We start from the raw sequence: 60,948 nt of genomic DNA, 5'->3' as shown, positions 1-60,948 counted from the left end.
AGTTAATGCCAATATTGTAGAATGGAGGATTCTGCCCACAAGGTCTCCCATTCCCCTGCTATTAACTAGGCCTACATGTATCTCAACTGTATGGACATTCGGGGCATATGTGCGTTCATTGTTCACATTGACAGTCATTGCATTGTTTGCCTTTAAAAGCGAATGAAACCCTCCCAGGGAAGAGAAAGGGCACCCTTGACCTGTGCTATTTTCTCTTTTTTCTAAATGTTTTGCGAGGTGAGACAGCTTTCATTCTATGTTTACCTATGGTGGAGAAATGTCTGATGTCTTGTGGGTAGAATTAATCAATTGGAATGTGACACGGAAGAAAAAAATCATATGAAGGTAGATGTTTAGCTTAAACTATTTTTAATTATTAGATATATCAATAATGAGGATGAATATAATGCCAAATATGCATTATTTGTACAGAAATATACATATATAAATATATGCCTAATTTAAATGGAACTATTTTCTGCTCTTGACCATGTTTTTGTTGTTTAAACTTTTATTTGTCTAAGTTATTATTATTTTATAAGGTCTTAAGGTCTTAAGATAGCATGCAGGGTAGTGAAAATGAAGGTATTATCTGATGTTTCATTGCTGTTCAGTATTGCAGTTTGTTTTGTATTTGTATGATTCATTTGCTGATTCAGTTACTATTCACATTTAATTTATATATTTGGTTGTCTGAAATGAATTGTAAACCTTTCTTTTCTAAATGAGAGTTTTTTGGAACGTTCTTTATCATGGTATTTATTTAGTATTTTATCAATGTGCTTCAGTATTTTTGCCATAGTTTATCAATCTGCCTCTTTGGATTAAGTATTGTTAATGACCATCTGTTGTAAATACAAATTAAACTTTTTTGAAAAAAAAACTGCTTCTAACTTGTTTGTTTTTTTGCTGTGTATATACAGTCATATGAAAAAGTAAGTACACTTCCTGGAAAGTTGTCTTTTTTTGCACATATTAGGACAGGTGGATATGTAATCTTCACTTCAACACTGTCGACAGATAAAGGTGACCTAATTTAACAAATGACACTAAAAAGATTATACTTTGCAATCATTTATTTATAAAAAATCTACAGAAATCCAATTCCATAGTGTGGAAAAAACCATTCCCCCCCCTAGCTTCAATAGCTGGTGTTGCCCCCTGCTGAAATAGCTCTTGCAACTGTCTATCAGTCTTATACATCGACCTAGAGGAATTTGCCCATTCTTTACAGTACTGCTTCAACTGTGTCATGTTCCAGGGCTTTCTTGCATGCACAGTCCGCTTCAAGTCCCCCATAGCATTTAGACAGGTCTGTTATCTAGGCCAGGTAGAGGCCAGGTATTTTGATCTTGGCATGATGTTTTACCACACAGGATGTGTTACCACACAGTTATGACCAAACCAGACCAAGTTCCTAATCTTTATGGAAGGCTGGACCCTCCCAAGTTACTCTCTAATCATTTGCATCTGCTTTGGTGCACCTGATTCTAATTTGAGCCATTTTATGTGATGTAAAGGTAGGGGTCTACTATCTTTTTCCGCATAAGGAAATTGCATTTTTGTTTTTTGTTTGTTTTTTAAATTGCATAACATTTTCAAATTAAACTTTTTTTGTGTGATTTGTTAAATTAGGTTACCTTTACCAATGAATCTGGTTTTAATTTAGCTCAAATATCCATGTGTTCAAGTATGTTTAAAAAAAATCAAAAGACCACTTTCCAGGGTGTGAACTTACTTTTTCACGACTGTATATATACTGAACAAAAATATAAATGCAACATGCAACAATTTCAATTGTTTTACTGAGTTACAAATCATATAAGGAAATCAGTCAATTGAAATAAATTCATTAGGCCCTAATCTATGGATTTCACATGGCTGGGAATACAGACATGCATCTGTTGGTTACAGATACCTTAAAATAAATGTGGGGCGTTGATCAGAAAACCAGACAGTATCTGGTGCGACTCCCATGTGCCTCATGCAGCATGACACATCTCCTTCGCATAGAGTTGATCAGGCTGTTGATTTTGACTTATGCAATGTTGTCCCATTCCTCTTCAATGGCTGTGCGAAGTTGATGGACATTGGCAGGAACTGGAAAGTCAATCCAGAGGATCCCAAACATGCTCATTGGGTGACATGTCTGGTGAGTATGCAGGCCATTTGTAGCTTCCAGGAATTGTGTACAGATCCTTGTAACATGGGGCCGTGCATTATCATGCTGAAACATGAGGTGGTGGCGGCGGATGAATGGCACCACAATGGGCCTCTGGATCTCGTAACGGTATCTATGTGCATTTCTTTTAGATAAAATGCCATTGTGTTTAGTGTCCATTGCTTATGCCCGCCCCTACCATAACGCCTTCACCACCCTGGGGCCCTCTGTTCACAACGTTGTCATCATCAAAACGCTCGCCCACGCGAGGCATGAGGCCAGTTGAACGTACTGCAAATTCTCTAAAATACATTTGAGGCGGCTTATGCTAGAGAAATTAACATTCAGTTCTCTGGCAACAGCTCTGGTGGACATTCCTACAGTCAGCATGCCAATTGCACACTCCCTCAAAACTTGAGACATCTGTGGCATTGTGTTGCGTAACAAAACTGCACATTTTAGAGTGGCCTTTTATTGTCCCCAGCACAAGGTGCATCTGTGTAGTGATCATACTGCTTAATCAGCTTCTTAATATGCCAGACCCGTCAGGTGGAAGGATTATCTTGGCAAAGGAGAAATCCTCACTAACGGGGATGTAAACATTTATGCACAAAATGTGAGAGAAATAAGCTTTTTGCGTGTATGGAACATTTCTGGGATTTCTTATTTCAGCTCATGAAACATGGGGCCAACACTTTACATGTTGCATTTATATTTTTGTTTAGTGTAGTTTTTGAGAGATTGCAACATGTCTGTGTTATGATGAGAAAATACATATCATCTTGGATAGTCCCTTTACTTACTTTAAGTTATTACAATTATTTAAAATGAAGCCACCATCAACTGTTCTTTCAGCCAATGTTGAATGAAACTGTGTTGACCAGAAGGAGGAGCTCTTAGAGAGAAAATCTCAACTTGAAAATCTCAACTTGCTTTTGGATTCGGTCCGTATCCCCAACCTATCTTGGAAGATCTGCTTTATAGCTCGATTGAAATTTAAAAGCAATATTCCTGTGTTTACGGACTGCAAACTCTGCATATGTTGCCTCAATCGGAATTGACTTTGACATTTTAATCAATTAGGCAATACGGATTAAGTCCCTTGATCAGGTTTGATAGGGTTCAATTACAACCGTACAGACTTCATCAAAACAATAAACATTCCATTGACCTATATTTTAGACAGTGTGCCTTTCAGGGTATCACTTTACTGGGGTACACATTCATAACAGCATTTATTACACCTTCATGAAATGTGTATTAACACCTTTATGAGTGTAGCCTCTACATTTGTTGAGTGTTGGTCGTCTGTGGCTCATTTGGTACAGCATTGCCCTTTGCAACACCACAATTGTGGGTTTGATTCTTCGGACCACCCGTATGTAAAATGTATGAATATGTGGCTGTAAATTGCTTCAGATAAAAGCATCTGGTAAATAGCATATATTACCTACCAATTTACTTTGATATTTTTGAAATGTAACATAATTGTGACCATATTGTTAATCAGTCCAGTACCAGTATTTCATCTTTGTGTTTGGTGTAGCCTAGTTGTCGGTGATTCCTTACCCTTCTAACATTCCCTTTGGCAACATGAGCAAATCACTGCAGAGCATTTAACCAGGAAACATTGGGAAGGAAAGGGGAGACCTATGTCAGTTGCACAACACAATGCATTCAACTGATTCAACCGCATTTAACCCAACCTGTGAATCAGAGAGGTGCAGCGGGCTGCCTTAATCGGCGTCCAGGGAGCGGTTGTTGTTGGGGGCCAACTGCCTTGCTCAAGTGTAGAACCTCACATTTTTCCACATTGCCGGGTTGGGGAATTGAATCGTCCAACGCTCTTAATCGCTAGGCTACCTGCTGCCCCCTCATTGTAGCAGCAGACACAGGAAAGTAATCCTACCTCTACTTATGTAAGAGAATGACTGCACTCTCCTCAGATGAGTAAAGGGATACAGATGTTGACTGTTAAACTGATCAGAGGTTGTATTTTTAGGATCCCTGTATTTAGCTCCCCCTGTCATTGGTCCAGACAGCTGGATGTTGATGAAATCGTGGAACACAGAGCCTTTTGTGATGAGTACGTGACTAGACACACTCTTCTCCCTCCCTATAGGTTCCTGAAACTAGCATGGATTTAAAAGCATGGTTGTGTTACAGTAACAACCGTGAAATGTGGACTACATGTTTGTTGTACTATATAGATGTACGTTGATTGATTTGTGCACTCACATTCATTGCCTTATGAATTTATTTCTTCTGGGTTATGGTAAGATGCTTGGGATGTCCCTACCCTAAATCCCAATCCTAAACATAAGGTTAGGGTTGGGGTTTAGGGTAGGGACATCCCAAGGATCTCAGATAGCACTGACCATGCTGAAAGCCCCCAGTGTTCTCTACAGCAGTAGCTGTGTGTGGGTAAAATCACCTGGGAAGCCAAGCCAGGAAAAAAAAAAAAATTACAACCTATGTGTTGTGATAACTGCATTGTTTGCTCTATAACCTGTAGGTTCATATGCCTTGCCACTGTGGTATATTTTATTTAACTATGCAAGTCAGTTAAGAACAAATTCTTATTTTCAATGACTGCCTAGGAACAGTGGGTTAACTGCCTTGTTCGGGGGCAGAACAACAGATTTTTACCTTGTCAGCATGGGGATTTGGTCTTGCAACCTTTCAGTTACTAGTCCAATGATCTAACCACTAGGCTACCTGCAGCCCCAAATAGGTCTGAGGCCGAAACAATTGTCTCTAAGGCCGAGTGGCACAGTGGCAGAATAAATTCAACCACACCTTTGTTTCATTACAAAACCGGAGAGCAACCTCTGTCTGAAGTCCACAAAACAAAAGGTTACATGGTCAATCAAGTTAATGTTTCTGCAATTTTCTGAGAACTAAACAACTTTTAATTTAGAACCGCAGAGAGTTACCGCAAGTCTCAAAGAAAACATGAGCTGGTACTGATTTATGTGTGTGGTATGTTTGGTGTCTGTGTGTTTGTGCAAGTAGAAGAAACATGTTGACTCACACTACTTGTAGAGAAACGCCAATGGCATCCATGTTGCCTAAACGGTCTATGACTCTGTCATACAGTACACACTTTTAGTTTTTGTTGTCCTGGGCTAACCGGCTAAAATGCTTGCTCGCTAGTCTCACTTCCTTTCAAATCAAATAAACTTTTATTGGTCACTTACACATGGTTAGCAGATGTTAATGCGAGTGTAGCAAAATGCTTGTGCTTCTAGTTCCGACAGTGCAGTAATATCTAACAAGTAATCAAACAATTCCACAACAACTACCTAATACACACAAATCTAAAGGCATGGGGTAAGAATATGTACATATAAATATATGGATGAGTGATGGCCAAGCGGCATAGGCAAGGTGCAATAGATGGTATAAAATACAGTATATAAATATGAGTAATGTAAGACATGTAAACATTATTAGTGTGGCATTATTTAAAGTGACTAGTGATACATGTATTAAAGTAGCCAATGATTTGAGTCTGTATGTTGGCAGCAGCCTCTGTGTGATGGCTGTTTAACAGTCTGATGGCCTTGAGATAGAAGCTGCTTTTCAGTCTCTCAGTCCCAGCTTTGATACACCTGTACTGACCTCGCCTTCTGGATGGTAACGGTGTCAGGATTTGGCCAGGGTTGTTCCAGTTGTTTGTCAGTAGATGTCCCCATTGTGCTTTTTGTCCCTGTGTTTTTCCCTTGACCCCCATTATTGTTTGCACCTGTGTCTCGTTTCCCCTGATTGTATTTAAACCCTTTGTTTCCCTCAGTTCTGTGCTCTGTGTTTGTATGTTAGCACCCTGCCCTAGTGTTCTGTGTGCGCTTGTCGATTCCGGGTAACGTTCTTGTGGTATTCTGTTTTTTGTTTTTGTTTAGTTTTGGTGAGTTTCTTTTTAGGTCTTTTTGTGTTTTACCTTCCACCTTTTGGATTTGCCATTTTTTATTTTAGGATTTTTTCTTTATTAAATACACCGTCTTAAGTACTGCTGTGTCTGCCTCATCTTCTGGGTTCTGCTGTCTATTCGTGGCTCAGTTGGTTAAGTGACTGTTTCTCACTCCGGAGACCCAGGTTCGAAACCGGGTCCTGACAGAAACACAGAGCCAAAAATGAACCCAGAGGCAGCCAGTTCCCAGGACCTTTTGCCACGCTGTCCCACCACCAGGAGACTGTCCAACGCCACGAAGCCGCCCTGGTTCAGCAAGAGGCCTTAATGGCTAGACATTCTCATCTTCTGTCGGAGATGCTGACTTCCATTAAGCAAATATCTGATCGACTTACCCCGGCAACAGTTCCCGTCCCAGTACCTCAAGTTCACGTACCCATGGCAGTTAACCCCCTGGCTGAACCTCGTCTTCCACCTCCCCAACGGTTCTCAGGTGATCCAAGTGCTTGTAAAGGGTTTCTCACTCAAAATTCTCTCTCCTTTGAGCTGCAACCCTCGTCGTTTCCCACCGACCGGTCTAAGATCGCATATATCATCACCCTGCTGTCGGAAAAAGCCCTGGCCTGGGCTACTGCTGTGTGGGATGCCCATAGTTCCTGCTGTGCCAGCTACTCTGCCTTTGCTGAGGAATTCAAACGAGTGTTTCAAGGCCCAAGCAGTGGTTCTGACTCAGCCAAACAGCTCCTGACTCTCCATCAAGGTTGGCGCAGCGTGACGGACTATGCCATCCAGTTCCGCACGGTGGCAGCTGCGAGTGGCTGGAACAACGAGGCGCTCACGGTGTGCTTTCTGAAAGGCCTTTCCGACACTATCCAAGATGAACTGGCCACTCGGGAACCACCGGACAATCTCGAGTCCCTGATCAAGTTGGCCTCACGCATTGACCAGCGTCTGAGAGAGAGAGAACTCAACCGTAGACCTCTAGCCCCTATCAGTCCCAGCTCCGAGTCCCCACCTTTATCATCACTGGCTCCACCGGAACCCATGCAGATTGGACGCATCTCCCAGGCTGAGAGAGACTGCCGGATGAGGGAGCGACGCTGTCTATATTGCGGCAAACCGGGCCATTTCCGTTCCACGTGTCCCGGGCTCCAGGGAAACGCTCTGTCCTGTACAGACCGGGGGGAACTGTAACGGGAAACATAACCTCCTCCCATCCGTCCAACTCCCGTCTGCTCATTCCAGTCACCCTCTCCTGGGACAACCACAAGCTTCACCTTCAAGCCTTGGTAGACTCTGGAGCCGCAGGTAACTTCATGGATGGTGTCTGGGCGAAGGAGAATGGCGTTCCCTCTGAACCTCTAAGTGACCCCATGAGGGTTACTACATTGGATGGAAGCCCTTTGGGATCTGGACTTGTCACTCATGTCACTACCTCCTTGAGACTTTCAGTTTCACAACACCAGGAATTGATGAACTTTCATTTGATCTCCTGTTCCGAGTTCCCTCTCGTCCTTGGATACCCCTGGCTTCACAGCCATAACCCTCACATCGACTGGTCTGTGGGCACTATCAAGCAGTGGGGTCCTACGTGCCAAGCTACTTGTATTTTCCAGAATTCCCCGAGTTCTACTCCCGAGTCTTTAGAATCCATCGACCTGACCCGAGTTCCCGAGTGTTACCATGACCTCAAACTGGTGTTTAGCAAACAGAGGGCCACCATGCTACCACCCCATAGATCTTACGATTGCCCCATCGACCTGTTTCCGGGCACTTGCCCCCCAGGGGTCGGATCTTTTCCCTATCTCCACCCGAACGAGCTGCTATGGATACCTACATCAAGGACTCTCTGGAAGCAGGCCTCATGCGTCCATCCACCTCCCCGGCGGGAGCAGGGTTTTTCTTTGTGGCCAAGAAAGACGGTGGGTTACGTCCTTGCATCGACTACCGGGGACTCAATGACATAACCGTCCGTAACCGTTACCCGCTACCCCTTATGGCCACAGCCTTCGAGCTGCTCCAGGAAGCAGTTGTTTTCACTAAGCTTGACCTGCGGAACGCATACCATCTTGTGCGGATCAGACCTGGTGACGAGTGGAAGACCGCTTTCAACACGCCTACTGGTCACTATGAATACTTGGTGATGCCCTTCGGCCTGACCAACGCCCCAGCGGTGTTCCAAGCGCTCATAAACGATGTGCTTAGGGATATGCTTAACATATTTGTGTTCGTTTACTTGGATGACATCCTCATCTTTTCGAGCTCCCTTCAAGAACACACTAAGCATGTCAGACAAGTACTCAAACGCCTCCTGGACAGCCATCTGTACGTTAAGCCGGAAAATGTGAATTCCATTCATCCCGAGTACAATTCCTGGGATTTGTAGTGGAACCCGGTCGAATCCAAATGGACCCTAGGAAGGTAGGGGCGGTAGCGGATTGGCCCACCCCCAAATCCGTTAAGGCTGTTCAGCGTTTCCTGGGCTTCACAAACTTTTACCGCAAGTTCATCAAGAACTTCAGTTTGGTGGCAGCTCCTCTCTCAGCTTTAACCAAAGGTGGCAATGCAAGGTTTTTTTGGGAAGAGAAGCTGAGACGGCCTTCCAAGGACTCAAGCAGCGCATCCTCTCTGCTCCCATCCTGATACTACCGACTACGGATGAACCATTTGTGGTGGAGGTAGACGCATCAGAGGTTGGTGTTGGAGCTGTCCTGTCTCAGAGGGGTGAAGACAAGAAGCTTCATCCGTGCGCTTTCTTCTCACACCGGCTTACCCCGACTGAGAGGAACTACGATGTGGGGATCGTGAACTCCTAGCGGTTAAGATGGCATTGAAGGAATGGAGACACTGGCTCGAGGGGGCTTCTCACCCGTTTCAAGTGCTTACGGACCACAAAAATCTGGAGTATATCCAGCAGGCGAAGCGATTGAACTCTAGACAAGCTAGATGGTCTCTTTTCTTCAATCGATTCCAGTTTATCCTCACCTATCGACCCGGGTCGAAGAATCTCAAACCGGATGCCCTGTCCCGAGTCTACGCTCCTGCCATTCGAGATGACACGGACATGCCTGTCCTTCCTGCTGCTAAGATTGTGGCTCCGATCTCGTGGCAAGTTGAGGATACCGTGAGACGTGCTCAAGCTAGCGAACCGGACCCTAAAGGAGGCCCTGCCAATTGGTTGTTTGTCCCCAAGGCAGTGAGGACTCAGGTCCTTCTGTGGGGGCACTCCTCTCGCCTCACCTGTCATCCGGGCGTAGGTCGCACCTTGGAGTTCATCCAGCGTAAGTTCTGGTGGCCTACCATAAGAGAAGACGTTGCCACTTTCGTCAATGCCTGCCCCGTGTGCTGCCAGGGCAAATCTTCTCACCTCCGCCCTCAAGGACTCCTTCACCCTTTACCTGTTCCCCACAGACCCTGGTCCCATATCTCATTGGACTTTATTACTGGACTTCCTCCATCCCATGGCAATACTACTATCCTAGTCATTATCGACAGGTTTTCAAAGGCGGCCAGGTTCGTCCCTCTGACTAAGTTACCTTCTGCCAAGGAAACGGCTGAGTTGGTAATTAATCATGTGTTCCGAGTCTTCGGCATTCCTCAAGATGTGGTTTCTGACAGAGGTCCCCAGTTCGCCTCAAGGTTTTGGAAGGCCTTCTGCCAACTCATGGGGGCTTCTGCCAGTCTATCTTCAGGGTACCATCCGGAGTCCAACGGCCAAACAGAGAGGATGAATCAAGAGCTGGAAACCACCCTCCGATGTATGACTCGTGACAACCCGTCCACATGGTCATCCTTTATTGTTTGGGCCGAATACGCGCACAACACCTTGCGCTCCTCCTCCACTGGTATGTCCCCGCACGAGTGTCAGTTTGGCTATGCTCCTCCATTGTTCCCGGACCAGGAGGCAGAAGTCAGAGTGCCTTCAGCCTTGAGATTCGTCAGACGCTGTCGGCTTATGTGGAGGAAGACCCGTCTTAATCTGATGCGTTCCTCACAGAGGTATCAACAACAAGCCAACAGACGTCGCCGTCCCGGGCCTACCCTGCGCCCCGGCCAGAGAGTCTGGCTCTCCACAAGAGACTTACCTCTACGGGTGGAGTCTCGCAAGCTGTCCCAAAAATACATCGGTCCCTTCAAGGTTGCCAGGAGAGTTAACCCAGTTTCTTATCGCCTACACTTACCCAGATCCCTTAAGATTAATCCCACATTTCATGTGTCTTTGTTAAAACCTGTTGTTTTTTCTCCCCTTGTCCCGGCAGACAGACCTCCCCGCCGCCTCGTGTCATTGGAGGCCAGCCGGCTTATACCGTCCACCGGATACTGGATTCCCGCCGGGTGCAGCGGTCCTGGCAGTATCTGGTGGACTGGGAAGGCTACGGTCCTGAGGAGCGCTCCTGGGTTCCTGCCAAAGACATCCTGGACCCTGACCTCATTCGTCAGTTCAGGGTCCTCCACCCTGAGAGAGCTGGTAGGAACGTCAGGAGCCGTTCCTAGGGGGGGGGATTCTGTCAGGATTTGGCCAGGGTTGTTCCAGTTGTTTGTCAGTAGATGTCCCCATTGTGCTTTTTGTCCCTGTGTTTTTCCCTTGACCCCCATTATTGTTTGCACCTGTGTCTCGTTTCCCCTGATTGTATTTAAACCCTTTGTTTCCCTCAGTTCTGTGCTCTGTGTTTGTATGTTAGCACCCTGCCCTAGTGTTCTGTGTGCTCTTGTCGATTCCGGGTAACGTTCTTGTGGTATTCTGTTTTTTGTTTTTGTTTAGTTTTGGTGAGTTTCTTTTTAGGTCTTTTTGTGTTTTACCTTCCACCTTTTGGATTTGCCATTTTTTATTTTAGGATTTTTTCTTTATTAAATACACCGTCTTAAGTACTGCTGTGTCTGCCTCATCTTCTGGGTTCTGCTGTCTATTCGTGGCTCAGTTGGTTAAGTGACTGTTTCTCACTCCGGAGACCCAGGTTCGAAACCGGGTCCTGACAAACGGGGTGAACAACGGGGTAACGGTGGTTGATGTCCTTGATGATCTTTTTGGCCTTCCTGTGACATTGGGTGCTGTAGGTGTCCTGGAGGGAAGGTAGTTTGCCCCCAGTGATGCATTGTGCAGACCACACCACCCTCTGGAGAGCCTTGCGGTTTAGGGTGGTGCAGTTGCCGTACCAGGCAGTGATACAGCCCGATACTTTCCACCTTCTCCACTACTGTCCCATTGATGTGGATATGGGGTGCTCCATCTGCTGTTTCCTGAAGTCCACGATTATCTCCTTTGTTTTGTTGACTTATAGTGAGAGGTTGTTTTCCTGACACCATGCTCCGAGTGCGCTCACCTCCTCCCTGTAGACTGTCTCGTCATTGTTGGTAATCAAGCCCACTACTGTTGTGTCATCTTCAAACTTGATGATTGAGTTGGAGGCATGCATGGCCACGCAGTCATGGACTAACAGGGAGTACAGGAGGGGGCTGAGTACGCACCCTTGTGGGGCCCCAGTGCTGAGGATCAGCGAAGTGGTGATGTTGTTTCCTACCGGCGGGCGGCCCGTCAGAAAGTCCAGGACCCAGTTGCACAGGGCGGGATTGAGACCCAGGGCCTCAAGCTTAATGATGAGCTTGGAGGGTACTATGGTGTTGAATGCTGAGCTGTAGTCAATGAACAGCATTCTTACATAGGTATTCCTCTTGTCCAGATGGGATAGTGCAGTGTGATGGCTTGCATGGTCAACGATATGCCAGGCCTGCTAATTAACATTAGCATACTACATCTAGTTACACATTGAATTTCCATCCTCCCAGGCCAGGGGCACAGTGTATGAATTTATGCTTGGATCAGAATTGCCATTATAGTTATTGGCCAGTATGGAAAATTAAGTAAAACCACAAGTCCAAATCCCTATCTCCATCCCTGGCTAAATTAGGAAAGGGACGATTTTAGCTAGCTAGCCAGCCACCGGAGGACAACGACACAACTAGATGCAGCAATTCAAGGTTTTTTTCAGTCAATGACATTTGGCTTCTAATGTGATTGGTCTGAAGCCAAATCCAAACTAGCTTCCCTTGACATTTTTTTGTGGTGAGCCAGGACCTTTCACAGCTGAGCTCACTCAGTTTAGCTAAATGCTGATTGGCTATTATTATTATTTATTTATTTATTTTCAATGGAGGCCAAATGCTCGCTGGCTTCCTTTTCATTCAATGCTATGGGTCGGAAACAATGTCATACTCTTTTTGACCAGACAGCATCAGATAGATCAGATAAAATAGTGGTGCTGTTTCGTTCGCTCCGATGCTTTCTCCAGTGAGATGCGTTCAGCCTCTTGCGAACTGAAATTAATTTATGAAACAGAGAGACCAAAGATTCATTATTTTGTATGTTTTTTTCTTAATTTCTTGGTGAATTTCTCGGGGAAAGCCTGGCATCCCTTGGCTCCATGAATACACGCTACTGCTCTATGGTAACGGTTAAAGGACAAGCCTTCCTGCATCCGAAAGACAATTGTGAAACTTTGAATAAAGTGTCCACGACAATTAAAGCAGTTAGCAAAATCCAACAACAATGTTTCAAATGCTCATTCAACACTGCAAGACAGCTGTTGTGAGCATGTTTTTTTGGTAGTAGCTATTTTAAATGTTTGATATTTACCTTTTAAGTTTAAACAAATAAGGCACTGTATCATACTGTCCTTGTCCTCCCATAACCCGGACGACACTGGGCCAATTATGTACTGCCTCATGGGTCTCCCTGTCGCGGCCGGCTGCAACACAACCTGGGATTGAACCTGGGTCTATAGTGATGCCTCAAGCACTGTGATGCAGTGCCTTAGAGTTGCTCTAGCAACTCCCCTGGCGGGCTGGGCACATGCACATTGACACGGTCGCCAGTTGTACGGTATTACCTCTGACACATTGGTGGTTAAGTGAATATTGTGTCAAGAAGCAGTGTGGCATGGCGGGTTGTGTTTCAGAGGACGCATGGCTCTTGACCTTCGCCTCTCCCGAGTCTGTACAGGAGTTGCAGCGATGGGACAAGGCAGTAACTACCGATTCTATATCACTAAATTGTGGAGAAAAAGTGGGTACAAATTTAAAAATAACAAAGAAGGATTTTTAAGACTTGAGTCAATTGAGGCATGTATTGTGTATGTGTGCCATTCACAGGGTGACAAAATATTTAAGTGCCTTTGAATGGGGTATTGTAGTAGTTGCCTGGCAGGTGGTTTGTGTCAATAATTGCAACACTTTTGGGTTTTTCACGCTCAACAGTTTCCTGTGTGTATCAAGAATGGTCCTCCACCCAAAGGACATCCAGCCAACTTAACACAACTGTGGGAAGCATTGGAGTCAACATGGGCCAGCATGCCTATGGAAAGCTTTCGACACATTGTAGATTCCATGCCCCGAAGAATTGAGACTATTCTGAGGGCAAAATGGTGGGGGGTGCAACTCAATATTAGGATGGTGTTCCTAATGTTTTGTACACTCAAGTGTATATCTGGAGCCACACAAGGACATTATTTAGCTATTTCACCACTTACATGTACCTGTCAAAAGTTTGGACAAACCTATTCATTCAAGGGTATTTCTTTATCTTTACTATTTTCTACATTGTACAATAATAGTGAATACATCAAAACTATGAAATAACACATATGGAATCATGTGGTAACCAATTTATTTATTTTTTCAAATGTAAATATATTTTATATTTGAGATTCTTAAAAGTAGCCACCCTTTGCCTTGATGACAGCTTTGCAGGGGGGGAGAGACATGCTGGAGATGCCATGGAACCTGAGAACAGGCCTGGTCTGAGAAAACAACTGTGCTTTGTGAACGCTCGCCAAAGGTGCAACTGGCATTGAACCAGAGGTGTGATGTCATGTCAGCCTGATTCAGAGGTCTGTTTCAATGGGATACTAGAGACTACTAGCAGGGGAGCCCCCAGACCCCAGTGCATTCTGTCTCCCTTGTCGGGTGGTTTCTGCTGTGGAGACTTTCAGTTGGATATTTGGTGTTGGTGTATATTATGAAAATCCACCACCTTGTCCTACAAGCCAGCTGTCTAAATTGGAATAATCATACTTTTTCAACAAATGATCCATGGTTTTTCCATAGCCTTTCTCCTGAGACTGGTCAATGACATGGACGGTTTCGCTAAAAATGTATTTCCTAATTTCCTTGTAGGCCACGGCACAATCCCAATGCTTGTACTGCAACAACTGTGTCAACATCGGACGTTGAACTCTTTTATTGGTTTGAGACATTCAGTTACCTCACTGCCCAGAAAATCAAACAATGTGGTCATTCTTGGCAGAGTGCCCTCATTTGTTCTAAATATACTGTATTCTTGTGTGGAGCTACAGTAGCCATTTCATTGTTGTCTGTGGTTGCAGCTTTTGTCAAGAAGATAATCTTAACAAAGATATTATAACTTTTTATTCCAAATGATTTAAAGCTGGAATCCTTAATTGAAGCACTGATACTATCAAGAAAGCGGTCACAGTGCCTGTGTTTTGGTAAAAAGCTGAGGGATAGTTTTCATAGCAGTCAAATAGTTTCTAATTTCTCACACTCCTGAGAGTGATGATAGAACAGACTGTAGGAAAAGAAAAGTAAATGATTGGAAAGTGGGAGAAGGGGAGAGAGAGAAAGAGAGAGGCTTAGTTTCTGACTAGATCTGGTCCCAGATCAGCAGCAGGTCTCAGTGTGCTGTTTATTTCTAATGAGGAGTGCAGGCAAAATCTGTGATGAGTGAAATAGCTTCCTGCTAATCCAAATGTAGAATTATCTCAATTATAATGACCTCATTTGACCTGATGTCTGCAATTGTGACTCCTCCAAATAAAAGGTGCCCTCTGGCAGTTAATAAAAATAGGTTAACCTCAGTTTGTTCTCAGAGCAAGTTTGCCTTCCAAAACTCCAATGAGACACGATATCACTCGATCAGTCCAAACCCACCTCTATTTCCTCTCTCAGGCAATATGTGGGGAATGTTCTGGCCTTGATTCACAGACAAGCAGAGTAACCTTAACAAGAGAAAATCTCCTCATGCTGATGGAAAGTAAATGTTCCAGTCCTGTCTGAATGCTCCCCAAAACGTAAGGAGAGGTATTACATCCAAATGGTTAAGGTAAGGGTTACGGTTTGGGATAGGCTTAAAACAAAATGATCAAAAACAACTTTCTATCGCTTGATTCAAACATACAACCTGCTGCACAAAAAAGTAAATGGTTACGCCCTTCTCCATCTCTGTCCACAAAGCTGAAACATACTCCAAGGTAACAGAGCTCACGGTTGCCCCTAATGTCCGGTTTCCATGTCCTCTCTCGACGTCGTCAGACACGGATGGACATCGAATACTGACTTATCATAGGTGACCTGGCTGGTCCACATACAGTGCAGTGACATCGGGAACTCTAGTGACAGGGTGACAGAGGAATTTTAGTGTATAAATGACATGAATCCTAACTATGTTCCCTTCTGAGCAAAACAATCACACATCTTTACAAGCAAAACAAGCTCAGATCTTCACCCCTTTGAGTCTTTGTCACAGATTCATAATATGAGTCATTCAGGGTTGACAGTGGGGTATGTGGTTTTACTAATTAGGGGTATTTTGACTCATGCTGAATACAAATGTGCCAACAGCCAAACTAAACAAAAAAGGCTAAAAAAAATGTTTTTTGAACGATATAATGAGATGAGATCTTCTGGAGAGACAAATCAGAGTGCATACACACATTATTTTTGTTTTATATCGGGACATGAGAAAAAAATAGGAAACCATTACAATGCTCTTGCTAGAATCACTGCTCTTTATTACGCTTTGCTCATGAAGCGAAATAAAGAGCAGTGATACTAGCAAGAGCAGTGATACTAGCAAGAGCAGTGATAGTAGCAAGAGCAGTGATAGTAGCAAGAGCAGTGATTGTACCAAGAGCACTGATTGTACCAAGAGCACTGATAGTAACAAGAGCACTGATAGTAACAAGAGCACTGAAAGAAGCAAGAGCTGTGATAGTAGCAAGAGCAGTCATAGTAGCAAGAGCACTGAAAGAAGCAAGAGCAGTGATAGTAGCAAGAGCACTGATAGTAGCAAGAGCACTGAAAGAAGCAAGAGCAGTGATAGTAGCAAGAGCACTGATAGTACCAAGAGCAGCGATACCAACAAGAGCAGGGATAGTAGCAAGAGCAGTGATAGTAGCAAGAGCACTGAAAGAAGCAAGAGCAGTGATAGTAGCAAGAGCACTGATAGTAGCAAGAGCACTGATGGTAGCAAGAGCACTGAAAGAAGCAAGAGCAGTGATAGTAGCAAGAGCACTGAAAGAAGCAAGAGCTGTGATAGTAGCAAGAGCAGTGATAGTAGCAAGAGCAGTGATACCAGCAATAGCAGTGATAGTGGCAAGAGCAGTGATAGTAGCAAGAGCACTGATAGTAGCAAGAGCACTGATAGTAGCAAGAGCACTGAAAGAAGCAAGAGCAGTGATAGTAGCAAGAGCACTGATAGTAGCAAGAGCAGTGATAGTAGCAAGAGCACTGAAAGAAGCAAGAGCAGTGATAGTAGCAAGAGCAGTGATAGTAGCAAGAGCGGTGATAGTAGCAAGAGCAGTGATACCAGCAATAGCAGTGATAGTGGCAAGAGCACTGATAGTAGCAAGAGCACTGATAGTAGCAAGAGCAGTGATATTAGCAAGAGCAGTGATATTAGCAAGAGCAGTGAAAGAAGCAAGAGCACTGACAGTAGCAAGAGCAGTGAAAGAAGCAAGAGCACTGACAGTAGCAAGAGCAGTGATAGTAGCAAGAGCAGTGATAGGAGCAAGAGCAGTGATAGTTGCAAGAGCACTGAAAGAAGCAAGAGCACTGACAGTAGCAAGAGCAGTGATAGTAGCAAGAGCAGTGATAGTAGCAAGAGCAGTGATAGTAGCAAGAGCACTGAAAGAAGCAAGAGCACTGAAAGATGCAAGAGCACTGACAGTAGCAAGAGCAGTGATAGTAGCAAGAGCACTGATAGTAGCAAGAGCAGTGATAGTAGCAAGAGAACTGAAAGAAGCAAGAGCAGTCATAGTAGCAAGAGCACTGAAAGAAGCAAGAGCACTGATAGTAGCAAGAGCACTGATAGTAGCAAGAACAGTGATAGTAGCAAGAACAGTGATAGTAGCAAGAGCAGTGATAGTAGCAAGAGCAGTGATACCAGCAATAGCAGTGATAGTGGCAAGAGCACTGATACTAGCAAGAGCAGTGATAGTAGCAAGAGCAGTGATATCAGCAATAGCAGTGATAGTGGCAAGAGCACTGATAGTAGCAAGAGCAGTGATAGTAGCAAGAGCACTGATAGTAGCAAGAGCAGTGATAGTAGCAAGAGCAGTGATAGTAGCAAGAGCAGTGAAAGAAGCAAGAATACTGATAGTAGCAAGAGCACTGATAGTAGCAAGAGCAGTGATAGTAGCAAGAGCACTGAAAGAAGCAAGAGCACTGACAGTAGCAAGAGCAGTGATAGTAGCAAGAGCAGTGATAGTAGCAAGAGCAGTGATAGTAGCAAGAGCACTGAAAGAAGCAAGAGCACTGACAGTAGCAAGAGCAGTGATAGTAGCAAGAGCAGTGATAGTAGCAAGAGCAGTGATAGTAGCAAGAGCAGTGATAACAGCAATAGCAGTGATAACAGCAATAGCAGTGATAGTGGCAAGAGCACTGATAGTAGCAAGAGCAGTGATAGTAGCAAGAGCAGTGATAGTAGCAAGAGCAGTGAAAGAAGCAAGAATACTGATAGTAGCAAGAGCACTGATAGTAGCAAGAGCACTGATTGTACCAAGAGCACTGATAGTAACAAGAGCACTGATAGTAACAAGAGCACTGAAAGAAGCAAGAGCTGTGATAGTAGCAAGAGCAGTCATAGTAGCAAGAGCACTGAAAGAAGCAAGAGCAGTGATAGTAGCAAGAGCACTGATAGTAGCAAGAGCACTGAAAGAAGCAAGAGCAGTGATAGTAGCAAGAGCACTGATAGTACCAAGAGCAGCGATACCAACAAGAGCAGGGATAGTAGCAAGAGCAGTGATAGTAGCAAGAGCACTGAAAGAAGCAAGAGCAGTGATAGTAGCAAGAGCACTGATAGTAGCAAGAGCACTGATGGTAGCAAGAGCACTGAAAGAAGCAAGAGCAGTGATAGTAGCAAGAGCACTGAAAGAAGCAAGAGCTGTGATAGTAGCAAGAGCAGTGATAGTAGCAAGAGCAGTGATACCAGCAATAGCAGTGATAGTGGCAAGAGCAGTGATAGTAACAAGAGCACTGATAGTAGCAAGAGCACTGATAGTAGCAAGAGCACTGAAAGAAGCAAGAGCAGTGATAGTAGCAAGAGCACTGATAGTAGCAAGAGCAGTGATAGTAGCAAGAGCACTGAAAGAAGCAAGAGCAGTGATAGTAGCAAGAGCAGTGATAGTAGCAAGAGCGGTGATAGTAGCAAGAGCAGTGATACCAGCAATAGCAGTGATAGTGGCAAGAGCACTGATAGTAGCAAGAGCACTGATAGTAGCAAGAGCAGTGATATTAGCAAGAGCAGTGATATTAGCAAGAGCAGTGAAAGAAGCAAGAGCACTGACAGTAGCAAGAGCAGTGAAAGAAGCAAGAGCACTGACAGTAGCAAGAGCAGTGATAGTAGCAAGAGCAGTGATAGGAGCAAGAGCAGTGATAGTTGCAAGAGCACTGAAAGAAGCAAGAGCACTGACAGTAGCAAGAGCAGTGATAGTAGCAAGAGCAGTGATAGTAGCAAGAGCAGTGATAGTAGCAAGAGCACTGAAAGAAGCAAGAGCACTGAAAGATGCAAGAGCACTGACAGTAGCAAGAGCAGTGATAGTAGCAAGAGCACTGATAGTAGCAAGAGCAGTGATAGTAGCAAGAGAACTGAAAGAAGCAAGAGCAGTCATAGTAGCAAGAGCACTGAAAGAAGCAAGAGCACTGATAGTAGCAAGAGCACTGATAGTAGCAAGAACAGTGATAGTAGCAAGAACAGTGATAGTAGCAAGAGCAGTGATAGTAGCAAGAGCAGTGATACCAGCAATAGCAGTGATAGTGGCAAGAGCACTGATACTAGCAAGAGCAGTGATAGTAGCAAGAGCAGTGATATCAGCAATAGCAGTGATAGTGGCAAGAGCACTGATAGTAGCAAGAGCAGTGATAGTAGCAAGAGCACTGATAGTAGCAAGAGCAGTGATAGTAGCAAGAGCAGTGATAGTAGCAAGAGCAGTGAAAGAAGCAAGAATACTGATAGTAGCAAGAGCAGTGATAGTAGCAAGAGCAGTGATAGTAGCAAGAGCACTGAAAGAAGCAAGAGCACTGACAGTAGCAAGAGCAGTGATAGTAGCAAGAGCAGTGATAGTAGCAAGAGCAGTGATAGTAGCAAGAGCACTGAAAGAAGCAAGAGCACTGACAGTAGCAAGAGCAGTGATAGTAGCAAGAGCAGTGATAGTAGCAAGAGCAGTGATAGTAGCAAGAGCAGTGATAACAGCAATAGCAGTGATAGTGGCAAGAGCACTGATAGTAGCAAGAGCAGTGATAGTAGCAAGAGCAGTGATAGTAGCAAGAGCAGTGATAGTAGCAAGAGCAGTGATAGTAGCAAGAGCAGTGAAAGAAGCAAGAATACTGATAGTAGCAAGAGCACTGATAGTAGCAAGAGCACTGACAGTAGCAAGAGCAGTGACAGTAGCAAGAGCAGTGATAGTAGCAAGAGCAGTGATAGTAGCAAGAGCACTGATAGTAGCAAGAGCAGTGATAGCCTCACACTCTCTTGCTACTTTCTTATTTTTCTCATCTTATTCAACTTTTGCCAATCACCTGCAACGAAGATAGCTCAGATGTTCGATTGCCTTCATAATTTTAAATATCAGGACATACAAGCATTTCCTAGGCTGGTTCCAAAATACACCAATTGATTATCTTTACTCGAAACAAGAGTTTAAGCTAGCAAGATCTTATTCACAAATGCTCTGTTCTGCTGACATGCCACGCCATTCTGCCAAGTAGCCTATGAATTATGATGAATCTCCTTTCTTTACTAAATGCCAAACTAGCATTTAATTGCTTCTCAAGATATTGACATCAAGAGTGAGAGTGGATCCTCTTAACCTTGACATTTGATTGGTCTTGTGTATAAACATTCTTCCCTCAACCAGTCTGCAAATTCAATTCCCATCCATCATCTGCAGTCGGTACTGCTGACTCAATGTCCATCAATTAGCCAATTAGGCATAGGCACAGTCATTTTTGTCTGTCTGCTGTCTGCGTACATTGATCAGAAAATACTTTGAAATTATGAATTGTGACAATATAGGCTTTTTTCTGAGTGTTCTCATATTTTCTAAGTGTAGGTACAGCTACTGTTGCCTTACTGATCTGGGAGAAGATTCCAGTGGTGGAAAAAGTAGTCAATTGTCATACTTAGATAAAAGTAAAGATAACTAAATAGAAAAGTTCTCGCAACACAGAAACAAAAAGTCGGACAATTGAATTTAAGTCAAAAAGCGTTACTTCATATAAACAGAATTACAAGTTACTTCCTATAAACAGGATTACAAGTTACTTCATATAAACAGGATTACAAGTTACTTCATATAAACAGGATTACAAGTTACTTCATATAAACAGGATTACAAGTTACTTCATATAAACAGGATTACAAGTTACTTCATATAAACAGGATTACAAGTTACTTCATATAAACAGGATTACAAGTTACTTCCTATAAACAGGATTACAAGTTACTTCCTATAAACAGCATTACAATATGGTGTAACAGAGTGTATAAACAGTATTTGGTGTGTGAATGAAAACACAAAGGTGTCCGACAGGACATCTGTGCTTTCCTATACGTAACATTTGACCAAGACGACTTTTAGGGCCTTTGAGGTTACACTATATCCTGTCTTCTTTGGTGATCTTCAATTCTGAAGGTCATCATCATTTTATTTGGTGCCAAGAAAACATGGGACTTTAGCTTCTTCAGTCCTCACAGGACACAAGGCACAGAAATACAGGACACAGAAAGAATTATATTTACATGTATCCGTGTAGTAAAATCTGTCAGTGACTCTTTTTTTGGCCATCTGAATCTACCGTAAGGTTTCAAGTCATAAACAATTTCTAGCAAAGTGCCTGGACACCCATTCTCAACCGAAAGGACTTTTTTTGCGTTTTAATGTTGGAAAAATACTTGCACACAGCACTATATATTTGACCTTTATTGAACCAGGCAAGTCAGTTAAAGAACAAATTCTTAATTTCAATGACGGCCTTGGAACAGTGGGTTAACTGCCTGTTCAGGGGCAGAACGACAGATTTGTACCTTGTCAGCTCAGGGATTCAAACTTGCAACCTTTCAGTTACTAGTCCAATGCTCTAACCACTAGGCTACCCTGCCGCCTGCTGATATAGTATATCCTTACTATATCCTAATCAAGGTTTGTTTAGAATGTTTCTCTTACTGTAGATCATTATAGTCAAGGTCAGAGATCTCAGAAGCTGTAGTGAGGCGGTTTGGGTTTTGCCCAGCAATGGCATCTTTCTTCCGTGACCTTGAGCACCCCTTAACTTCCCATACTGCTTCTGAGAAAACATCTAATGTAGTCTTGAGCAATCCTTTTAAGTATTCCTCTGTCCATTTGGACTGTCATTTTTATGACCTAAATATGCAGGGTTTATAAACCCCTCTGAGTGAGTGAGTGAGTGAGTGAATGTGTGTGTGTGTGTGTGTGCGTGTGTACAACGACAACCCACAGATAGCATTGTGAGTTATAACAGTCTGTAAATATGGAGAGATGAACATTAGTATCACACAGGTAAGATCATTATTCTGGTGCAATGTCAGGGGCACTGCATTAGACAAACATGAAATGATATTCTCTTACTGCTTGACAAGTCACCATAAAGATTTGACCTGTAGAGAAGATAAGAAGAAAAAAGACATATTCCACTTACTGTTTTGTTTAATCAATACTCTATAATTGTGTTCCATTATGTGAACTGTGGCATATCTGCTGTCTTATCTGGTTTCCAGTGGATTCATTCCTATTTTGATGAAACCTTGTGACAATGCATAATCAGCACTGCAAGCTGTTTCACCGCACTGTGTGGCTCAACCATGTGGTTCAGTCAGGAGAAAAGGAAGTGAGCAGGGAGATAGGGTTGGCAACATGCAGCACAGTCTCTGTTTGTTTTGAGTAGTTTCCCGGGCTACAGGAGAGGAGTGGATGGCCTATTGGAATGAGGAGGCCTGTGAACACAAAGATGCTGTCCGTTGTTGGTGACTGAGTGACATCAGTGGGTACGAGCACAACAACATGCCATGTTGCAACATGACAAAGATTTTTCTGACCCTCTGTCAAGAATGTCTCATTGACCGTTACCAACTAACTAAAATTTTAGTCCTGCAAAATGCTCAATGGTTTCTTGATTATTTTAACTGTTGAATAGGTCATTTCCTACCTACAGTGTGATTCCATTTGTGGGTGATTGAGATGAGCTTTCCTCCCACATGTGGCCCTGGAACTGAGGATTCAGGTGACCTGAGACACCTCAGGGGTACAGAGTAAGGACGCGTCAGCTACACAGGATTTCAGATGGTCTAAAAGACAGCTGCACAGGAAATGAGAGGGCTTTAAAAGTCTTCCCCTTCCCATGACTTCTTACTGTATTACCTGTGTAGCAACAGCAGAGGACAACAAAACACTAATGATGTCACTGAGGACAACAAACATTGATGTCACTGAGGATAACAAACATTGAGTCACAATCTGTTTCTATCAATCCTGCTATCTTATCATCAGAGCGGTCCTCTTCTATGATGTGTAGAAAGCTTTTGGCACCAAATTGCATTGAAGCATTACCCAAGAGGATATTAGTGGGTGATAGTAGTTCATTTCCTGTAACATTTCAGATTGGCTCAGTATGACTCAAAGTCAGCTCAGATTAATGTTTTTTAGATGAACATTCTCAAAAGATATTGTGACGCCAATGACAGGAAAGCAGCATAAACACAGCTTGCTGCCCTAATGTGGGTTCTCTCGTTCTGTGTGGTTGGTCAGTCAGCCAACACTAAGGGACAGGTGTTATATTAGGCCCAGCAAGTCCTGGTAGTTGGCAAGTGTTTCCTGCAATCACCCACAAGACCAGTTAGCAAGAGTTTCCGACAATCACCCAGAAAGTGTTTCCTGTAATTACACAGAGACGCTGAGACGCATGTTATCATCCCGACAAGAGAGACACACAGAAGGACAGAAAGTCTAGCTAGCACAGCTTGGAATAGGGATTTGAAAGTGCAAGAGAGTACCAACACAGCCATGCATGGGCAGATATATTGATTAGGAGGAGTGAGTGAGTCACTACTACTTCCCGTTCCTTTTTATAGGAAACACAGTGACCGATTCCTTCTTGGTTCCACAAGCTCTGAGTGAGCGACGGGGCATCTATTAAGGCCTATAGACCTGTGCTAGCTGTGATTCTTCTACCAAGGTGTTTCTAGATCTGGGGTGATTCAGGTCTAAGGAGTGCGGTGGTAGCAAACAATAGTGATGCTAACTTAGCCTTAGCCTAGCTGTGATTCTACTGTGACTCAGCTGGGAACCCAGGTTCCCCTGCAGGTGGCTGTGGCTGAGGCAGGGTAACGGTGATCTTGTTGGGGTGGAAATACCAGGGCGAGAGGAACAAGAGAAACAAACCCCGGCCAACGGGGCTTCCTTTCTTTCCATCCTCCACTCTGTTCTCCTCTCTTGTTCCCCTCCTCTATAATCTGCTGGGGGGGGGGTGCCCAGTCCTTTCAAATGAGGTGGAATCGTTCCTCCCATATTTACCCATGTGGAATGAGAAGCGGCAGCTGATTTCTTCACCGCACAATGTCTTTGGAACACTTGAAATTCCTGGAAGGGACGGATTTAGAAAGACTTTGAGAAAGTCTCTGCCTTGATTGAATGTCTTGGTTGTTTCAACTTCTGGTTGAAAACTAGCATGAATTTAGGAAAAAAGCACCATCACATTCAATAGATCTCATGCTATACCAGAGAGTGGCTGCTGTACAGTGACCCTCAACAATCCATTTCAGTATTGAAAGAAATGTGAGAAATATTTGACCTGATCAGTGTTGTCTCATTTATCCTCCTCCTCTCCTCTAACTATTCCCCAGGTTGTTGCTGCAAAGGATAATGTCTTCTCAGGTCAACTTACCTGGTAAAATAAGGGTAAAATTATTACAATTTATTTTTATAAACAAATCTGCTGGCAAGGAGAGAGAGACCCCCCCACACACTAGACACAGAGACACAGAGACAAACACACACAATATAAAATATATATAAAAATACACATACCCACAGACCCTTGCATAGCCAATACACATTAGGATTAGTCTTGTTATGGCATAAGTGGGGTTAAGTTTGCTTATTAAAGCGTCAAATGTTAGCAGCTTGATTGTAATGCATAGTAGTGGCAGATATTATAAGCGTGTGTGTGTGTATGTGTCCAGTGTCCTTCCTTGAATTGGGTAAGAGGGTGGCTGTGCAAGAGAAACCTGCCTTCAATTCAACAATTGATGATATGTTTGCTAGACTTCAGCTTCCAGTTTTCTGCTTGACTCACTGTTTTAAGGCTCTGCGTGCATGATATTTTACCTGTGAATATGAAACGTCATCCTAAACAGTTTTACTCTGAACATTTCTAATCTTCCATTTCTAGGTAGTCACGTGACTTCCCTTAAGAACCCATCTTCTGCTTCTGCTAGATAGACTACAAATTCTACCTGCATTAGCAAAACAAGGAAATGTACTTGCAAATTCTTCAAATGGAAAACATTATGGAGATAAGGAGTGGGATTCATATTGATATTTCCAGCACAGTGTTTCTCTATCGGAAGAGCTCTCTAAATCAAAGCTCTCTGCTGCTGCTAGAACTATTTTAGAATATTCATGAGCATGCATGTCATTAAAGTTCCTGCAACCATTTTGGTTTGAAGCAGAGACTTGCGGAACTCCTTGCAGATAATGAGTACATTTTGAGTCTTTGAATTTCCTCTCCATTGGCAGCGACAACTCTTGCCCTTTATAGTTGGCAACTATACAGTACTTACTACACATGTGCTATCATCTACAGTAAAGTATCACTGTTGTTTTGCATGGTGTAGATATAAACTGCTGTTATGTCTGACTTCATGAGCCACTCAGTGAACCTTTTTGCTTAAATATACCACGCCACCTTGGGCCTTATTGCTGGAATATTCCTCATTCATCAGCTCATCTCTGCTGTCAGGGTGAGGTCAGGCATCAGTGATTTATCTAGGAGTTGTGTGTAGTCCTCTATTGGAGGCCACCCGCTAAGCTCCTTTATCCTTCCTATAAGAGCCTGTGGACTGGCTTTTTCTCACCACTGTTCCTGAGCTGTTTAGAATGACCTTCTGCTTCACTGTGCCAACAGCCATTTCTAATAGACTGTGCAGAGGGGGGGCTTTTCCCATGTGGTTATCTACATGTCCTGAGCCAATCTCACCTCACAATACCACAGATACTATTTTAATAGTATGTCAGAGTGCTTGGGCTCTGGTTAGCGGTTGCTGGTTTTTCTATTACCTATTACCATTGGGATTATTCAATGCACAATTATCTTCTCAGTTAGAGATAAGAAATTAGGCGTTTGGCAGAAGAGGATTTTGAAAATGCCAAAGCACGTTTACCCCTTTATATTGTAGACCTACTTCCTCTGAAATTTCAATGCCACTGTTCCATTTTAGGTGCCTTCAATATTGAGTTGGATTAACTGGATATATGCACTGTGTGAATCTGATGTATACGTTATTGTTTAGCTATCCAACCCCACACTGCTCTTTTCTTATTACAGCCCTTGTATAATAACACAAGGCTGCAGTAGTTTGTCAACTAACCTGTACCCCCGCACATTGACTGGATACTGGTACCCCCTGTATTTAGCCTCATTATTGTTATTTTATTGTGTTACTTTTTTTTGTTTTTTTTTACTTTAGATTTACTTTAATATAGTAAATATTTTCTTAACTCTAATTTCTTAAAACTGCATTGTTGGTTAACCACTTCTGTGAAGGGTTAATAAACCAACAGCTCATTTGGCCACCTTTCCTTCCAGTTCTCTGCTGCCTGTGACTGGAACGAATTGCAAAAATCGTTGAAGTTGGGGACTTATCTCCCTTACCAACTTTAAACATCTGCTATCTGAGCAGCTAACCGATCGCTACAGCTGTACATAGTCCATTGGTAAATAGCCCACCCAATTTACCTACCTCATCCCCATACTGTTTTTATGTATTTACTTTTCTGCTCTTTTGCACACCAGTATCTCTACCTGCACATGACCATCTGATAATTTATCACTCCAGTGTTAATCTGCTAAATTGTAATTATTTGCCTACCTCCTCATGCCTTTTGCACACAATGTATATAGACTCTTTTTTATTTTTCTACTGTGTTATTGACTTGTTTATTGTTTACTCCATGAGTAACTCTGTGTTGTTGTCTGTTCACACTGCTATGCTTTATCTTGGCCAGGTCGCAGTAGTAAATGAGAACTTGTTCTCAACTAGCTTACTTGGTTAAATAAAGGTGAAATAAATAAATAAAATAAAAGGAGGAGGCTTTAGTGAATATAATTTTGTTATTTTTTCTTCATTTAAAAAAAGTCATTATGCAAAATGATCAACATCTTACATTCCTACCTCAAACATGTCCAACAAAACAAAACACAGGTGTAAACAAGAAAATACAAAAAAATATATATATATATATTGTATGTAACATTAAAAACAAAAATTATATTAAAAAATATAATTTTAAAAATATAACAATTCTAGTGCAATTCTATTCACTCAGAAAAAAATATAATTATGATTCAGGAAGATGTTATTCTCATTGTTATTCACTAGGGACAATGTCTTGACAAGATTACTAAATTCAATCAAAAACATTGTTAATGTTGGTATAGAAATCTGGAATTATGGTTTGTGGTATAAAGTATTCGACAAAAATATATTTTTTAAATCACAATAATTTCAATTGTCTTGTTATCATTGCAATAGTAACACATAGGGGAGGCAGGGTAGCCTAGTGGTTAGAGTGTTGGACTAGTAAGCGAAAGGTTGCAAGTTCAAATTCCCGAGCAAACAAGGTACAAATCTGTCGTTCTACCCCTGAACAGGCAGTTAACCCACTGTTCCTAGGCCATCATTGAAAATAAGAATTTGTTCTTAACTGACTTGCCTAGTAAAATAAAAAAATTATATCCTTCATGTCATAAACATAGTGTTCAAAAAAGGTTTTCCCAAAAACACATCACAAATTTACATTCATAGAACAAGTGAGTCATATTTTAGCCTTCTTTGCAGAGATATTTAGTGTACAACTCACAACTCACCCGACATTAAATGACATTATCTACAAAATGAGTTAGGAGCAAGATACATTTTCAATCAATAGCATTATTATTTTTTACATCTTTTCTCAAATTTGGTTTGGAAAGGATACAAAGTTCTGTTGCTAGGAATTAAGGTTGAAGGGTGACAAATCAAATCTAAAACCCGAAACTGACAGTCCACTTTTTAGAGGTAACACTTCGATCACACCAACAGTGTTTTTGCATTTTGTTACACCAGAATTACATTCATTTCCAAAGAAATGCTGCGTTTGCCTTGCAAAATTTTAATTTTATTTCACCTTTATTTAACCAAGTAGGCCAGTTGAGAACAAGTTCTCATTTACAACTGCGACCTGGTGTTACTGTAATTTAATGATGCCAATGTGTTTTCATTAATTGAAAACCATTCATCTATTTTATGAGAATTTGTAAGATTCTTGTTTGCATAAAATAGATGGAGACCAGTCTTTCAATAATAGGTATCAAATCAAATTTTATTTGTCACATACACATGGTTAGCAGATGTTAATGCGAGTGTAGCGAAATGCTTGTGCTTCCAGTTCCGACAATGCAGTAATAACCAACGAGTAATCTAGCTAACAATTCCAAAACTACTACCTTGTACACATAAGTGTAAAGGGATAAAGAATATATACATAAAGATATATGAATGAGTGATGGTACAGAGCGGCATAGGCAAGATGCAGTAGATGGTATCGAGTACAGTATAAACATATGAGATGAGTATGTAAACAAAGTGGCATAGTTTAAAGTGGCTAGTGATACATGTATTACAGTGCCTTGTGAAAGTATTCGGCCCCCTTGAACTTTGCGACCTTTTGCCACATTTCAGGCTTCAAACATAAAGATATAGAACTGTATTTTTTTGTGAAGAATCAACAACAAGTGGGACACAATCATGAAGTGGAACGACATTTATTGGATATTTCAAACTTTTTTAACAAATCAAAAACTGAAAAATTGGGCTTGCAAAATTATTCAGCCCCCTTAAGTTAATACTTTGTAGCGCCACCTTTTGCTGCGATGACAGCTGTAAGTCGCTTGGGGTATGTCTCTATCAGTTTTGCACATCGACAGACTGAAATGTTTTCCCATTCCTCCTTGCAAAACAGCTCGAGCTCAGTGAGGTTGGATGGAGAGCATTTGTGAACAGCAGTTTTCAGTTCTTTCCACAGATTCTCGATTGGATTCAGGTCTGGACTTTGACTTGGCCATTCTAACACCTGGATATGTTTATTTTTGAACCATTCCATTGTAGATTTTGCTTTATGTTTTGGATCATTGTCTTGTTGGAAGATAAATCTCCGTCCCAGTCTCAGGTCTTTTGCAGACTCCATCAGGTTTTTGTCCAGAATGGTCCTGTATTTGGCTCCATCCATCTTCCCATCAATTTTAACCATCTTCCCTGTCCCTGCTGAAGAAAAGCAGGCCCAAACCATGATGCTGCCACCACCATGTTTGACAGTGGGTAGTATGGTGTGTTCAGGGTGATGAGCTGTGTTGCTTTTATGCCAAACATAACGTTTTGCATTGTTGCCAAAAAGTTCAATTTTGGTTTCATATGACCAGAGCACCTTCTTCCACATGTTTGGTGTGTCTCACAGGTGGCTTGTGGCAAACTTTAAACGACACTTTTTATGGATATCTTTAAGAAATGGCTTTCTTCCTGCCACTCTTACATAAAGGCCAGATTTGTGCAATATATGACTGATTGTCGTCCTATGGACAGAGTCTCCCACTTCAGCTGCAGATCTCTGCAGTTCATCCAGAGTGATCATGGGCCTCTTGGCTGCATCTCTGATCAGTCTTCTCCTTGTATGAGCTGAAGGTTTAGAGGGACGGCCAGGTCTTGGTAGATTTGCAGTGGTCTGATACTCCTTCCATTTCAATATTATCACTTGCACAGTGCTCCTTGGGATGTTTAAAGCTTGGGAAATCTTTTTGTATACAAATCCGGCTTTAAACTTCTTCACAACAGTATCTCGGACCTGCCTGGTGTGTTCCTTGTTCTTCATGATGCTCTCTGCGCTTTTAACGGACCTCTGAGACTATCACAGTGCAGGTGCATTTATACGGAGACTTGATTACACACAGGTGGATTGTATTTATCATCATTAGTCATTTAGGTCAACATTGGATCATTCAGAGATCCTCACTGAACTTCTGGAGAGAGTTTGCTGCACTGAAAGTAAAGGGGCTGAATAATTTTGCACGCCCAATTTTTCAGTTTTTGATTTGTTAAAAAAGTTTGAAATATCCAATAAATGTCATTCCACTTCATGATTGTGTCCCACTTGTTGTTGATTCTTCACAAAAAAAATACAGTTTTAGATCTTTATGTTTGAAGCCTGAAATGTGGCAAAAGGTCGCAAAGTTCAAGGGGGCTGAATACTTTCGCAAGGCACTGTACATAAAGATGCAGTAGATGATATAGAGTACAGTATATACGTATACATCTGAGATAAATAATGTAGGGTATGTAAACATTATATTAAGTAGCATTGTTTAAAGTGGCTAGTGATATATTTTACATCAATTCCCATCAATTCCCATTATTAAAGTGGCTGGAGTTGAGTCAGTGTGTTGGCAGCAGCCACTCAATGTTAGTGGTTCGCTGTTTAACTTCTTGAAACTCCCCATCCCGGATCCGGGATCGTGACTAAAGCCTCAGGCTCATTAGCATAACGCAACGTTAACGATTTCTGAAAATCGCAAATAAAATTAAAATAATGCGTTTGCTCTCAAGCTTAGCCTTTTCTTAACAACACTGTCATCTCAGATTTTCAAAATATGCTTTTGAACCATAGAAATTGACTAATTTGTGTAAGAGTATGCAAAGCTAGCATAGCATTTTGTGTAGCATGTAGCACGCAACATTTTCACAAAAGCCAGATAACCAAATAAATAAAATCATTAACTTTGAAGAGCTTCGGATGTTTTCAATGAGGAGACTCTCAGTTACATAGCAAATGTGCAGTTTTTCAAAAAAATATTATTTGTGTAGGACAAATCGCTCCGTTTTGTTCACGTTTGGCTATGAAAAAACCCTGTATACAGTTATAGCCTGAAGCTCATTAGCATAATGTAACGTTAACGATTTCTGAAAATCGCAAATAAAATGAAAATAATGCATCTGCTCTCAAGCTTAGCCTTTTCTTAACAACACTGTCATCTCAGATTTTCAAAATATGCTTTTGAACCATAGAAATTGACTAATTTGTGTAAGAGTATGCAAAGCTAGCAATGCATTTTGAATAACATGTAGCACGCAACATTTTCACAAAAACCAGATAACCAAATAAATAAAATCATTTACCTTTGAAGAGCTTCTGATGTTTTCAATGAGGAGACTCTCAGTTACACACCAAATGCGCAGTGTTTCCTGAAAGCGTCTGTGTGTAGGAGAAATCGTTCTGTTTTCTACATTGCGCCTGGCTACTGAAACGAACCGAAAATGCAGTCACCTACAACGTAAAACTTTTTCCGGATTAACTACATAATATCGACCGAAACATGGCAAACGTTGTTTGGAATCAGTCCTCAAGGTGTTTTTTCACATATCTCTTCATTGACATGCAGTTCGTGGAAGCTTGCTTTACTCTCTGTATTGTTTGGAAAAATACTGGCAGGTGACTTTTGCGCACCAATTTCGGCGCAGGACACCGGGCGGACACGTGGTAAATGTGGTCTCTTATGGTCAATCTTCCAATGATCTGCCTACAAATACGTCACAATGCTGCAGACACCTTGGGGAAACGACAGAAAGGGCAGACTCATTCCTCTTGCGTTCACAGCCATATAAGGAGATCATGACAAACAGAGCCTCAAAAATCCTTGTCATTTCCTGGATGCCATCTCATCTTGGTTTTGCCTGAAGCTCACGTTAAAGGGCACGCACAGAGAAGATCTTTGTATTTCTGGACACGTCAGAGTGTTTTCTTTCGAACAGTAGCAATTATATGCATAGTCGAGCATCTTTTTGTGACAAAATATCTTGTTTAAAACGGGAACGTTTTTCATCCAAAAATGAAATTGCGCCCCCAGAGCATCAACAGGTTAACAGTCTGATGGCCTTGAGATAGAAGCTGTTTTTCAGTCTCTCGGTCCCAGCTTTAATGCACCTGTACTGACCTCGCCTTCTGGAAGATAGCGGGGTGAACAGGCAGTGGCTCGGGTGGTTGTTGTCCTTGATGATCTTTATGGCCTTCCTGTGACATCGGGTGGTGTAGGTGTCCTGGAGAGCAGGTAGTTTTCCCCCGGTGGTGCGTTGTGCAGACCTCACTACCCTCTGGAGAGCCTTACGGTTGTGGGCGGAGCAGTTGCCGTACCAGGCGGTGATACAGCCTGACAGGATGCTTTCGATTGTGATTCTGTAGTAGTTTGTGAGTGCTTTCGGTGAAAAGCCGAATTTCTTCAGCTCCTGAAGTTGAAGAGGCGCTGCTGCTGTTGTTGTTTGACGCAATACGAAACATATCCCAGTTCAGGTGACGGAAGCAGTCTTGGAGCATGGAATCAGATTGGTCGGACCAGCGTTGAACAGACCTCAGCGTGGGAGCTTCTTGTTTCAGCTTTTGTCTGTAGGCACGGAGCAACAAAATGGAGTCGTGGTCAGCTTTTCCGAAAGGAGAGCAGGGGAGGGCCTTATATGCATTGCGGAAGTTAGACTAGCAATGATCCAAGGTTTTACCAGCCCTGGTTCCGCAATCGATATGCTGATACAATTTAGGGAGTCTTGTTTTCAGATTAGCCTTGTTAAAATCCCCAGCTACAATGAATGCAGCCTCAGGACATGTGGATTCCAGTTTGCAAAGAGTCAAATAAAGTTCGTTCAGAGCCATTGATGTGTCTGCTTGGGGGGGAATATATACGGCTGTGATTATAATCGAAGAGAATTCCCTTGGTAGATAATGCGGTCGACATTTGATTGTGAGGAATTCTAAATCAGGTGAACAGAAGGACAGAAGAACAGAAGGTAACAGAATTTATTCTCGGAGCGCGCTCCCACTTAACCACGAGCAACAGTTTATATACAGATCATGACTTCATTTCATTGTTTTAACAGAATCCCCTCCTCTCGACCGGGACAAAGTGAGGTGAAAAGTTCATTCTGACTTACTAACACACTCCCAGGTAACTTTTGACCCCTCAAAATTATCAATCACCAATGAGCTGACAGTTCTAATTAACAGAAAAGACAGTGAGTGCATTCCTAGGTTATCTAAAAACCCCAGAGCTCAGTTCCGTAGGTTCAACCATAGGCTAACGTCCACAACCCATTCGTTCCTTCCTAGTTGGAATGGTGTTCATTAACTTTAATTACTCCTTGTCCGTGTCTCACAATCCCTTCATATGAACTCATGTTGTTAATCAGATATAATAAAACAGTATAAGTATAAGTATAAGTTTTACTTAGTTACAGTTCCATTTAAAATGATTTGTTCAGTCATTTAATGATAACTTTCCCAACACCTGGCCATTGCATTGCTGTGCAGAGGCAGTTGCAGTGCGTTCGGTGTGGTGCATCCGTTGGAATTTTCGAACATATGCGTCAAACTGTATGCGTAGATGGCTTGACAGAAATGGTAGCAGAAGGTGAATGTTGAACTTTTGTTGCATACATATCCAGATGATGCTATCCGACACTGTCGGTGTGATGGAAGCGTTAGAATGGCTCTTTCTTCAAGCGGCCTTGCCATCGGTAAAGCCCTTATAACGGTGATGCAACGGAAAAATAACCAGACTGCATAGACGCATCACATTTTGCAGCTGGGGAGTGTAGGCTGCGCGCGAGCGCCATCATCCCCTATGTGCATACATTTATTTTGTCCCCCTCCCACACCAAACTCGATCAAGATACGCAGGTTATAATATCAAAACAAACTCTGAACCAATTACATTAATTTGGGGACAGGTCGAAAAGCATTAAACATGTATGGCAATTAGGCTAGCTAGCTTGCACTTGCTAGCTAACGTTAATTTGTCCTATTTAGCTAGCTTGCTGTTGCTAGCTAATTTGTCCTGGGATATAAACATTGAGTTGTTATTTTACCTGAAATGCACAAGGACCTCTACTCCGACAATTAATCCACACATAAAACGGCCAACCGAATTGTTTCTAGTCATCTCTCCTCCTTCCAGGCTTTTTCATCTTTGAACTTATATGGTGATCGCATCGAAACTTTCATTGTATTACCAAGACAACCAGCAACAAAGTTCGTTTTTCAATCACCCACGTGGGTATAACCAATGAGGAGATGGCATTTGGGTACCTGCTTCTATAAACCAATGAGGAGATGGGAAAGGAAGGACTTTCAGCGTGATCTGTGTCAGAAATAGAAAGGAGTTCTATTTAAGCCCTTGGCGTCCAGATGCTAATTGGCAATAACGTGGATTTCTAAATGTATTTTGCGATGCTGGCGCACGCGACGCATCCGGTCTGGTCAGCATGTAAGTATGACATTGACTTTGCATTTTTGTTACTGTGATGTTGTAGTTAATGCATTTGTTATTTAGTTAGTTACAATTAGTATGGTGGTTCGTTCTGAAAATGTGATTAGTTATTTATTGAGGTGCTTCCATGTTTCAAATTAGGCTTCACTCAGAACAGATTGGCGCACAAAAGCTTTACACCAAATAAGTCATTACACAATAAACACAAATCCTCTGATATGGGCCATATTACATTTTATATCTCAAAAAGATAATTTATCAATATAGATATATTCATAATTTAAAAAAAAGTCAGAATACAGTGGTGAATGCAGCCACATCCACACATGGGATTTATATCACTGGAGCGCCCCTGTGAGTTTCCTGGATTCCTATCAACCTTGCCTTTGGCAAGCCCTGCACAGTCTCAAATATTTTTCATTGTGTCACTCTGAGCTGCATAGCCATAAGAAACAATTAACTAGAATTGTGTTTAGAAGAGTGAAATTAGTCTATCTCGATGCTGTTGCTTTAATTCCCACACCTCTCCACAGATGACGGCACCAGCACCTGTTGAACCATGAAATGAAGATGGACAAAGGAAACAATAGGATTTTGTCGTCGTTGATCCCCAGTTCCTTGCATGTCGTAATTCTCTGTCTCTGTCCCTGCATGGGAAATTAATTTAATTTCTATTTCCCTCTGATCAAATGAAAAGGGGGAATAACAGACCCGAGGAGAGAGCAGATACAACAATACAATGAGATCTTATTATTGCTTGCTGTAGCCCAAGGGATTGAAGGATTAAAAAGGGATATTTCAGGGGCGATTACAATAAAATATCTTAATTTATATTACATCAATATATTGCAGCAATATTGGAATATTGGACATGTCTGATTTATCTAAAACATTAACAAAAATGAATATATCCCAAACCCGTGCGTTGCGATAATGAATGAGAGTGCGCAGTGCGTCCTGTTATTCCCAGAGGTGGAAGATTAGCGCCAAATCAGTGCTGACGCTGACACCTCCCCTGTCTGTCACGAGAAAGGGCAAGTAGACAAAATGGCTTTGCTGACTCAGGACTCCATTGGAAATATCCCCTAGATGAAAGATCCAGAGATAATAACAATTTTGGGCACAATGTATTACGTAGACTAATGGACCACTTTTTATATCACTATGCAAGTCAGTTAAGAACGCATTCTTATTTACAATGACGGCCTACCCCGGCCAAACCCGGACGACGTTGGACCAATTGTGCGCTGCCCTATGAAACTCCCAATCACGGCCGGATTCAGCCTGGATTCGAACCAGGGACTGTAAAACCGCTGCGCCACTCGGGAGCCCACTTGTTGAAATGGATAATGCTGTCATGGGTCTTAGATGTTATAATGGTAGCCCACCAAGGAATGGCTCAGTAAATGCAAATGAAGTACGAATGCATGGGTCAGCCATGAATGAGAACCCCCCCCCCCCCCCCCCCCAACTCCACATCTTAACAAAGAGCAGCACTGTTCAATAGAGCCCGATGCGGTGGAGGAGAACTGCTGCGCGCAGGTGAACGTGGCGCACAGCTTGGGCTTTCCCTCTTCTAACTGGATGACGAAACGAAAACACGGCGCGCATCTCTCCTGTGTTAAGTCAGCGGTGAAGCTGTGAAAGGTCAGTGTTAGATTCATAAAGCGAGTTTCCAGGCGGGGCAGAGGGAGGGGAGGTCTGCGCCTGTCACCTTTTGTATCAGCGCGGAAGCACAGCCAGCACATGAGCGCGGACAGACAGGCAGTGCGGGACAGACGGCTGTGCGGGGAGAGAGCGACCCAGAAGCTACACAGGGAAACCAAGCACCGCAGTTCAGGCAGGAAGGATGGGGATGTGGGAACGGCGTCTGTGTTTCTGGAGATAAGTGTCTGGAAAGAAACTTGAAGCACATAAAGCCGTTTTGGCTGAGAAAAGTGACTATTTCAAGGCGCGGCAGTTCCGAGACGTATGCAGATTTAAAGGGGGTGCGTTTTAAGACTTTGACAATATTGGTGGATTACATTTACTCGTACTGAATGCAGGTTAGTACGGTTAATATTGTAGAGGTCGTCACCCGGGCTAAAGTGTTATAAATTCTTTTCGCAGTTCAAGCTGCTGTCGATAAAATGTCGGAGCAGATTACCGCTGAGAACTGCTATGAGATTTTGACAATAGCCAAAAGGCAATGTATCGATGAATTGAAGCAGAAAGCCTACAAGCACATGAGTGACAATTTCTTGGAAATACTGCGTGATCCTGCTGTCTATGGGCGTTTGACGGGAGGGGAGAGAGAGAGGATTCTCACTATGAGAATGGAGGGAAAGAGGGCGTTGGTGGTGGCTGAAATCAACGAGGTGTATGACCGCGCCGGGAGCAGACCTCCAAGCCGTGAGAACAGTCGCCCCCAGAGCCCTCTATCGATGGTGTCCCTGGAGGAGAACCATGTGATTTACTATTACAACGAGGAGACAAAGGACTGGAAAGTGCTGACGAAGATGCCTGATGAAATCAACACAAAGGGCTCTGGGATATGCACCATGTACAATTATCTATTCGTAGCAGGTGGAATCAAAGTGCAGGGCGACAAAGGCAAGGTCTCAGACAAGGTGTTCTGCTACAACCCTCTCACTGACAGCTGGAGCGAAATACGACCGCTCACCCAGGGTCGGTCTCAGCTCAAACTGGTGTCCATGGACGGGTACCTGTTTGCAATCGGAGGGGAGTGTCTCTTCACCGTGGAGAAATACGACCCTCGCACTGACAGATGGAGCCCCGTGGCGCCGCTACCAAAAGGGGCGTTCGCTGTTGCGCACGAGGCAACGACCTGTAATGGAGAGCTGTTCGTATCCGGAGGCTCTCTCTTTTATCGTCTGCTAAGATATGACAGTAGAAGAGCTGACTGGGAGGAATGCCCGTTCAACAACAGCAGGAAGAAATCCACTGACATGGTGGCGTTTAAAAACTTCATCTACAGGTTTGACGTCAACCGTGACTATGGCGTCAACGTGTTCAAATACAACACCGTGGTGAAAATATGGCATGACAGTGCGTCTCTGGAGCAGACCAACCCCTTGCCCTTTCGCTGTGCTGTCATTGGCAACACGATTTACTGTGTGAACAAGTCCCAAACATTGCAGTTTGTTGTGGAAGAGGAGAATGAACAGTTTTTGCCTGAGGCAGAAGCACTCAAAGCACCTGTAGAGGCTAAAGGTGCCCTTGTTCCATTTGTCTTGGCTCTGCCCAAGACAGCCTGAGACAGAATAATGAACAATAGTTACCTATTTTTGGAGACTCACTAAAGCGGCCTCAGAAATGTCATTTGAGGACAAAATATGTTGTGTTTGATAAAAGACTGTGATAAGAATGATACATTAAATAATTTGTCAATTTTCATGAACAGTATTTTTAATTCCTACCAGAGGACAGTAATATTGTGATTGGCTTCTCTTATCTTGCCTCTATGGCTATACACTTCAACAGCTCTACAGAAACAATGTAGCCTACTGTATAGACCTAGGTGATGTCAATAGGCAGAACTTTTTCATCAACAGCACTGCCAAAGCAATATGTATTCCCAAGTGTTTATAATTAAATGGCAATATAACTATTGCATGATTCAAATAGTTTTCCCCTCTGAGAGTATTACCTGTTATTACTAAGTGGAAACATTGCCTTGTTTCTAAGAGTAGGAATAAAACGTGCTGCAAAGCAGCTTTTTGCCAAAGGCAGGGGAGATATACACAATGGGAGATAACAGGGATCCCTGTTGATATAATATAAGCTAGCTACTATGGCTTTATTACAGGGAATGATAGAACATCCCATTGTATGGTAAAGGATTAGCAGCATCAAGAAACCGATTTGAATGTCTAAGGAAAGTCTGGTTTGAGTGGCGATATTGTCTATTAGTCTGTGGCCTGGATAATGACATGAATTTCTCACATTACTATAAGTATGGCATTTTTGGGTGGACTTGTCTTCCAAACCCTCTCAGCCCTGAATCCCTGACCACAGGCGGACAGTCTCATTTTAGAGCTGGGCATATTGACCCATAACGCCAACTCTCCAAAATGTGCTGAGTTAGGCATTAAAGATATTTGTGAGATTCATGTTTTTTGACACCTTAGAGTATTTTTTTTTTTTTTTACACTTTTCACCCTTGTCCGCGGTGATTGTGCAATAGTTTATTTATCAATCCATCAATGGACAGCAGTTTGTGAAACGAATGTACTCGACAGCATGTTGTGAAATTCACAGTTGGGATAGTTGCTGTTGTTGCACAGCTTCCTTTTATTTATTTAACCTTAATTAACCTTCCTTATAGAGCGCCTGGAGAGGGCTAAGGCTGTTTACAGCAGCACCAGGGCTAAGGCTGTTTACAGCAGGACCAGGGCTAAGGCTGTTTACAGCAGCACCAGGGCTAAGGCTGTTTACAGCAGCACCAGGGCTAAGGCTGTTTACAGCAGCACCAGGGCTAAGGCTGTTTACAGCAGCACCAGGGCTAAGGCTGTTTACAGCAGCACCAGGGCTAAGGCTGTTTACATCAGCACCAGGGCTAAGGCTGTTTACAGCAGGACCAGGGCTAAGGCTGTTTACAGCAGGACCAGGGCTAAGGCTGTTTACAGCAGGACCAGGGCTAAGGCTGTTTACAGCAGGACCAGGGCTAAGGCTGTTTACAGCAGGACCAGGGCTAAGGCTGTTTACAGCAGCACCAGGGCTAAGGCTGTTTACAGCAGCACCAGGGCTAAGGCTGTTTACAGCAGCACCAGGGCTAAGGCTGTTTACAGCAGCACCAGGGCTAAGGCTGTTTACAGCAGCACCAGGGCTAAGGCTGTTTACAGCAGCACCAGGGCTAAGGCTGTTTACAGCAGCACCAGGGCTAAGGCTGTTTACAGCAGCACCAGGGCTAAGGCTGTTTACAGCAGCACCAGGGCTAAGGCTGTTTACAGCAGCACCAGGGCTAAGGCTGTTTACAGCAGCACCAGGGCTACAGCTGTTTACAACAGCACCAGGGCTAAGGCTGTTTACAACAGGACCAGGGCTAAGGCTGTTTACAGCAGCACCAGGGCTACAGCTGTTTACAGCAGCACCAGGGCTAAGGCTGTTTACAACAGGACCAGGGCTACAGCTGTTTACAACAGGACCAGGGCTACAGCTGTTTACAACAGGACCAGGGCTTCAGCTGTTTACAACAGGACCAGGGCTACAGCTGTTTACAACAGGACCAGGGCTACAGCTGTTTACAACAGGACCAGGGCTACAGCTGTTTACAACAGGACCAGGGCTACGGCTGTTTACAACAGGACCAGGGCTACGGCTGTTTACAACAGGACCAGGGCTACAGCTGTTTACAACAGGACCAGGGCTACAGCTGTTTACAACAGGACCAGGGCTACAGCTGTTTACAGCAGCACCAGGGCTACAGCTGTTTACAGCAGCACCAGGGCTACAGCTGTTTACAGCAGCACCAGGGCTACAGCTGTTTACAGCAGCACCAGGGCTACAGCTGTTTACAGCAGCACCAGGGCTACAGCTGTTTACAACAGGACCAGGGCTAAGGCTGTTTACAACAGGACCAGGGCTAAAGCTATTTACAACAGGACCAGGGCGAAGGCTGTTTACAGCAGGACCATGGCTTTGCTCCAATGTGTGCTTTGCCTGGTCACCCAGTCCAGCCAGCAGGGACAAAGAGAGGGTTATTCACTCAAGACTCAAGGGGAAAAGACTCGCTGTGAAATGAGAATATGACCTTGTCTGTCTGTCTGCCAGTGAATGAAAATGCACACACACACACACACACACGGTGTGAGGCCTGTGACTTGCTGCCAAGTCTCGGTGGGCCCATATGCTGATGGTCTCTGCCCTAAGGTGTGCCATGTCTACTTACTGTGGGAGCCTATAGCCTCTAACAATAGAATCAATCATCCCCTCACCTCTCTGTCATAGTAATAGATCCTGTTTCAAAGGAATGGCATTCAAAGACATGAAGTCACCCTTACAGTATGTCGTTATTTTATCCTGTTCAGTGAAGAGTGCACCTTTGAAAATGTAGCTGCCTTTCCGTGCCGCACCCATTGCTGAGGGCAAGGCCAGGTTTTAATGTACTGTAACTTCAAGCCCTATCTTCCTCTGTCTTTTCGGGTGTTTCTTACTGCAATAAAAACCTTTTTTGATTATTATTTTTGTTTTTATATGACAAAGATCCCACCGCTAAGGTCTATATTCATCTTGCTGCTGGGTCTAATCAAAAGTCTTCATGGATGAGCATGCTGTGTGAGTTAAGTTTATGCTGTGTGAAGTTTATGTGGAGCAAGGCAATCGTACTGCCGAACGAATGGCCATAGGCTAGTAATACTAATTCAAGGCTTGTAAGCTTGTGAGTGATGGTGTTGGGTGTTTCAGTATGTTTGAATTGCTGTAATAAAAAGAGTTGTTTGGGTCTCCCACCTGTTCGCTGGCTGGCTGTTTATTTCATGTTTATGGTTTGACAGCTTCAATGGTTTTCAATCATACCTTATTTATCTGCTGTGTGACAGCCTTTCAACTCCAAACTAACCACATTCACTACTGTCGTGGTGTATAGTACATGATCAATATATTGATGTTTGGTGTGTTAACGTACTGCCTCATTGACGGATGTAGGGTTCCTGCACACAAACATACTGTGTTATGAACTTGAGTGAAGACCCAAAAGCGGTTTTAACAGAAAACAGAGTTCTTTAATGAAAATACAGGAATGGCATAAATCCTCTTCCAACGTTGTCAGCGGAACAAAAAGAACGTTAGTATAGTGCAGGATGCTCCTGCCAGGCAGACTCCGACAGGACAGGACAAGGTGGAAGCAAACGAGACGACAGCTTGCTTCTGGCATCAAAAAACACAAACAAGAATCAGACACTGAAAGTAGCAGGAACAGAGAGAGAAATAGAGACCTAATCAGAGGGGGAAGAGAGAACAGGTGGGGAAGAGTGAAAGAGCTAGTTAGGGCAGATGTAGAACAGCTGAGGAATGAGAGACAGAGAAGGTAACCTAAAAAGACCAGCAGAGAGAGAGAATGAAGAGAAAGGACAGGAACAGACATAACAAGACATGACAGTACCCCCCCCCACTCACCGAGCGCCTCCTGGCGCACTCGAGGAGGAAACCTGGCGGCAACGGAGGAAATCATCGATCAGCGAACGGTCCAGCACGTCCCGAGAGGGAACCCAACTCCTCTCCTCAGGACCGTACCCCTCCCAATCCACTAGGTACTGATGACCACGGCCCCGAGGGCGCATGTCCAAAATCTTACGAACCCTGTAGATGGGTGCGCCCTCGACAAGGATGGGGGGGGAGGGACGAGCGGGGGCGCGAAGAACGGGCTTAACACAGGAGACATGGAAGACCGGGTGAACGCGACGAAGATAGCGCGGAGAAGAAGTCGCACTGCGACAGGATTAATGACCTGGGAAATACGGAACGGACCAATGAACCGCGGGGCCAACTTGCGAGAAGCTGTCTTAAGGGGAAGGTTCTGAGTGGAGAGCCATACTCTCTGACCGCAACAATATCTAGGACTCTTGGTCCTACGCTTATTAGCGGCCCTCACAGTCTGCGCCCTATTACGGCAAAGTGCCGACCTGACCCCCTTCCAGGTGCGCTCGCAACGCTGGACAAAAGCCTGAGCGGAGGGAACGCAGGACTCGGCGAGCTGAGATGAGAACAGCGGAGGCTGGTACCCGAGGCTACACTGAAAAGGGGATAGACCGGTAGCAGACGAGGGAAGCGAGTTGTGGGCGTACTCTGCCCAGGGGAGCTGTTCTGACCAAGACGCAGGGTTACGAAAAGAAAGACTGCGTAAAATGCGACCAACAGTCTGATTGGCCCGTTCGGCTTGACCGTTAGACTGGGGATGAAAGCCGGACGAGAGACTGACGGAAGCCCCAATCAAACGGCAAAACTCCCTCCAAAATTGAGACGTGAACTGCGGGCCTCTGTCGGAAACGACGTCAGACGGAAGGCCATGAATTCGGAAAACATTCTCGATAATGATCTGAGCCGTCTCCTTAGCAGAAGGGAGCTTATCGAGAGGAATGAAATGAGCCGCCTTAGAGAATCTATCGACAACCGTAAGAATAACTGTCTTCCCGCTGATGAAGGCAGTCCGGTGATAAAATCTAAAGCGATGTGAGACCACGGTCGAGAGGGAATGGGAAGCGGTCTGAGACGGCCGGCAGGAGGAGAGTTCCCAGATTTAGTCTGCGCGCAGACCGAACAAGCGGCGACAAATCGACGCGCGTCACGTTCCCGAGTGGGCCACCAGAAACGCTGGCGAATGGAAGCGAGCGTACCCCCGAACGCCGGGGTGGCCGGCTAACTTGGCAGAGTGGGCCCACTGAAGAACGGCCGGACGAGTAGGAACGGGAACGAACAGAAGGTTCCTAGGACAAGCTCGCGGCGACGGAGTGTGAGCGAGTGCTTGCTTTACCTGCCTCTCAATTCCCCAGACAGTCAACCTGACAACACGCCCGTCAGGAGAATCCCCTCGGGGTCGGTGGAGACCTCAGAAGAACTGAAGAGACGAGATAAAGCATCAGGCTTGGTGTTTTTGAGCCCGGACGATAAGAAATAACAAACTCGAAACGAGCGAAAAACAGAGCCCAACGAGCCTGACGCGCATTAAGTCGTTTGGCTGAACGGATGTACTCAAGGTTCCTATGGTCAGTCCAAACGACAAAAGGAACGGTCGCCCCCTCCAACCACTGTCGCCATTCGCCTAGGGCTAAGCGGATGGCGAGCAGTTCGCGATTACCAACATCATAGTTACGTTCTGACGGCGATAAGCGATGAGAGAAAAACGCGCAAGGATGGACCTTGCCGTCAGAGAGAGAGCGCTGAGAAAGAATGGCTCCCACGCCCACCTCTGACGCGTCAACCTCAACAACAAACTGACTAGAGATGTCAGGTGTAACAAGAATAGGTGCGGATGTAAAACGATTCTTAAGAAGATCAAAAGCTCCCTGGGCGGAAACGGACCACTTAAAGCACGTCTTAACAGAAGTAAGGGCTGTGAGGGGAGCTGCCACCTGACCGAAATTACGGATGAAACGACGATAGAAATTAGCGAAGCCCAGAAAGCGCTGCAGCTCGACGCGTGACTTAGGAACGGGCCAATCAATGACAGCCTGGACCTTAGCGGGATCCATCTTAATGCCCTCAGCGGAAATAACGGAACCGAGAAAAGGGACAGAGGCGGCATGAAAAATGCACTTCTCAGCCTTCACATAAAGACAGTTCTCCAAAAGGCGCTGGAGGACGCGTCGCACGTGCTGAACATGAATCGAGAGAGACGGAGAAAAAAATCAGGATATCGTCCATGTAAACGAAAACAAAAATGTTCAGCATGTCTCTCAGGACGTCGTTAACTAGTGCCTGAAAGACAGCTGGAGCGTTAACGAGGCCGAAAGGAAGAACCCGGTATTCAAAGTGCCCTAATGGAGTGTTAAACGCCGTCTTCCACTCGTCCCCCTCCCTGATGCGCACGAGATGGTAGGCGTTACGAAGGTCCAATTTGGTGAAAAACCTGGCTCCCTGCAGGATCTCGAAGGCTGAAGACATAAGAGGAAGCGGATAACGATTCTTAACTGTTATGTCATTCAGCCCTCGATAATCCACGCATGGGCGCAGGGACCCGTCCTTCTTCTGAACAAAAAAAAACCCCGCTCCGGCGGGGGAGGAGGAGGAGACTATGGTACCGGCGTCGAGCGAAACCGACAAATAATCCTCGAGAGCCTTACGTTCGGGAGCCGACAGAGAGTATAATCTACCCCGGGGGAGTAGTTCCCGGAAGGAGATCAATACTACAGTCATACGACCGGTGTGGAGGGAGAGAAGTGGCCTTGGAACGACTGAACACCGTGCGCAGATCGTGATACTCCTCCGGCACCCCTGTCAAATCGCCAGGCTCCTCCTGTGAAGAAGAGACAGAGGAAACAGGAGGGATAGCAGACATTAAACAGGTTACATGACAAGAAACATTCCAGGATAGGATAGTATTACTAGACCAATTAATAGAAGGGTTATGGCGCACTAGCCAGGGATGACCCAAAACAACAGGTGTAAAAGGTGAACGAAAAATTAAAAAAGAAATGGTTTCGCTATGATTACCAGAGACAGTGAGGGTTAAAGGCAGCGTCTCACGCTGAATCTTGGGGAGAGAACTACCATCTAAAGCGAACAAGGCCCTGGGCTCCCTAACTGTCTGAGAGGAATGTCATGTTCCCGAGCCCAGGTCTCGTCCATAAAACAGCCCTCCGCCCCAGAGTCTATCAAGGCACTGCAGGAAGCAGATGAACCGGGCCAGCGGAGATGGACCGGAAAGGTAGTGCGTGATCCAGAAGGAGAGGCCTGAGTAGTTGCGCTCACCAGTAGCCCTCCTCTTACTGATGAGCTCTGGCTTTTACTGGACATGAGGTGACAAAATGACCAGCGGAGCCGCAGTAGAGACAGAGGCGATTGGTGATTCTCCGTTCCCTCTCCTTGGCCGAGATGCGAATACCCCCCAGCTGCATCGGCTCAGCATCCGAGCCGGCGGAGGAGGGTGGCAGTGATGCGGCAGGTGGCAGTGATGTGGAGAGGGGAGCAACGGAGAACGTGAGCTCCTTTCCACGAGCTCGGCGACGAAGATCAAACTGTCGCTCTATGCGAATAGCGAGAGCTATTAAGGAGTCCAGACTGGAAGGAACCTCCCGGGAGAGGATCTCATCCTTAACCTCGACGTGGAGACCCTCCAGAAAACGAGCGAGCAAAGCCGGCTCGTTCCAGTCACTAGAGGCAGCGAGAGTGCGAAACTCAATAGAATAATCCGTTATGGATCTATTCCCCTGACATAGGGAAGACAGGGCCCTGGAAGCCTCCTCGCCAAAAACAGAACGGTCAAAAACCCGTATCATCTCCTCCTTAAAGTCCTGATACTGGTTAATACACTCAGCCCTCGCCTCCCAGACTGCCGTGCCCCACTCACGCGCCCGTCCGGTAAGGAGAGAAATGACGTAGGCGATGCGGGCTGCGCTCCTGGAGTAAGTGTTGGGCTGGAGAGAGAACACCACATCACACTGAGTGAGGAATGAGCGGCACTCAGTGGGCTCCCCAGAGTAACACGGCGGGTTGTTGATCCTGGGCTCCGGAGACTCGGAAACCCTGGAAGTGGGCGGTGGATCGAGGTGGAGTTGGTGAACCCGTCTTGTGAGGTCGGAGACTTGGACGGCCAGGGTCTCAACGGCATGTTGAGCAGCAGACAATTCCTCCTCGTGTCTGCCTAGCATCGCTCCCTGGATCTCGACGGCGGAGTGAAAAGGGTCCGGAGCCGCTGGGTCCATTCTTGGTCTGATTCTTCTGTTATGAACTTGAGTGAAGACCCAAAAGCGGTTTTAACAGAAAACAGAGTTCTTTAATGAAAATACAGGAATGGCATAAATCCTCTTCCAACGTTGTCAGCGGAACAAAAAGAACGTTAGTATAGTGCAGGATGCTCCTGCCAGGCAGACTCCGACAGGACAGGACAAGGTGGAAGCAAACGAGACGACAGCTTGCTTCTGGCATCAAAAAACACAAACAAGAATCAGACACTGAAAGTAGCAGGAACAGAGAGAGAAATAGAGACCTAATCAGAGGGGGAAGAGAGAACAGGTGGGGAAGAGTGAAAGAGCTAGTTAGGGCAGATGTAGAACAGCTGAGGAATGAGAGACAGAGAAGGTAACCTAAAAAGACCAGCAGAGAGAGAGAATGAAGAGAAAGGACAGGAACAGACATAACAAGACATGACATACTGTTTCTTTGTCAAATTGCCAAAGATTTCAGCCACCAAAGTCATAGACTTTTCTCTCTGCTACTGGATGGCATGAGCTACCATTCGACCAAGTCTGGAACCAACAAAACCCAGAACAGCTTCTACCACCAAGCCATATTACTGCTAAATAGTTAAATAGTTAACCAAATAGCTACCCGGACTATCTGCATTGCCCCTTTTTTCACAATGTTTTTTGTTTCATCACATATGCTGCTGCTACTGTTTATTATCTATCCCTTCATTCCGAGGTAGAGTTTCGGAAGTTTACGTCAGAAGTTTAAGTTGGAAGTTTACATACACCTTAGCCAAATACATTTAAACTCAGTTTTTCACAATTCCTGGCATTAAATCCTAGTAAATATTCCCTGTTTTAGGTCAGTTAGGATCACCACTTTATTTTAAGAATGTGAAATGTCATAATAATAGTATAGAGAATGATTTATTTAAGCTTTTATTTATTTCATCACATTCCCAGTGGGTCAGAAGTTTACATGCACTCAATTAGTATTTGGTAGCATTGCCTTTAAATTGTTTAACTTGGGTCAAACGTTTCGGGTAGCCTTCCACAAGCTTCCCACAATAAGTTGGGTGAATTTTGACCCGTTCCTCCTGACAGAGCTGGTGTAACTGAGTCAGGTTTGCAGGCCTCTTTGCTCACACACGCTTTTTCAGTTCTGCCCACACATTTTCTATATGATTGAGGTCAGGGCTTTGTGATGGCCACTCCAATACGTTGACTTTGTTGTCCTTAAGCCATTTTGCCTCAACATTGGAAGTATGCTTGGGGTCATTGTCCATTTTGAGGACACATTTGCGACCAAGCTTTAACTTCCTGACTGATGTCTTGAGATGTTGCTTCAATATACCCACATAATTTCCCTACCTCATGATGCCATCTATTTTGTGAAGTGCACCAGTCCCTCATTATGGCCAAACAGTTCTATTTTTGTTTCATCAGACCGGAGGACATTTCTCCAAAAAATACCAAACCGTAGTCTGGCTATTTTATGGCGGTTTTGGAGCAGTGGCTTCTTCCTTGCTGAGCGGCCTTTCAGGTTATATCGATATAGGACTTGTTTTACTGTGGATATAGATACTTTGGTACCTGTTTCCTCCAGCATCTTCACAAGGTCCTTTGCTGTTGTTCTGGGATTGATTTGAACTTTTCGCACCAAAGTACATTCCTCTCTAGGAGACAGAACGCGTCTCCTTCCTGAGCAGTATGACAGCTGCGAGGTCCCATGGTGTTTATACCTGCATACTATTGTTTGTACAGATGAATGTGGTACCTTCAGGCGTTTGGAAATTGCTCCCAAGGATGAACCAGACTTGTGGAGGTCTACAATTATTTTTCTGAGGTCTTGGCTGATTTCTTTTGATTTTCCCATGATGTCAAGCAGAGGCACTGAGTTTTAAGGTAGGCCTTGAAATACATCCACAGGTACACCTCCAATTGACTCAAATGATGTCAATTAGCCAATCAGAAGCTTCTAAAGCCATGACATAATTTTCTGGATTTTTCCAAGCTGTTTAAAGGCCCTGTTAAGGCTGCATCCCTTTGTTCTCAATTTCTGCCTGAATACATACCCAAATGTAACTGCCTGTAGCTCAGCCCCAGAGGCAAGGATATGCATATTCTTGGTATCATTTGAATTGAAACATTCTGAAGTTTGTGGAAATGTTAATTGAATGTATGAGAATATAACACAGTAGATCTGGTGGAAGAAAAGAGAAAGAAAGAGCATACGTTTTCTGTTTTTTATTGTTGTAGTATTATCTTTCACATGTACTAGAATAGCCACACAGTCAAAATAGGATGCTGGAGATAATATTGATGGACAACACAAGAGGGCAACTGTAGGTGTGCAAAGTTTCAGACTGATAACTTTAGGAATGGGTGAGCTACATGACATTTAGCATGAAGTCACCCAGGTGTCCCACACAAGTTGCCCAAATGTACCCAAGTGGCCGAATTGGTGAAATAACCTATAACTATATACAGCAGTGCAAATAACTATATAGAACATATCAAAAAGCAATTCTAACACACACACACACACACACACAAAAAATGTTTAAAAAAATATTTTAAAAAAACAGTACACCCCTTGGAAGTCCCCATCATAATATTTTGCTGCCTGTGCCATGTCCCATAGCAGTCTCTTTCTGATGTAAAGCAGTGGCAAACTGAACAAGTGGTGCATTTCATGCGACACAGAACACAACGACGCCTCGATGCTGTGCCCTTTTGGCCCTGAGGCATAGTCATGCCTGCAGTAATGAACTGTGGCATATGAACACCACTGGGGGCACAGGTAGAGCGGGCACCGGGGGCTCCCAGTCGGAGTCGCTATCACTGTGAAAGAAAACATAAAAAAAAGATTTGTATTGTATGAGCCTTTTATCATCACATAAAATAAACATATATGTATTGATTGTATAGAGCAGAGGGAACAGTCACTAAGGTGTTCCATTCAACTTCGGCCATTGTTGTGTGTGTGTATAAACAAACCAACACACACACACACAAACAAACTACACATTTCATTGCAAAAACATTTTTTAAATGTATTTTTTTAATATATAATATATATATATATTTATATTTCATAAAACGGCATTAGCACTTACCCGTCCAGAAGTACGTCCTGTCCTTGCAGAAACAGCTCCTCAGTTCGGTTGAATCATAACACTCGAAGATTCCTCAAACAAAAAATCTGTCTTACTTTCACTTTTCACTTTAGAGTTTGACTTCGCTTTACATTATTTATTCGCCATGATATCTTCAATGAAATCGTTGAAACTACAACTTTCCGAAATACAGCTGCGCGTAAAAAGCCTTACAGCAACTCCTCTGATCATCAAGGCGAGTATGGAGTTCCCTGCGCGTGCGATTACAACCAAGGAATTGTGGTCCAACCCCAAACCATTACATACTGGCGTTTACCTCAGCTCATTGGCTATCTACCCAGCTAGATTTCAAGAAGATCAGTGGTCATTGGGCAGAAAAATAGTCAATCAATGAAGCTTCGCTAAAATTATTGGTGCGTAAGGTAGTCATTTATCGTTGTCTTCAAATCAGCTCACTTCGGTCAATACTACACTTCGGTCAATTGCAAACATCCAGAGGAATGCACTGAAACCCACCATGACAAGATAAACGATTGTTTACACCGAATGCTCCGTAAAAAATTGATAGAGATGGAATTCACGGCACAAACAGTTTACAAAATGTTTTGATTTATGCTATAAAAATTGATTTTATCAAAGAAAACGGCACTTCATTTGATCAATGGGTCACTCAGGAAGAGAAATAAGAGCAAGGTGTAAGTATAATTTTACCTTCAGATGTGAATGTGTAAAAACTGTCATGGCGGAAAATGTTTCTGTTCTTGATAGCTCTTCTCAAACAAAAGCATGGGATTTGTTCTCTGTAATAGCTAGTTTAAATTGGAAAACGTAGTTTGATTACCAAGATTCTAAACTTTTGAAGGGTGTAAGACACTTGCATTTTCAAGAATGTTTAATGTTACGAAGTTGTATTTTTAGTTGTCACTCTGAAATGTCCCCTGATGTTGGTCCCTGTACGGGGATCGCAGCCATTTAAAGGCACAGTCAACTTAGTGTATGTAAACTTCTGACCCACTGGAATTGTGAAACAGTATTAGTCTATAAATAAATCTGTTAGCCAAATTTGGCACCTCTCCCATGTCTTATTCGACTAGTAGTTGTTCTGAAATATTTATTGCCTACATTTTACTCCTTCTATGTTTAATATAACACACATACAGTGGGGCAAAAAAGTATTTAGTCAGCCACCAATTGTTCTCCCACTTAAAAAGATGAGAGGCCTGTAATTTTCATCAAAGGTACACTTCAACTATGACAGACAAAATGAGAGAGAAAAATCCAGAAAATCACATTGTAGGATTTTTTATGATTTTATTTGCAAATTATGGTGGAAAATAAGTATTTGGTCAATAACAAAAGTTTATCTCAATACTTTGTTATATACCCTTTCTTGGCAATGTCAGTGGTCAAACGTTTTCTGTAAGTCTTCACAAGGTTTTAACACACTTGCTGGTATTTTGGCCCATTCCTCCATGCAGATCTCCTCTAGAGCAGTGATGTTTTGGGGCTGTTGCTGGGCAACACAGACTTTCAACTCCCTCCAAAGATGTTTTATGGGGTTGAGATCTGGAGTCTGGCTAGGCCACTCCAGGACCTTGAAATGCTTCTTACAATGCCACTCCTTCGTTGCCCGGGCGGTGTGTTTGGGATCATTGTCATGCTGAAAGACCCAGCCACGTTTCATCTTCAATGCCCTTGCTGATGGAAGAAGGTTTTCACTCAAAATGTCACGATACATGGCCCCATTCATTCTTTCCTTTACACGGATCAGTCGTCCTGGTCGCTTTGCAGAAAAACAGCCCCAAAGCATGATGTTTCCACCCCCATGCTTCACAGTAGGTAGGGTGTTCTTTGGATGCAACTCAGCATTCTTTGTCCTCCAAACACGATAAGTTCAGTTTTAACCAAAAAGTTATATTTTGGTTTGATCTGACCATATGATATTCTCCCAATCTTCTTCTGGATCATCCAAATGCTCTCTAGTAAACTTCAGACGGGCCTGGACATGTACTGGCTTAAGCAGGGGGACACGTCTGGCACTGCAGGATTTGAGTCCCTGGCCGCATAGTGTGTTACTGATGGTAGGCTTTGTTACTTTGGTCCCAGCTCTCTGCAGGTCATTCACTAGGTCCCTCCATGTGGTTCTGGGATTTTTGCCTACCGTTCTTGTGATCATTTTGACCCCACGGGGTGAGATCTTCCGTGGAGTCTCAGATCGAGGGAGATTATCAGTGGTCTTGCATATCTTCCATTTCCTAATAATTGCTCCTACAGTTGATTTCTTCAAACCAAGCTGCTTACCTATTGCAGATTCAGTCTTCCCAGCCTGGTGCAGGTCTACAATTTTGTTTCTGGTGTCCTTTGACAGCTCTTTGGTCTTGGCCATAGTGGAGTTTGGAGTGTGACTGTTTGAGGTTGTGGACAGGTGACTTTTATACTGATAACAAGTTCAAACAGGTGCCATTAATACAGGTAACGAGTGGAGGACAGAGGAGCCTCTTAAAGAAGAAGTTACAAGTCTGTGAGAGCCAGAAATCTTGCTTGTTTGTAGGTGACCAAATACTTATTTTCCATCATAATTGGCAAATAAAATCATAAAAAAATCATACAATGTGATTTTCTGGATTATTTTCTTCTCATATTGTCTGTCATAGTTGAAGTGTACCTATGATGAAAATTACAGGCCTCTCTCATCTTTTTAAGTGGGGAACGTGCACAATTGGTGGCTGACTAAATTCTTTTTTACCCCACTGTACATTAATTATTCATTTTGGTTGCCTATCCTGATATGAAGTTTGTTCTATAGAAAGTATTTGATTCTCGCCACAAAATTAAGGAAAATAGAAGGGGGGTTGGCAAGGCTATTTGATTGCCTGCCGAAATTCTACCCCCCATTCTATCTTGGGACTGCAAGGCCTGGCACAGTTCATAATCATATTGGTAGCTCATGTTGACCAGTAGTGTGTGCCACAGAAAGTATTTGACTCTAGCCACAAAATTAAGGAAATTAGAAAATGGGGGAGGATTGCGGCAAGGCTATTTTATTGCTATCTCAACTAGCAAGCAAGTCGCAGGCATGAAGAATTGAGTGTGTGCGCATTCATGCGACGAATTCTGTCAGGGAGACCTTTTCGGCACAACACCCCAACACCCAAAATGAGTACCGCTAACTATTTCAGTCCAAGTCCAACATCGATCAATTCGCTTCATGAGTTGGCCTTGGAAGCTGAACTGACACTATTTATTGCCATGGGAATAGAGGAGGACTTGGCCAACAGTTGTTCTCACAGCCATGTGGCTTGCGTGATGGTGTGACTTGCGCAGGAGACGCAGAACGTTTGCCAAATACAGTTTGTTTTATCCACTTGGTCAAACCAAGGTTACATTTCACAATATCTTCTTTGTATTAAAACTATATCAAATCAATATCTCCTTTGTACTAAAACTGTATCAAATCAAATCAAATTGTATTGGTCACATACACATATTAGGTAGATGTTATTGCAGGTGTAGTATAACTTACATAACTTAAAGATCACAGGAGGATGGTGGCACCTTAACTGGGGAGAACGGACTAGTGGTAATGACTGGAGTGGAATCAGTGGAATGGTATCAAATACATCAAATACATGGTTTCCAGGTGTTTGATACCATTCCATTTACTCTATTCCAGCCATTATTATGAGCCAACCTCCCCTCAGCAGCCTCTTGTGTTGAAAATAGGACGATTGTTTTGTTTTAAACATTTAAAATGACATAAGAAATGTTGGGTAATTACAAATTATGATTTTAATAATTGAATCAGGGGTGTCATATATGCTTAGTCATGATTAAAGATGAATTGTTGATAAAGATCGGTTGAGGGCAGAGTCATGAACACAACAGTCTCCCGCAGAAGCTTCTCACAACTGTACACTAGGTATTACATAGAGACAGACAATTACATTAGGATCTTTAATTAGCAAGTGAGCACAAATGACAGCAATCAAGCCCCAAAGGTTGTAAACTAGCAACAATTGTAACATTACGTTGACAAGAACATTCACTAACTAAATAGTGCATATGAGGCTGTCTGTCCTATGAACCAATTACCTAAGGCAATAACATCATTTCACTCAAATCAAATATGACCTAGTATTTGGCTTTCTTAAACAACAATACTGCCTTATCTTTGTAGAACTCACTTAATTCTAGGGAAGCTGTCTCCGCACTGATTTTACAACGCTTCATTCCAGACTGTGTAGAGACATAGTGTAAAGAGTGTAAATGGCGCCATCTACTGGGTAACAATAACAACGCTGTTACTTCTACTAATTGTGAGCAGTTTGCCATGGCTGAAACCCAGATTACGGAGTATTGTCCTTCCGTTAATAAATACATTAGGAAATTAATATAGGCCATAAAAAAGTGTTTTTTATTTTGTCTTTCAAAATACGTTCAAACACAGACATAAACCGCAATTGTGCATTAACCAAAGACAGAACTGCATAAAAGCAACAACCGATATATCATATGCATAAACCATAAACAGCAAGTAGAAACAGTTGTCATTACAGTAGTTATCATTTAAATAAACACTTATTTTACATTGATTATTCCATGTAAGGCTTATGGAAACATTCAATAAAGATGGCATAGGTACATTGATAAATGTATCAGCCTGCGCTAAGGTTCACAGCAGTAGCAGTCTCCACCACAGGGTCTCGTCCTCACATGGTGAAAGAAGATGCGTTGTCTGTAGAGGATCCATCCATAGACCTGCGGACAGTGGAGACATACATCTCTGACGTGACCCTCGAGAAGCGTCGGGGATTCATGACCCTCTTCCCAATGCACCACACATCCTCCACAATCTTCCTGAAGTGGTTCCTGAACTTCACCCCGATGAAGGCGTATAGGACCGGGTTGAGGCAGCAGTGCAGGTAGGCCACCGTTTCTGTCACTGTCTTGGCCACTTCGGTGGTATCCACCTGACTGCAGGTCTGGGTATGGAACTTGTTGACCGTGTCGTAGAGTAGTGCGGCGTTGTAGGGCAGATGACAGATGATAAACACGACCACCACAGCCAGCACCACGCGCACCGCCTTGTGCCTCTGGAAGTTCTTGGCACGCAGCAGCGTGACAATGATGTTGGCGTAGCAGAAGCCCATGACCAACAGGGGCAGGAAGAAGCCCACCGCCATCTGGGTGCTCGGGACCAGGATCTTCATCTGACGGGCCGTGGCGTTGTCTGGGAACTTGAAGTTGCAGACTACATAGTCCTCCTCCTCCTCCTCCTCCTCTTCTAAGAATATGTTGTTCTCCAGATCAAACAGTGTTGTAGCATTGTTGTTATCATAGTTGTCATTATAATTTCCAATGGTGCTGTGTGCAGGCACATAACGCTCGTAGTAGACAAAGGTGGGGACAGAGAGGAGCAGGGCCAGGCTCCAGACTGCAGCGCAGATGATGCGGCTGTAGATCAGGGAGCGGAGCCGGAAGGAGCGACGGGCCTGGACGATAGCAATGTAGCGGTCGGTGCTAATACAAGCTAACAATAGCATGCCACTGTACAGGTTGACGCTGTAGGCCCCGCGGAGAACCTTACAGGCCACCATCCCCATGGCCCAGTCACTCTGCTCATTGTAGATGATCAGGGGCAGAGCCGCCACAAACAGCATGTCGGCTATGGCCACGTTCAGAAGGTAGACATCCGTCATGGACTTGGCCTTCTTGTAGAAGGAGTAGGTGACGATCACCAGGATGTTGCCCAGTAAACCCAGGATGCAGATGACAGAGTGGATGTAGAGTCGCACCACTCTCTCCACACTGTTGTTTTCTTCCATATTGCATGGCTCCACCAAATCATAGTCATACGCCACTGAATTGTTAACTGTTTCCTCGCCATTATCCGTATAGTTCATTTTCTCCTATGGATAAATAGAGAGAGCACTCAGAGAAGAACAGGTCTTTCATTTAATAACACACTTGTAATTTATTTCAACATACAGTATGTACTCATGGCACCCCCCGCCCCCCCAAAAAAAGCATTTCTGTTTTATTGAAATGTATCCTATCAACTACTGTATACGTATATTATTTTAACTACAAAGAAAAATTCAGATTGTAGTTAATTAACATCCTTACAAAAGTGTGACTGAAGTAATCTGGGGTCGAATAGGGTTGGCAATGTGGTGCGATTCAGAGAAAGGAAATTTGCAGAGAACCAGGTCACATAACCCCAATCTTGCTTGAATGACCCAAATTCTTCTTTAAATGCACGAGTGTGGTTAAGTATCTAAAGTGCACAACTGGGGTTGGCTTTCAATGACACGCAGTAATTCATGTCAGTATTGCGACTTTTAGGGGCAATGCTGGCATTATCAATTGACAGTTCATTGTACATTTGTCATTTAAAAAAATCTGTGTTTTGAATATAAAAATGTCTCAATGCTATTGACAAAGACATTAAATTGTTGTTCTGCTTCTGGTTGTTGTTCCTATTATTCACTTCTGCATGGTGGCTGTTCCCAAAGCATAAAGACGACAGGAGTGGCACAGCAAGGCAACAATGGTTTGATTTACCATCTCGCCTGACTTCCCTAATCAAATGTCAACTGAAGCACATGATCATCTAAGTGGATATTGAAGAAATTAATGTATGTACAAGGAACAATGTGAGTTCTTATGAAGCTAATTGCATATCTAGAAATTATATCAGATGTATGCATGGAAAATAATTTTATGTATACCTTCATCCATGTTAGATTACTCAAACATACTGTATTTCCCCTTTCATTCTTATACAACACCCCCCACCACCTGATAGAAGTGAAGACATACAGTACATCCACATACCTTACTGTTTTCTACACATCCCTCTGAGGTCTTCTAAAGGTACATCCACTGGTTTTATTTTCTTTTTCTCTTCTGACCTATTAGTGATGGTGGCTACAACCATTTAGGTTCTTTCATGTTGGCTTTGAAGGATCAATCTGGGCCAGACAGCCTAGTACAAGGCTTTTGCATAGGATATGTTGTAGAATATGTTTTGTGGGACATTGCTTATTCTCTGCGGTGAGGTTCCCATTTCCTAGCTGCAGAGTGTATGCATACATTTTAGCAAGATCCTGAGATTTCGGGGGATTTCTTCCCAAGTTATGTTAGTTCAGAACGTGTAATAAACCTAAACAACAAATACAAGCAGTCTCACGTAGCATGGACCTATTGCACACAAGTAACTGTTTTCAGTGGTGTAAAGTACTTAAGTAAACATACTCAAAAAATGTTTAAAAAAAAGTATCTGTACTTTATTTGACTATTTATTTTCTTGACTACTTTTACTTCACTACATTCCTAAAGAAAAGAATGTACTTTTTACTCCATATTTTCCCTGACACCCAGAAGTACTCGTCCCATTTTGAATGCTTAGCAGCACAGGGAAATGGTCCTATTCACACTTATCAAGAGAACATCACTGGTCATCCCTACTTCCTCTGATCTGGTGGACTAAAGACAAATGCTTTATTTGTACATTATGTCTGCTGTGTGTTGGTGTGCCCGTCTATCCATAAATAAAAATAAGAAACAAGAATATTGTGCCGTCTGGTTGGTTTAATATAAGGAATAAAAAATGATTCATACTTTTACTTTTGATACTTAAGTATATTTAAAACCAAATACTTTTACTCAAGAATGACAATTGAGTACTTTTTCCTAGGGTGACAGACTGTTATGATAGAAAAACGTACTTTTGTGAAATTAATGAATGGTAATTAAAATTGTATAATGTAGACAATTACATTTTAGACAATACAGTCAAAAAGTAGAACTGAAACGAGTTGCAAACAACTGTGTTAATATCAGGTATGACATGTTTAGAAATTAACTGATTTTATTACAATACACACAATGTAACCTACAGTAAGATCTAGTTGAATGTCATGTTTACAAATAAAGATTAAAGTGCATGTTGAACATATTTAACCCAGCAGTTTTCCTTACATTAAGAACAGTAAATTATATATTTTATGAAACAAACATGGTAAGATTGCTTAAGTCACATATTATCCCATGTATTGTGTAAGAGAGGACTTACCAGAATAACGGAGTAATCGTTTCAAAAGACTCTTGGGACTATTTTAAGCCAAGTTTGAAAGGAAGCTGTGAACCTCAGAATCTCTCAATTAGAGAAAACAGGAAGAAGTAAAGTTTTTCTGCATTTGATCAACCAAGGCTGTCAGCTGTGGAACCAAGCAGTGTCGCAGCATGCACTTGACGTTCTCAAATAACAACCTGTTGGCTGACACCTGCAGATCACACGATCTGAGCAGAAGAACTCAAGAAACATGCTCATTACACCTTAACTCTTTATTGACCTTTGAAACGTATTGACTGATTGCTCACTTCTATTCATTCAACTATCTTGAATATTAGGTACACTGGAAACAGTGTGCATTATTTTGCAGACATGCATTACTTGGGGGATAAAGTGTCAAAGATCAAAGTACTTGATATTTAGCAAAGCGGTGTCACTGATTAGTACTATCATGTGAATAAAGCATACATACATTTTACAGTTCCCTCAAAGTATTCATACCCCTTGACTTATTCCACATTTTGTTACAGTCCAAATTAAAAATGTATTGAAAGTATATTTTTTCTCTCACTCATCTGCAGACAATACCACATAATGACAAAGTGAAAACATGTTTTGAGAAATGTTTGCTATTTTATTTGAAATAAAATAACAAAATATCTAATTTACATAAGTATTCACACCCGAGTCAATACGTTGTAAGAGAGAATAAAGTAGACGGCACGCGTCAAAGTAATTGATTTATGACCCTGTGTCATGAAGACGTTCACATGTCCAAATATGGGCCTCCGGCCAGGCCATCCTGTTCCTGTGGTCACGTGTTAGAGGGTGTGTGTTATTTTATATCTATATTTCATCCTGTGTGTGACCACCATTTGCCTCATGCAGCGTGACACTTCTTCGCATAGAGTTGATCAGGCTTTTGATTGTGGAATGCTTTCCCACTCCTCAATGGCTGTGCAAAGTTGCTGGATATTGGTGGGAACTGGATATTGGTGGGAACGCTGTCGTACGGGTCAATCCAGAGCATCCCAAACCTGCTCAGTGGGTGACGTGGTGAATATGCAGGCGATGGAAGAACTGGGATATTTTCAGCTTTCAGGAAGTGTGTACAGATCCTTGCAACATGGGGCAGTGCATTATCATGCTGAAACATGATGTGGTGGCGGTGGATAAATGGCACGACAATGGGCCTCAGGATCTCATCACTGATCTCTGTGCATTCAAATTGCCATGTTTAAAATGCAATTGTGTTTGTTGTCCGTAGCTTATGCCTGCCCATACCATAACCCCACTGTGGGGCACTTTGTTCACAATGTTGACATCAGCAAACCTGCTCGCCCATACGACGCCATACACGTGGTCTGCTGCTGTGAGGCCGGTTGGATGTACTGACAAATTCTCTATATTTACGTTGGAGGCGGCTTATGGTAGAGAAGTAAACATTAAATTCTCTGGCATCAGCTCTGGTGGACATTCTTGCAGTCCAGCATGCCATTTGCAAGCTCCCTCAACTTGAGACATCTGCAGCATTGTGTTGTGACAAAACTGCACATTTTAAAGTGGACTTTTGTCCACAGCACAAGGTGCACCTGTGTAATGTTCATTCTGTTGTATCAGCTCCTTGATATGCTAAACAAGTCCTGGATCATTTTGGCAAAGGAGAAATGCTCACTAACATGGATGTTAACAAATTTGTGCACAAAAGTTGAGAAATGTTCTATTATTTCAGCTCATAAAACACTTTACATGTTACCTAATAAAAGTTTCAGACGATTCTTGGAGCTCCCGCATGCGTATTGTAATTTACAACCCTGTGGCACCAGGACAAAAAACAAAAACACAATGCCACAGTTCTCAAGTTGAGGGAGCATGCAATTGGCATGCTGACTGTAAGAATGCCCACCAGAACTGTTGCCAGAGAATGTAATGTTTTAGAGAATTTGGCAGTATGTCCAACTGGCCTCACAACCACAGAACACGTGTATGGCGTCGTGTGGGCGAGGGGTTTGCTGATGTCAACGTTGTGAACACAGCGCCTGATGGTGGAGGTGGGGTTATGGTATGGGAAGGCAGGCATAAGCTACGGACAACAAACACAATTGCATTTTATTGATGGCAATTTGAATGTACAGAAATACCGTGAGGTGATCCTGAGGCCCATTGTGAGGCCCATTTGATTTTTTTATAAGGTATCTGTAACCAACAGATAGATATCTGTATTCCAAGTCAGGTGAAATCCATAGGTTAGGACCTCATGATTAAATTTCAATTGACCAATATCCTCATATGAACTGTAACTCAGTAAAATCTTTTAAATTGTTGATTGTTGTGTTTATATTGTTGTTCAACAAGCCATGGCACCAGTGAAAACTATGGATGCACAGTGATAGTATGTGCAGAAACTACAGGCTACACAATAACCATCTCTAAACTAACATTATGAATAAATACTCATGCAATTAAGGTTTACATACACTTAGGTTGGAGTCATTAAAACACATTTTTCAACCACTCCACAAATTTCTTGTTAAACTATAGTTTTGGCAAGTCGGTTAGGACATCTACTTTGTGCATGACACAAGTCATTTTTCCAACAATTGTTTACAGATTATTTCACTTATAATTCACTGTATCACAATTCTAGTGGGTCAGAAGTTTACATACACTAAGTTGACTGTGCCTTTAAACAGCTTGGAAAAATACAGAAAATGATGTCATGGCTTTAGAAGCTTCTGATAGGCTAATTGACATAATTTAAGTCAATTGGAGATGTACCTGTGGATGTATTTCAAGGCCTACCTTCAAACTCAGTGCCTCTTTGCTTGACATCATGGGAAAATCAAAAGACATCAGCCAAGACCTCAGAAAAAAATTGTAGACCTCCACAAGTCTGGTTCATCTTTGGGAGCAATTTCCAAACGTCTGAAGGTACCACGTTCATCTGTACAAACAATAGTACGAAAGTATAAACACCATAGGACCACACAGCCGTCATCCGCTCAGGAAGGAGACGCGTTCTGTCTCCTAGAGATGAACATACTTTGGTGCGAAAAGTGCAAATCAATCCCAGAACAGCAGCAAAGGACCTTGTGAAGATGCTGGAGGAAACAGGTACAAAAGTATCTATATCCACAGTAAAACGAGTCCTATATCGACATAACCTGAAAGGCCGCTCAGCAAGGAAGAAACCACTGCTCCAAAACCGCCATAATAAAAGCCAGACAAAGATGGTGCTTTTTGGAGAAATGTCCTCCAGTCTGATGAAACAAAAATAGAACTGTTTGGCCATAATGACCATAGTTATGTTTGAGGAAAAAGGGAGAGGCTTGCAACCCGAAGAACAACATCCCAACCGTGAAGCACGGGGGTGGCAGCATCATGTTGTGGGGGTGCTTTGCTGCAGGAGGGACTGGTGCGCTTCACAAAATAGATGACATCATGAGGATGGAAAATTATGTGGATATATTGAAGCAACATCTCAAAATGTCAGTCAGGAAGTTAAATCTTTGTCGCAAATGGGTCTTCCAAATGGACAAATATCCCAAGCATACTTCCTAAGTTGTGGCAAAATGGCTTAAGGACAACAAAGTCAAGGTATTGGAGTGGCCATCACATAGCCCTGACCTCAATCCTATAGAAAATGCGTGGGCAGAACTGAAAAAGCATGTGTGAGCAAGGAGGCCTACAAACCTGACTCAGTTACACCAGCTCTGTCAGGAGGAATGGGCCAAAATTCACCCAACTTATTGTGGGAAGCTTGTGTAAGGCTACCCGAAACTTTTACCCAAGTGAAACAATTTAAAGGCAATGCTACCAAATACTAATTGAGTGCATGTAAACTTCTGACCCACTGGGAATGTGATGAAATAAATAAAAGCTGAAATAAATCATTCCCTACTATTAATCTGACATTTCACATTCTTAAAATAAAGTGGTGATTCTAACTGACCTAAGACAGGGAATTTTTACTAAGATTAAATGTCAGGAATTGTGAAAAGCTGAGTTTAAATGTATTTGGCTAAGGTGTATGTAAACGTCCGACTTTAACTGTATATATGTCAAAGCTGAAATATACACAAACATTAGCTTCATGTTAAACAGTACAGTATGTAGTTAAAATGTAAGAAAGTAACAAGTCAGAATTGCTAACAGCATAAAACCCACAAGAGTAAACCCACAACTCACTTTATGGATGCACACAAATCTTCCTGGTAACTTGGTCAGCAGCCAAACTTGCGTCTTCATCTGCCGACAACAACAGCCACTGACCTGGGATGGGTCAGAGTCTAAATATGCATTCGGGCCTTGGAATCAAGGAGACTGTTGATAGACAGCTGAGAAAGGGAGAAATCACCCTAATGGGACTGTGGGGTTAAGTCACGTGCTGCCATTACATTCTTAACTGTTTTAAAAAGTCACCATTGGCCTCATGGTGAAATCCCTGAGCATATTCCTTTCTCTCTGGCAACCGA

At 43.2% G+C, this 60,948-nt stretch overlaps 3 protein-coding genes across 7 annotated transcripts in view; 2 read left to right on the top strand and 1 right to left on the bottom strand.

The window, feature by feature from the left end:
• Positions 1–2,145: 2,145 nt before the first annotated feature.
• Positions 2,146–34,491, top strand: LOC135557311 (dentin sialophosphoprotein-like). The gene is made up of 5 exons (XM_064990494.1): positions 2,146–2,152; positions 2,314–2,431; positions 15,895–18,836; positions 19,008–19,814; positions 34,469–34,491. Exons 1-5 carry the CDS (start codon positions 2,146–2,148, stop codon positions 34,489–34,491), a joined length of 3,897 nt encoding a protein of 1,298 aa, XP_064846566.1.
• A 1,111-nt stretch (positions 34,492–35,602) lies between these two features.
• Positions 35,603–38,403, top strand: LOC135557236 (kelch repeat and BTB domain-containing protein 11-like). Its single transcript, XM_064990440.1, has one exon. It carries the CDS (start codon positions 36,065–36,067, stop codon positions 37,190–37,192), a length of 1,128 nt encoding a protein of 375 aa, XP_064846512.1. The 5' UTR covers positions 35,603–36,064; the 3' UTR covers positions 37,193–38,403.
• A 13,933-nt stretch (positions 38,404–52,336) lies between these two features.
• LOC135557855 (C-C chemokine receptor type 6-like) overlaps positions 52,337–60,948 on the bottom strand; it is a 20,627-nt gene continuing 12,015 nt past the window's right edge. For 4 of the 5 annotated variants that reach the window (XM_064991538.1, XM_064991537.1, XM_064991539.1 and 1 more), the window contains 2 exons: positions 56,474–60,948; positions 52,337–54,305 (listed from right to left, as the gene is read on the bottom strand). The exon at positions 56,474–60,948 is cut by the window's right edge. In XM_064991538.1, coding sequence (XP_064847610.1) covers positions 53,106–54,299 — 1,194 coding nt within the window. In that variant the 5' untranslated portion in view covers positions 54,300–54,305; positions 56,474–60,948 and the 3' untranslated portion in view covers positions 52,337–53,105. The remainder of the gene's footprint in view (positions 54,306–56,473) is intronic. The other variant, XM_064991540.1, reaches the window with a different exon arrangement.

The sequence above is a fragment of the Oncorhynchus masou genome, chromosome 16, assembly GCF_036934945.1.
Source record: "Oncorhynchus masou masou isolate Uvic2021 chromosome 16, UVic_Omas_1.1, whole genome shotgun sequence".
In the NCBI taxonomy this organism is placed as follows: Eukaryota; Metazoa; Chordata; class Actinopteri; order Salmoniformes; family Salmonidae; genus Oncorhynchus; species Oncorhynchus masou.
This window is presented reverse-complemented; position numbering and strand designations above follow the sequence as displayed.

Excerpts from the sequence above, each read along its gene's own strand:
- LOC135557311 (XM_064990494.1), top strand. Across the intron at positions 18,837-19,007 it reads CAAGAGCAGTGATAGTAGCA|ATAGTAGCAAGAGCACTGAT; the intron begins AGAGCACTGAAA and ends GCAAGAGCACTG. Across the intron at positions 19,815-34,468 it reads CACTGATAGTAGCAAGAGCA|ATGACGGCACCAGCACCTGT; the intron begins GTGATAGCCTCA and ends ACCTCTCCACAG.
- LOC135557236 (XM_064990440.1), top strand. The coding sequence starts at position 36,065 with ATGTCGGAGCAGATTACCGCTGAGAACTGCTATGAGATTTTGACAATA.